Source organism: Heptranchias perlo, chromosome 20, assembly GCF_035084215.1.
Source record: "Heptranchias perlo isolate sHepPer1 chromosome 20, sHepPer1.hap1, whole genome shotgun sequence".
NCBI classification, from domain to species: Eukaryota; Metazoa; Chordata; class Chondrichthyes; order Hexanchiformes; family Hexanchidae; genus Heptranchias; species Heptranchias perlo.
In genome coordinates, this window is record NC_090344.1 from 9,490,706 (window position 1) to 9,549,402 (window position 58,697).

Sequence of the window (58,697 nt, forward strand, 5' to 3'; positions counted from 1 at the left end):
GGGACACAACGGGGCTCAACGGGTTTTGAACCAGTGAAACTCCCTGACCGAGAATCAGACCCGAAGACCAACTGGCAACAGAGCCGTGCAGCCACTGTAAAACTTTACTGCAACGCAGCCGATCCGCCATCCTTTCAGAACGCTCTGTCCATACAATCCCGCTTTCTTGTACGATATACGATGTCGAAAAATGTCAGGTTCTACACCAATTATATCATATCAACAATATCAAATTCCTTTTGAATGGACAACTTGTATTATCAAGTAACACTTTACAGAATGAATTACTCTGAAACGACATTGTTGTTTACACTCCACCATAAGTAAACTTGACTCAAATTGCTGCTTTCATTCACTATGAGAGCGAAGAGCCATGAATGTGGAGACATTAGCTACGAATTTATCAGCTGGGTTGCACCTTTCCTTTTCCTACTGTCTCAGTCTTTTTTTCCTTTACCCTTTTCTGCTATTGTTGCCGGTTAGATCAGCTCTCGCCATTCAAGGAAACCTGAGAAGTCCATCGGGGACAACACAGAGAGACAAGAGACAGAGACAGGGAGAGATAGAGAGATGCAGGCAAAGAAAATAAAGAGTATAAATGTCAGGTTTTGCAAACTAGCAGAATTTAAGTTACAGGTTGGGAGAGATTCCTTCTCGGGTCTTGAAGTCTTTCAAGAGAAGATCCGACACTAATTAAAAGCACCGGCCACGCTGTAGAATCTCTCATTCTGGGAGAAAGATAAATGAGGTCAATTAACTCCAATTAATCTATTTCAGCACTGAAGTGATCTTTGAACAGTAGCTCTGCGAGCAGAATTCAACACTGCGCAGGAAAACCTCAATTGAATTTTGAGTCCAACGCTTTAAACACTCGGCCACCGCAGCTGTAAACGGCATGTTCGTTCAGATCGGATTCCAAATGGACACTTGCCGCTATTAAGAACGCGCGCATTGGTTGTGCAGGGGTCGAATTCTCACCTCTGATGCGGGAGACTTTGGTTCGATTTCCGGCCAATGCAGAATCATTCTCACCAATGAGGATCTGAGGAATATAAGTATGCCATTTCGCCCCTCGAGCCTGTTCCGCAATTCAAACAGATCATGGCTGATATGTGACCGAACTCCATATAATCGCTTTAGCCCCGGATCGCTTAATAACTTCAGTTAACAAAAATCGACCAATCTCAGGTTTAAAATTAACAATTGAGCTCGCATCAACTGCCGTTTGCGGAAGAGAGTTCCAAACTTCTACCTCCCTTTGCTTGCAGAGGTGTTTCCCAACTTCACTCCTGAAAGTCCTGACCCTAATATTTAGGCTATGTCCCTTAGTCCTGGACACCACAACCGGCGGAAATAGTTTTTCTCTATCTACTCCATCAGTTCCCCTTAATATTTAAAAAAGTTCGATCAAATCAGCCCTTAATCGACTAAATTCGAGGTAAACCCTAGTTTGTGTAATCTCTCCGCGTATTTTAACCCTTGGGGTCCAGGTAACATTCTAGTAAATCGACGCTGCACTCACTCCACAGCCAATATATCCTTTCAAAGGTGCGTTACCCAGAACTGAATACATTCCTTCAGGTGTGGTCTAACCAGGGCTTTGTATAGCTGTCGCATAATGCCTATCCCCTTGTATTCTCGTCCTCTAGATATAAAGACCAACATTCCATTAACATTTTTGATTATTTTTTGTACCTGTCCATGACATTTTAATGATGTATGTAGATGGACACATCAGTCTTTTTGGACCTCCACTGTTTCGAGCTTTTCACCATTTACAAAGTATTCTGATCGATCCTTTTTGGTCCAAAGTGGATGACCTCACACTTGACTAAATTGATATCGATTTGCCACAATTTTACCCATTCATTTATTATATTAATGCCTCTCTGTAATTTTATGTTTACATCTGCACTGCTTACAATGCTGCCCATCTTGGTGTCATCGGCAAACTTGGATATGTGACTTTCTATCCCGTCATCTAATATCCGCCTGAATTGGGAAAAATCCAAATTCAGCTTCAATCTCCTCATCATCTTGAGACATTTTATTTCCTTCACGTGTGTTGCGCCGACGAAACTTCGGCATTGAGTCCACTGGAGCTCAAACATGCTCTGGATTTCATTCAGTTCAACCAACAGCAACACTGAAAAGATGTCAGAAGCCAATTGGTGACTTTTCACTAAAAGGAAGGCTGGTCCGGGATTTGAACCCGGGACCTCTCGCATTTCACTCAATGAAACGCCCTAAGCGAGAATCATACCCCTAGACCAACGAGCCGCTATTGTTTCAGTTATGCAGCCAGTGTAAAAGTTCGTTGCCTCCCACAGCCGATCGGCCATCCTTTCAGACCACGTCTGTGCATCCAATCTCGTTTTCTGCTCCGGTGTCCATCAATATCAAGTTGCACACTAAATACTTCCAATCACCAATATTAGTCTCCCTTTACCAAATTGGTTTCGAGTGTACGACTTGAGTTGTCAAGTGAGACGTTTCAGAATTATTTGCTCTTAAACTACATTGCTTGGGAGGATACTGAGAGGTGTGTCGATTTGCGGCACGCTCTGTTCCCTTTGCATCGCCTCATGCACATTGAGTTGAATCATGGAAAGGCTACAACACGGAAAGAGGCCATTCGGCCCATCGAGTCCGTGCTCGCTCTCTGCAACAGCAATCCAGCTAGAAACACTCCCCCGCCTTTCCCCGAAGCCCTGCATTTTTTTTCCTTTCAAGTACTTATCCAGCTCCCCTTTGAAGGCCATGATTGAATCTGCCTCCATCACACCCTCGGGCAGTGCATTCCAGATCCGAACCTCTTGCTGTGTGAAAAAGTTTTTCCTCATGTCACCTTTGGTTATTTTGCCAATCACCTTAAACCGATGTCCTCTGGTTCTTGACCCTTCCGCCAATGGGAACAGTTTCTCTCCATCTTCTATGTCGAGATCCTTCATGATTTTGAATACCTCTATCAAATCTCCACAAAACCATCTCTGTTCCGAGGAGAACAACCTCAGATTCTCCAGTCTATCCACGTAACTAAAGTCCCTCATCCCTGCAATTATGCTGGTAATTTTTTTCTGCTCCCCCTCCAAGGCCTTCACATCTTTCCTGAAGTGCGGTGTCCCGAACCGGACACAATACTTCAGTTGTGTTCGAACCAATGTGTTATAATGTTTCATCCTGACTTCGAAACTTTTGCACTCGAAACATCTATTTATAAAGCCCAGGACCCCGAATGCTTTTTAACCGCTTTCTCAACCTGCCCTGCCACATTCAACTATTTGTACACATGAACCTCTCTTTGTTCCTGTACCGCTTTCACATTTGTGCCCTGGAGTTTATATTGCCTCTCCTCGTTCTTCCAACCGAAATGTATCACTTCGCATTTTTCAGCGTTAAATTTCATCTGCCACGTCTCCGCCCATGCCACCAGCCTGTCTATGTCATTTGAAGTCTATCACTGTCCTTAACACTGTTTACTACCCTTCCAAGGTTTGTTTCATCTGCAAATTTTGAAATTGTGCCCTTTTTATCTAAAGTCCAAGTCATTGATATATATCAAGAAAAGCAGTGGTCCGAGCACTGATCCCTGGGGAACACCACTGTACAACTCTCTCCAGTTCGAAAAAGAACCGTTCCCCAGTCATCTCTGTTTCCTGTCCCTTTCTTGATGATCAGCCTACCATGCAGCACTTTATCAAACACCTTTTGAAAGTCTGTATACACCGCATCAACCGAATTGCCTTCATCTATCCTCTCTGTTACCTCATCAAAAACTCTTACAGGTTAGTTAAGCACGATTTGTATTTAACAAATCCGTGCTGGCTTTACCTAATCAATTCACCCTCGACCAAGTGACTGTTAATTCTGTCCCGGATTATCGTTTCTAAAAGTTTCCCCACCACTGAGGTTAAACTGATTGGCCTATATTTGCTGGGTTTATCCGTGCACCCATTTCTGAACAAGGGTGCAACCTTTGCAATTCTCAAGTCCTCTGGCACCACCCACATATATAAGGATGTTGATAGATTATGGCCATAGTCATATTTCTCTTTGCCTCTCATTTCCTTTTTCTCTTCCCCTCTGAACTCCCTAATTTCGGCCTGGTGAATGAGAGCATAAACAAGTTAGCATTTCATTCAGCCGGAAACAGAAAGTTACTGGTTGATGAATGGCGATTTGAACAAGTATTCGTCTTTTTTACAGAGTTGAATGAGTGTTGCGAAATTAATACAGTGAACTAGAATTCCTGATGGGGAACGGCTTCAGACATCACATTACTGCCCACACTGGGAAAAAGGATACTTCCGAAACTTTGACAACACATCGCAGGTCCCGCTGAAAAGTGACAGCTTGCCAGCTATTCCGAAATTTGGAGCCTGGACAGGGAGTTAAACGCTGGACCTTCAGCTCACTGCCCACTTTAAAAGTCTGATACTCTACCGACTGAGCTACCCAGGCTCGATACGACATAAGCTCCCATCGTGCATATTCATGGGAGGCCTCTGAATCATCCCTGCAGCCGGCGAGCAAGGGTGAGGTCCGTTTGATAAAATTCTCAGCAACGTGTTGAGGAGAATCCTTGTTCCTGTTGAACATGATGTAAGAAACATGGACAGTGAACTCGTGAGTTTACAATTCTTCTTGTTTGTGCCAAATGTCTTGACATTCGTTAGCACCAATTGAAATAACACTTTACCCAGCGGCACAAAAGCTGAACTTGTCCCACACGGGAGCTGGAAAAGGCCTCTCGACCTTTCAGCGTATTAACATCTGTAAGCTGAATAATTTCTCCCGTTACACAGTGACACCAGGCAGCATATTTTCCTTCAAAATTTTGCCAACACGAAACTTCCAACCGATGAATATCGGCTTAACGAAAAGAAGAATTGTTTGTTTGGTTCTTTAGATTTAAAGATCTCGTACCGGCCCCTTTGCCATATGAGCTGCCGCTAAAAGTCCCCTCTCCCCCTATGAACAAGGAAACTGGCACCTGCTGTTGCAAGACGGCAGGCCGGAGGAACCCAAGAGCTCCCATGGGAACACTAAGAAGTAGACGCGTTATGGAACATAACAGTTGCACCTTGAACTCCAGTCAAAATGTTCGGAGTAAAAGGTTTGATTGTTTTAGAAGACGCTCGAACTCACAACCTGGTCATTTCGGGAGCCCACACTGCTATAAATAAGTAACGCACGCTCAATAATTGTGCAACACGAGAGCAGCGAACAACCGACAGCATCAGCGCTCCTGCCAAACAGCTTCATTTTCGGTCTCTCAATGATCACTTCGAGATCTTTCTCAAACAGAAGCCTCCAATCAACATGCGCTTCATTAAATAACAATTCTTAAATCAAGAGAGTTTTGATCGATCATGACTAAGGCATGTACAATTTCCTCACTTGTTCCTTTCAATCCCCTGGGATGGTAAACATCAGGTCGTGGAGATTTGTCTATATTTAGCCTAATTATTTTCTCCATTGCCATTATTTTACTAAAACGAAACCCCTTGATTTATTAACAGTTTTCCTAGTGTCTCTGCTTTTAGCCTCATCCATTTCTGTGACGACCGATGCAAAGTAAAAATTTAGCAACTCTGCCATTTCCTGATTTTCAATTACAATATCACCTCCATCTGTCTTCAAGCGGCCCACATTACTCCAAGCCTCCCTTCGTTCTCTTAATATATTCGGAAAAACCTTGAGAGTTGTCCTCATTTTCCCTCACAAGTTTTTCTCCTTTTCCCTTTTTGCTCCTCTTACGCTTTTTTTTAGTTTCAGCACCACAATAAACAACACTCCGCTGTAAAGTTCGGCTCAATAGTTCTCCAATGTCAGAGCGAGAATTGTCTGATCCCCGAATTTATTTAATGTACCAAATACAATCACACATAATCATCCGTGTAACAACGCACTGATGGATACACAAAGATCAACACAGCGAGAAATCCAGTCAGTGTCGGTATGCACAGGTGAACGGACAAGCGAAACAGACAAAGATAAAACGGCCTGAACCCCCGACAGTGAAGTGTCGCTGATAGATATTAATGAGAGGAGGTGGAGATAAAGTGTCATCAATTGGCGCTGTGGCTTAGTTGGTTAAAGCGTCTGTCTAGTAAACAGAAGATCCTGGGTTCAACTCCCAGCAGTGCCTTGTGCAGCTGGTTATTTTACCTAATTTGTGGAATTGAGCGACAAAATAACACTGTGGTGTTTGTTCAGGAGGAAACGGATCACCGAATGACTGTTCAAAAACGCCCTTTCATTGTGCAGACAGACCTCTCATAGAATGTGTCTGTAACACGTTAATTTAAAGACACATTCTTGTTTCTGGGCTCGTTGGGGTCGTGGTTTAATTCACGATTTGAGGTTCAAACCCGGAAGTGGTCCGAATTTGGACCTGGACTTGTGATCTTGACCTGCGGTGCAAACGTTTGCAAAGAGGGAAAGGAAGTCCCCAAATCACTCCACCTGAATCGCCAGGCCCCGATGAAATACATCCCAGGCTGTTAACAGAAGCAAGGAAGGAAATAGCGGAGGCTCTGCCCATCATTTTCCAATCCTCCCTGGCTGCAGGTGTGATGCCGGAGGATTGGAGGACTGCTGAAGTTGTACCGTTGTTTAAAAAGGGAGAAAGGAATAGATCGAATTATTGCAGGCCAGTCAGCCTAACCTCGGTATTGAGCACAATTCTGGGGGAAAGTATTAATCTTCATTTAGAAAGGGACGGATTAATGAAGGGCAGTCAGCATGGATTTGTTAAGGGAAGGTCGTTTGAATTGAATTTTTTTGGAGGTATCAAGGAAGGTGGATGAGGGTAGTGCGTTTTTTGTAGTCTACATAGATTTTCGCGAGGCTTTTGACAAAGTCCTACATGGCAGATTGGTCAAAAGTGTAAAAGCCCATTGGATCCAAGGGAAATTGTCAAGTTGATCCAAAATTGACTGAGTGGCAGGAAGCAATGGTCGACGGGTGTTTTTGTGACTGCAAGGCTGTCTCGAGTGGGGTTCCGCAGGGATCCGTACTAGGTCGCTGCTTTTCGTGGCACAGATCATTGATTTGGATTTAAATGTACGGGGTATTATTAACAATTTTGCAGAAGATGCAAAAATTGGTCGTGTGGTTGATGGTGAGGAGGGAAGCTGTGGACTGCAGGAAGATATCAGTGGAATGGACAGGTGGATAGAATAGTGGCAAATGCAATTCAATCTGGAGAATGAGGTAATGCATTTAGGGAGGGCAAACAAGGCAAGGGAATACACAATAAATATTGAAACTAATTTGCCATTTACACGCCCATTTTGCAAGTTTACTGATGTATTAACTACAGCTCCCAATTATGTGCTGTCTGTCAATTTTAAAATTGTATTTCCGATTCCTATGACTAAATCATTAATGTAAATTGTGAACAACAGTGGTCCCAGCACCGATAAATTGTGAACAACAGTGGTCCCATCACCGATAAATTGTGAACAACAGTTGTCGCAGCACCGATAAATTGAGAACAACAGTGGTCCCAGCACCGATAAATTGTGAACAACAGTGGCCCCAGCGTCGATAAACTGTGAACAACAGTGGTCCCAGCACCGATAAATTGTGAACAACAGTGGACCCAGCACCGATAAATTGTGAACAACAGTGGACCCAGCACCGATAAATTGTGAACAACAGTTGTCCCAGCACCGATAAATTGTTAACAACAGTGGACCCAGCACCGATAAATTGTGAACAACAGTGGACCCAGCACCGACAAATTGAGAACAACAGTGGTCCCAGCACCGATAAATTGTGAACAACAGTGGCCCCAGCACCGATAAACTGTGAACAACAGTGGACCTGACGATACCGGATTTCTTTACCCTTAGTCTGGTTCAGCAATAACTGATGAGAATAACACTTGAAAGTTTAACACAATTTATTAGCTGCAGCTGACCTTATCTGTAGAATTGATTTCAACTCTTGACAGAGTCTGGTCAATCTCATAGAGCAGGCAAAATTACATAGGCAGATCCACACAATTATACATTTTCAGAGTGGGGAGGGACATGAGTAGCAAGGGGTTAAAACCAATCATAAGCTGAGTCTTGGCAAGCCATGCTAACTGACATAATGACCGACCACTCACAGTTCATACTTGTTCATGCGTATGCCAAGGAAAAGGGAGGCTACCTTATCTCTGGCTTGGGATGTTTTTTCACCTTGCCTGCAAAGGGAGATCCATTCATTAATGCAGCTGCATGACAACTCCTTATACTAGAATTCAACTTTATCATATCTCTTTGCTTGATTAACACAAGGCAGGCTTATACATAAAGAAAATTAATAACGTAAACAGGTGGTCAAAGAAGAAGCTCATTGTTTCTAATTCTAGCTAGCAAAATGGGCTACTTATATTAACCATTGGTTCACCACACAGCTACTTCGCTGTGGAGGTATCTCACTATAAACCACTAAAAGCTTACCCCATATGCATTTTTATTAAAAGGGCGCCCCGTATGCATTCTCAAACCCAGCACTGATAAATTGTGAACAACAGTAATCCCAGCACCGATAAATTGTGAACAACAATGGTCCCAGCACTGGTAAATTGTGAACAACAGTGATCCCAGAACCGATAAATTGTGAACAACAATGGTCGCAGCACCGACAAATTGTGAACAAAAGTGGTCCCAGCACCGATAAATTGTGAACAACAATGGTCGCAGCACCGACAAATTGTGAACAAAAGTGGTCCCAGCACCGATAAATTGCGAACAACAATGGTAGCAGCACCGACAAATTGTAAACAACAGTGGTCCCGGCACCGGTAAATTGTGAACAACAGTGGTCCCAGCACCGATAAATTGCGAACAACAATGGTCGCAGCACCGACAAATTGTAAACAACAGTGGTCCCAACACCGATAAATTGCGAACAACAGTGGTCCCAGCACCGGTAAATTGTGAACAACAGTGGTCCCAGGACTTTTGACCTTGAACTGCATTTGAAACTTCTGCATAAAATGAAATGAAGTCCCCAAATCGCCCCACGTGGCTCTCAAACGCCACGTGGGGCGATTTGGGGACTTCATTTCAATGCGAACAATCAGGAATTTAAAGGCAACTCAACGACCTGCACTTTCTTTGAATAAGTTTTGTTCGCCATTATATTTGACCGTGAAATCGCTCTCGGCTTTCATCTTGCTGAAGCAGAGTGTGGCCGCTTTGTATCTGCGAGCATGTCGGTGACGTGGTGAGCTTTGACACTGATCGCTTCCAATTTGTAAAATTTCACCAAGCGTCAGCGAAATGAAACCGAGAATCGAATTGTCCCTGTAAGTGATGAATTGAAGGGATTGGTGCTCCAAGCAGATCTGGAAAATGCACAGTGCAATCGGTCAGGAGTTCGAAATCCACCCTCCAGCCACTCACCAATCATATTAACTGAGCTTTACTCTGGCCCAGTGTCACCGCACTGAAAGTGAGTATTTCTCCGGCATGTTTTTCTTCAGAGTTGCTGGTTTAAGAGTGAAGACCGGCTGTTTGGATTTTCACTCCGACAAGCTTCAACCATTCATTTTGGACTGACTGCAGACAGTTGTTATATTGGTCGCTGCAAACTCAAAGTTTAGCCCAATTAATTATTGGTTTAGCAGGTGACCTTTTCGCCTGTCCAGTTGGTGCTGTCGGTTAGCACGGAAGTTTGATGGTTCGAGCTCTTATTTGATTTTTCCTCAGGATTCATCGCCTCAAAGTTCCAGGGTTTCAATGTATGTTTTGGAAGCAAGAAAATTACAATTCTCCTTGGCAGACAAGCCGAAGGGAGGCCGCACTCGCTGCAGGAGAGCTGGTTCGCTGTGACATGGAGATTTCTGTAGTGAGCGAGACCAGACTGTTTCTATGTTCAGAAAATAAATGTCACACCCTTTATGTTGGAAAAGCAAAACGGTGGGGATTTTTGTATCAGATGTTCCTCGTTGCGTTACTTTCATCTTGATCGTAGAACCGGTTCGGGCGTTCTTGTAATAAAAGGCGACAATTTCCTATTCATTTTAAATTTAACAACAGCTGCACTGAGCTTTTAATCATACTCTTAAGATACAGTCTGTAAAATGATGAAATTTGATCACCTGCAAAGCATAAAAATCTGATTAAAGTTTTGACTGTCTCTCGGTAACCACGTCAACATCTCCTTCAGTATGAAATCGAAAGTTATCGTTTGATTAATGGTGAATAAAACAGTCATTCATCTACCAACAGGGTTTAATTAGTTTCATGTAATTAATTTAATAACTTTTGCTAAAGTTAATTCGCTGACTTGGAATCGAACTCATGCGTTGGTGGGAGCACTGATTTCTCACCATCAGTCCATCGGGGAGCGCCCAAGATTGCGCACGGAACACAGCAGAACTGGTAAGATTGACTTTTCTTTCACTCTTCCGTGATTCATTCAGCTCTGTGTTTATTTTCAGGCCTCTTATCTCTCCCTTCTTTTCAGCTTCTGACTGCGGATATTCTTGTGGTTAAATATGAATAATATAGAATATCTCACAGCCCCAGTATATGTGCTCCTTCTCTGTACAGTTCTGTACAAAATCAAACTGTACGTTTATAACGACGGTGTCTCTCCTTCACCCCCGACAGAAGCAGGAGGAGATGCCACTTTAAACTGCCAGTTGCTTCAAATGATTCATGATGGACCTGCGTGGCCTTGCAGTTTTCCGAGGAGCTGCATTCAGGTTCGTGAATTTTGGAAATGGAAACATGTCCATCAGCAGCTTGTGGTAGTATTTTACCTCACTTTCCATTTCAAGTACATGCCTAGTTGCACTTGGTGCTGTCATTGCCTGAACATCACCTTCTGTCGCGATAGTAGTTTGAACAGAAAATGCCATTTTTTTGCGAGCAGCTTGTCTCGCACGATAATGACCTGAATTACAAAGAGGCAAGTGGGAAAGGCCGCGTTGGGCTGCTTGTTCGCACCAAAGAATTTTCAGCGTTTCCTTGTGGTCTAGTGTTTAGATTCGGTCATCACCATGGCAACGGTTTGATTGTTGTATGTCTCAACATTCGCATTTAAACACTCTACCATAAGTGCACTGTATTCAAATTGCTGATTTTTTTCACTGTGAGGTCGAAGAGACATAAATGTGTGGACAATAGCTCCGAATACATCAACAGGGTTGCACCTTTGCTTCTCCCCCCGTCTCAGTCTTTCCATCTTTACCCTTCTCTGCTGGTGTTGCAGGTTCGATCATCCTTGGCCGTTCAAGAAAACCTGAGAAGTCCATCAGGGGAAAATTCAGAGAGTCAAGAGACAGGGAGAGATTAAAGTATAGAAAAAAATCGGATAAATATCAAGCTTTGCGAACGAGCAGAATTTAAGATGGAGCTTGGTAGAGATTCTTTCACGTGCCGTGCAACTCTGCAAGAGACCATTGGCTCCGAATTAAAAGCATTTGCCACGCTGGATCATCTCTCTGAGGGAGGGAACACGGTCCGTCAACTCCAGTCCTTATTTGTTTGATCATTGAACAAATCTATAAGAAATAGCGCTATGAGCAGGATTCGAACCTGCGCAGGAAAACCCCATTAGATTTCGAGTCCAACGCCTTAACCACTCGGCCATCGCAGCTATGCAAAAAAAGAACAGCTACTGCTACCAAAAGGGTGCAACCAGTGCAGAATTCGGTGCAACCCATCGCCGATCGGCCATCCTGCGATCCATCCAATCACTTTTTCTATTCCGATGCACAGCAATGTGAAGTTGTACACTAACTATTTCATATCAACAATATTAGCCTCTCTTTACCACATTCGTTTTGAATGTGCGACTTGTCATGCCAAGTGAGACTTTTCAGAATTAATTTCTCGAAAGTTACATTGTTGTCTCCCTCGGGATCCGCAGATTATCCACTCAACCACAAGTATAACAGTGACGACACTTCAAAAATACCTCATTGGCTGAAAAGCGCTTTGGGAGCTCTTGAGGTCGTGAAAAGCGCTTTTTAAGACAAGACTTTCTTTCTTTTTATACTGGAATAAAATTACTGATGTTTTCACTATGAGGACGAAGAGACATTAATGTGTAGATATTATCTGCGAGTTCATCATCTGGGTTGGATTTTTAGTTTTCCTCCCGTCTCAGTCTTTCTATCTTTACCCTTCTCTGCTGGTGTCGCAGGTTCGATCAGCTTTGGCCGTTCAAGGCTGCCTGAGAAGTCCATCAGGGGGAAACACAGAGAGACAGAGAGAGACAGAGAGATAAAAGTATCGAAAAAACCTAACGTCAAGTTAGCAGCATTTACGATGGAGATTGGGAGATATAGAATCATAGAATCGTCACTGCACAGAAGGAGGCCATTCGGCCCATCGAGCCTGTGCCAGCTCTCTTTAAGTGCAATCCAGATCGTCCCATTCCCCCGTTCTTTCCCCGTATACCTGCAAATATTTTCCCTTCAAATACTTATCCAATTCCTCTTAGAAACAAGGATTAAATCTGCTTCCACCACCCTTTCAGGCGATGCATTCCAGATTATATCCACTCGCTAGTTTAAGAAGTTTTTCCTTTTATCGCCTTTGGTTCTTTTGTCAACCACCGTAAATCTGCGTCCTCTGGTTCTCGACCCTTCCGCCAACGGGAGCAGTTTTTTTTAATTTACTTTATCTAAACCCGTCATGATTTGAACACTTCTATCAAATCTCCACTCAACTTTCTCTGCTCGAAGGGAACAACTCCAGCTTCTCCAGTCTACCCACGTAACTGATGACCTCATCCCTGGAACCATTCCAGTAAATGTTTCTGCACCCTCTCTGACGCCTTCACATCCTTTATAAAGTGCGGTGCCCAGTTTTGGACAGTTGTGGAACATTGTGAAGTTCCCTTCACGTATCTTGATATTTTGCAAGTGACCACTGGGCTCCCAGTTAAAATGATCTGCCGCGGTGGAGTATCTCTCTGAGGGAAGGAATTGCAGCCCGTTATCTCCAGTTCATATTTATTTGAGCATTGAACAAAACTTTACACAATAGCGCCGATAGCACGATTCCAACTTCTGCCGGAATACCCCATTGGGTTTCAGATCTAACGTCTGAACCACGCGACTACCGCAGCTGCGAGCGCCTTTGATGCACGGCTGTAAATCAGAATGAACAGGGTACTCACAGGAGATTTGTGAGATAATATGTTCTTTCAGACAGGTTTCCAACTGGACACATGCAGCCGCGACCGTCTGGACGTTGCTGTTTCACTGGTAGAATTCTCACCTGCCACCCGAGGAGACGGGGATTGGTTCCCGGCCGATGAAGGAACATTTTCTTTCTGCACCCCTGAAAAGAGATAGATTCACATTCAGCTTCAATCTGCACACCACGTTGAGACATTTTCCTTTCCCTATGTGGTGTTGCGTCGACAAACCCTCTGCATTCCAGCCACGAAACGTCAAACATGCTCTAGAATTAAGTTAATCCTGTATTCTGCAAGGCTGAAAAGATGTGAAAAATAAATGAATGAATTTCCACTGAAAATAGTGACACAGGAGGGCTCGTCCAGGAATTTGAACCCCGGACCTCTCACATATCAATTAGTGAAACGCCCAAAGTGAAAACCATAATCCGAGACCAACGAGCCGTCAGTAACACAGCCGTGCAACCAGTCGAAAGTTTCCCTGCTCCCCACAACCGATCGCCTATCCTATTAGACCGCTCTGTCCATCCAATCATCGAATCATATAATGATTACAGCACAGAAGGAAGTCAATTCGGCCCATCCAGACCGTGCTATCTCTTTGTCAGAGCAATCCAGTTCGTCTCATTCCCCCGCTCTTTCCACGTGGCCCTGCAATTTTTTCCCTTCAAGTATTTATCCCATTCCTTTGTGAAAGCCACGATTGATTCTGCTTCCACCGTTTCAGGCAGCACGTTCCAGATCATAACAAGTCTCTGCGTAAAAAAGTTTTACTCATTTCGCCTTTGGTTTCTTTTGCCAATCACCTTAAATCTGTGTCGTCTGGTTCTCGACCTTTCTGCCAATGGGAACAGCTTCTCTTTATTTACTTTTTCAACACCCTTCATGATTTTGATCACTTCTATCAAATCTCCTCTCAACCGACTCTGCTCTAAGAACAATCCTAACTTCTCCAGTCTGTCCACCTAACTGAAGTCCCTCATCCCTGGAACCATTCCAGTAAATCTTTTCTGCATGCTCCCGGAGGCCTTCACATCCTTCCTAAAATGCGGTGCCCAGAATTGGACACAATACTCTGGTTGTAGCCGAACCAGTGTTTTATAAAGGTTCAACATAACTTTCTTGATTTTGTACTCCATGCCTCTATTGATACCCAGAACCACTTTCTCAGCCTGTCCTGCCACCTTCAAAGATGTGTGCACATATGCCCCCAGGACTCTCTATTCCAGCATTTCATTGAGAATTGTATCATTTAGTTTATATTGCCTCTCCCCATTCTTCCTGCCAAAATATATCACTTCGCATTTCTCTGCATTAAATGTTATCTGCCATGTGTCCGCCCATTCCACCAGCCCGTCTGTGTACTCTTGAAGACTATTATTATCCTCTTCACTGTTTACTACAATTACTAGTTTTGTGTTATCCGCGAATTTTGAAATTGTTCCTGTCCGGACAAGTCCAATTTATTAATATATATCAAAAAGCAGTGGTCCTAGTCCCGACCCCTGTGAAACAACACTGACTACCTTCCACCAGTCCGAAAAAAAATACCTTCACCACGACTGTTTGTTTCCTGTCATTTATCCAATTTAGTATCCATGCTTTTATTCCATGTGCTTCGATTTTGCTGAGAAGCATATTATGTGGCACTTTACTTCATCGAAAAACTCAATGAAGTTAGTTCAACATGATTTGCCTTTAACAAATTCGTGATGGCTTTCCTTTATTAATCTACACTTGTCGAACTGGCTGTTATTGTTATCCCGTATTTATCGTTTCCAGAAGCTTCCCTGCCACCGAGTTTTAACTGACTGTCCTGTAGTTGCTGGGTTTATCCTTGCACACGTTTTTAAAAAGGGAGTAACATTTGAGATTTTCCAGTCGTCTGGCACCACCCCCATATCTCAGGACGATTGGAGATTATGGCCAGCAACTCTGAAATTTTCACCCTTACTTCCCTCAGAAACCAAGGATGCATCCGATCCGGACCGTGTGACTGACCCACTTTAAGTACAGCCAGCCTTTCTCGTACCTTTTCTTTATCAATTTTTATCCCATCCAGTATCTCCACGACCTCCTCTTTTACTGACTCTGGCAGCTTCTTCTTCCTTGGTGAAGACAGATACAAAGTACTCATTTAATACTTCAGCCTTGCCCTCTGCCTCCGTGCATCATCTGCTTTTCTGGCCCCGAATCTGAATTTCGATTCCGATGTGGTGCAATGTCAAGTTGGACACTAACTATTTCAAGTCAACAATATTAGTTACTTTTCATCAAATTCATTTATGGTGCATTTTCTTACAGTGAAAACACGCATTGAAATCCAGGATATTGTATCGTCCCTTGGGGGTCATTGGACCATCAAATTTTGGGTTAAGAGCCGAACGCGCTAAATGATTGTGCCAGAGAAAAACATCACATCGCATGATTAACAACATTAATTTTTCACCGAGCTAAAGCTTGTGGTTGCAGTAACCAAAGAACGTTATTAAATTAATTGATGAAACTAATGAAATTCTGTGAAAGATGAATAATTGTTGTAACCGATAACTTTGTGCTGCAGAATCACGGAAATACTAACATGGATAGTGAAACCTTAAATAAGTTTTTGTGTTTTGTATGTGATGCACTTTCACCGTTTTCCACTTTCCAGACTGCATTTAAGGGTCTGGTTTCAAATATTGATAGTTTATGACACTTGGAATTTGGTACAGCCGTTGTTAAAGTTAACAGGAAGGAACAAGAATTGTCCCTTCTCGAAGCACAAGTTGACGACTGGAGGTTTATCCGAAGCAAGTTCCTCAAAACTATGTTTTTATGCGGGAACTGAAATAGAGCTTTTTCACGTAAAAGGCGAACATGACAAGCATTGCACTGCGGAAAACTCAGCACACAATTTTCGCAGTCCCTCAGTGTCCTGCCCACTGTTTTCACAGCGGGGCAGTGTTTCAGGGGTGGGCTTTCAATGTTCAGAACATAATTTTTACCAGAATTAAATTTGTCGCATTAAAGTGCTCCTTATCTGTTAATTTCGATTTACACCCTTGCCAGTTTTATGCAGAAACAAGTAACAATGTTTAAGGGATGTGGTGTGTTCAATGTTCGTGCAATAACCGAACAACGCAGTGCAAGAAGTAAAACACAGACCACCCAATGAGTGCCCCAAACCGATTGCCGTAAGAAAAAAAAATGGCCGGTTAGCTCAGTTGGGTAGAGCGTGGTGCTCATAACGCCAAGGTCGCGGGTTCGATCCCCTTCCGGGCCATCAGTAATTTATGACATTATTTGAGTGACTTTGAAAATCCAGACTTCACAAACAAGGAAGTTCATGCAAAATTCAAAAGGAATCGTTTTTGGAATAGCATTCATTACAATGTTTGATATACCTTTGCCCCTGGGGCGGAGAAAAAAAATCTTTCCGCTCATTTTTCATTTATCCTTCATTTCTCACTCACCTTTCCGTGTCTCCATCTCTTTCTGACTGTCTCTTTTCCTATCTCTCCATTTCTTTCCATTTCCGGGACCATTCTTCCAGGTATGCTTACTGACAAACATTACAACCTGTGTCACTCAGTGTCCGGGTATGTTTACTGACACACATTGCAATCTGTGTCACTCAGTATACGGGTGTGTTTACTGACACACATTACAATCCGTGTCACGCAGTATCCGGGTATGTTTACTGACGCACATTACAATCTGTGTCACTCAGTATCAGGGTATGTTTACTGACACACATTACAAACTGAGTCACTGAGTATCTAACAATGTGAAGCAACGAGTTTTATTCCCGCTGTGATATCTCTCTGTCGGTTTGCTGATAAACGTTTAACTCGGGGCCTGTTCCCTTCAACGGTCACAAGCAGTTAGAAACAGACAGAGCGGAGATGAGGAAAAGGCATCAGTTTAGGAATCAAATGCTTCAAATCAAATGTTCGCCGGCGCTGAGAGAGGCAAAAAAAAGAGAAAAATGCAGAAAGAAATAAAGCTAAATAAAGATGCTATCAATATTTCTCATCCTTGATGCTTCTCTGCTCCTTCCCCAAGCCTCCAGCGCCGGTTAATATTTCAGTGTAAATTAATGCGAGATTCGACCCAAAGAATGAGATCCAAACAACCAAATTTTGCTGAAATTCGGAATTGAACTCGGGACTTTCAAATTTTTGCATTCTCAACTGAGCTGTATCGGCTCCATCCCAAGTTCGACTGTCTGGCACAGGCCTGGGACTGTGCCTGGGCGTTTCCTGCTCTGTGGGGCTCAGTACCACTCCGGGTGAGATCAGGAAACGCACCCCAGACCGGAAACTGTGGTTTTCCTGTTTTGTGTGGAGCAGGTGAACTGCCTCTGCCCAGTGTGACTACGTCGATGAGTTTCCAGCTCTGATGGGTAATTGAATCCCTTCCCACAGTCCCCACATTTCCACGGTATCTCCGTGGTGCGGGTGTCCTTGTGTCTCTCCAGGTTGGATGATCAGTTGAAGCCTCGTCCACACACAGGACACGTGGACGGTTTCTCCCCGCTGTGAATGGTGCAGTGTTTTTTCAGGCTGTGTAACCGGTGAAAGCTCTTTCCACAGTCAGTGCACTGGAACACTCTCACTCGGGTGTGTGTGTCTCGGTGCTTTTCCAGTCACACTGATGTTTGAAATCTTCTTCCACAGACAGAAAAAACAAACATTTCTCCTTCCACATTCATAGGTCGATGATATTCAAGTCCTGATGAATCGAGTGACTCTGTCAGATCTTGACGTGATCTTTGGTTTGAATTTCCCGTCTGCAAATCCTCCCCTTCTAATACCCTGTAAAAGTTTTAAAAAGTCATCACTCTAAATACAGGATCGAAATTTGGAACAGACAATTCTAGTTTCTATGGAACTTTCTATCCTCTCTTTTCCGCCAAAGCCGTAAATCCCCGTCCCACACACTCTCCCTCCTCCCTGTGCTGAAATCCAAACCCATCCCACCATCTCCAATATTTCTTCCCTCCACTCCCAGTTTTCTCCCTCCCTCTCCTCTGATTGGGTTCAGTTCTAAACCCGCTGTGGGCAGAGTGAGAATAAAATAAATGAGGCAATGGTTTTCTCTCCTGGTCACTGGGACCCAGAAGCCCCGCCCACTCTTTGTTCCAGGTCACTGGGACCCTGAAGCCCCGACCACTCTTTGTTCCTGGTCACTGGGACCCAGAAGCCCCGCCCACTCTTTGTTCCTGGTCACTGGGACCCAGAAGCCCCGCCCACTCTTTGTGACCGGGGACTGGGACCCTGAAACCCCGCCCACTCGTTGTTCCAGCGCCAAGATGGCCGCGCATGCGCCAAGATTCTACCATGACTTCCGCTCGCAAGATGGCGGCCAGTCACACTGATTTTCGGACGGCTGCTTGTCGGGCCTGTCACCGAGGTGCAAACACTGGGCCTGTGGACTCGGATTTGTGGCCTCAAGACGCCATCAGGTGCTTGTGATGCTTCTCCGCCTAACCATAGGTCCAATTACTCCCCCGTCTTCTCCCGGCCTCCGACACGCCTGTTCCTCCTCAGTCCTTCGCCGCCACTCGCACTGCGCATGCTCAGAGCACAGCCCGGTCCTGGCACCGCGCACTGGACTCCTGTATTCATTGATAGGGCACATTCTGAGGCGCGGGGGACTGTGGGGAAATGCCCCGCCATTGAAAGCCGGAATTGGTGAACAGAAAATTAATTATTGTCATCCCATCGAGGTTGGTGCCAGGGAAGCAACAAACATAATAAATAAATTATACAGAAACCCGAGTGCTCAGACCTTCCCCATGGTGCGAAGTAAACTGGCCGCTGCTTTTCCGTTAATAAGTCGCAACTGTGCTGCAGGAGTTCCTCAGGGCAGTGTCCGAGGCCCAACCATCTTCAGCTGCTTCATCAATGACCTTCCCTCCATCATAAGGTCAGAAATGGGGATGTTCGCTGATGACTGCACAGTGTTCAGTTCCATTCGCAACCCCTCAGATAATGAAGCAGTCCGAGCCTGCATGCAGCAAGACCTGGACAACATCCAGGCTTGGGCTGATAAGTGGCAAGTAACATTCGCGCCAGATAAGTGCCAGGCAATGACCATCTCCAACAAGAGAGAGTCTAACCACCTCCCCTTGACATTCAACGGCATTACCATCGCCGAATCCCCCACCATCAACATCCTGGGGGTCACCATTGACCAGAAACTTAACTGGACCAGCCATATAAATACTGTGGCTACGAGAGCAGGTCAGAGGCTGGGTATTCTGCGGCGAGTGACTCACCTCCTGACTCCCCAAAGCCTTTCCACCATCTACAAGGCACAAGTCAGGAGTGTGATGGAATACTCTCCACTTGCCTGGATGAGTGCAGCTCCAACAACACTCAAGAAGCTCGACACCATCCAAGATGAAGCAGCCCACTTGATTGGCACCCCATCCACCACCCTAAACATTCACTCCCTTCACCACCGGCGCACTGTGGCTGCAGTGTGCACCATCCACAGGATGCACTGCAGCAACTCGCCAAGGCTTCTTCGACAGCACCTCCCAAACCCGCGACCTCTACCACCTAGAAGGACAAGGGCAGCAGGCGCATGGGAACAACACCACCTGCACTTTCCCCTCCAAGTCACACACCATCCCGACTTGGAAATATATCGCCGTTCCTTCATTGTCGCTGGGTCAAAATCCTGGAACATCCTTCCTAACAGCACTGTGGGAGAACCGTCACCACACGGACTGCAGCGGTTCAAGAAGGCGGCTCACCACCACCTTCTCGAGGGCAATTAGGGATGGGCAATAAATGCCGGCCTTGCCAGCGACGCCCACATCCCGTGAACGAATAAAAAAAAACTCAGGCCCGACCCGCCCAGTCTGGTTTAATTGCTAAATGTTCTCTCACTCGAATTCAGACCTGTCATTCTCAGGGAAACTGACGATGTCTCATTTTTTCTGTGCCCGACCCGAGAGCCAGTTAGTGGCTTTAATAAGCTGTCAACAACTTTTGCAAAAGTGGAAGGAGGTGAAAAATTCCACGAGCGATGCCTCAATACACAAGGGACCACGTGCACTGTGACACCAAATCGAGGGCAACTTACACGGGACACCAAATCCGGGAACAACTTACACTGAGACACCAAATCCAGGGACCAATTACACTGGGACACCAAATCCAGGAAACACGAACACTGAGACACCAAATCCAAGGACACGTACACAGGGATACGAAATCTCGAGACCACTTACACAGAGACACCAAATCCAGGGACCACTTGCACTGAGACGCCAAGTCCAGGGATCATTTACATTTGGACACCAAATACAGGGATCAGTTACACAGAGACACCAAATCCAGCGACCACTAAAATGGTGACATCCTTTTTGCACCTTCTCCAGTATCTCTATATCCTTCATATAATATGGAGACCAGAACTGTTCACAGTACTCCAAGTGTAGTCTAATCAAGGTTCTATGCAAGTTTAACATAGCTTTCCAATTCTATCCCTCCAGAATCGAACCCTAGTGTTTGGTTTGCTTTTAAATGGCCATTTTAACCTGCAACACTAATTTTAGTGATTTGTGGATCTGTGTCCCCAGATCTCTCTACTCCTCTACCCCATATAGACTCTTATTATCCAAGCATTATGAGGCCTCCTTGTTCTTGCTACCAAGATGCTCCACTTCATCTTCATCTTTATTAAACTTAATTTGCCAATTACACCCCCATTCTGCAAGTTTATTAATGTCTTCTTGTATATTTTTGTAGTCTTGATCAGTATCAGCTTTACCCCGCCCCAAACTGGTGTCATCCGTAAATTTTGAAATTTTCCATCCGATTCCCGAGTCCAAATCGTTTATATAAATTGTGAACAGTCGTCCCAGCACCGATCATTTTGGAACACCACTTTCCACCTTTTACCAGTCTGAGTAGCGACCCTTAACCCCTACTTTCTGCTTTAGTGCAGTGATCAAGAGAAATCTCATTACACAGGGTGTTGTGAAATTATGGAAATCACTTCCAAAGTTCTTTAATGACAAGTTCTCCTCATGTTTTTATCCAAGACATCACACAGCCCAGTCATTTACTCCAAATGTTGATGCAATGGTTCAAGCTAAGAGGTGCCAGGTATCGGGAGCAGCAGCAGCAATAAATAAAATCTAAACGTAAGTAAGTACCAATATAGTTAATCTTCATCTATTTCCAGTTTAATAACTTTTGCGGAATGTGGCCCAGGCCAAGTGCCATGATATCAGATCAGGCTCACCATCGAAAATGAGTTTGACACCCCTGAGATGGACAATGTGAACCCGGATTACCCTCATCCACTAACCGAGCAACTTCTTCAAAAAACTCAAGCAAGTTTGTAAGACACGACCTTGTTTTTCGGAAGCCGCGTTGAGTATCTCTAATGGCTCCTTCTTTTTCCCCGTGGTCAAAACAGCATCGCTTAGGATCCATTCAAGCATCTTCCCTCTGATCGAGGTCACACTGATGGGCCCGTCATCCCCTGTCTCTGATTTGTCCCCTTTAATGAAAATGGGAACTACGTGAGCTACCTTCCAATCTCAGGGGACAATCCCTGACTCTATTGAGCTGTTGAAGATACAGGCAAGGGGCTCACAGACCACCCGTCCCATCTCTTAAAACACCCGTGGGTGAATATCATCTGGACCTGGAGCACAATCTATTTTGAGATTTCGTATTTTATCCAAGATGACATCACTTTCTATTTTAATATTTATGATGTTATTGTCGACAGCACATCCCACAGCTGGAATCTCAGCATCAATCACAGGAGTGTAGGCTGATGAGAAATAGTCATTTAACAGCTCTGCCTTAGCCTGGGAATCTGTCCTGAACTGCCTTTCAGTGTACCTAAACTATCTTTAATGGTCTTCTGACTCCCGACGCAGTTGAAAAGGCGTTTGCTTTTATTCCCACAATTGTGCACCATCTTCTTTTCCAAAGATCTCGTAGCTTCTCTAATGGCTGCTTTTGTCCCCCTCGATTGTGGGTGATATTTGACACTATCCTCCTGTAAACTGAATTCATCCTGATCTGACCTGAGTTTAATGTAAGACAGTTCGGGGAGTCAGGAATCATTCACCCTGAGACCTAAACTAACAGGTAAAACCCCAGACGGTTCCTTCGTAAGGTTTCCTCTGGTTCATCGGCATATATTTGTCAGGATGCCGAAACCCAGCTTTCTTACAGTCCACCCCTGGAGGTCCCATCCTATGAGCCTACAACCTTCAGCAGTGTCAGTGGTGGAGTTCACAAATGAACTGAAACCCGTCGGAATGCGAAAACAATTTTGCGTTTCCAAAATAAAAGGACTGACATTTATTGTGGAAACAGTCTGGTGTCGCTCACTGCAGAAACATCCATGTCAGAGTGAAGCGGCTCTCCTCCAATCTTTCGACCTTGTCTGTCAAGAAGAATTCTGATTTCCGTGAAGGCAATCTCAGGTTAAATGGTGGAAGATTGGCCGTGCTCAGCTGGCCATCGAAACCGTGCATTTTTTTGCAGACAAAACATATATTTGAAACCAGGAAATACGAGACCATGAAACTTAAGGTAAAATTTTCCCACCGTCCCTGGGTGGGCTCGAACCACCAACCTTTTAGTTAACAGCCAAACGCGCTAACCGATTGCGCCACAGAGACACGACACTTTTGTTTTTGAGCCATTGATTCAACCAGCTAAAAATTCAGGTTGCCGCGATGAATACAACATCTCTCCACCATCAGTTTACTTTTCCAAAATAAAGGGTGTGAAGCTTGCATGAGTGAAAATCTGTGCTCTATTATTTCTGAACATTAAACTCACCTTGCCATTAAACATCTGTATGTTGGAAGTCTGAGTCGCATCGTGGCAGAGAGGATTGATTTTTCGAGCTGTGATTCTCCATTCTCTGTTCGAGTCATATTCAGGTGTGGTGAAAATGAGAGGAGATGAAACGAGCAGGTCCAACGAGCAGGTCTGTGATACTACACGGTGTCTACAAAATTGTCTCTTGTACTTGCAGTGCAGCGGACGGCAGTTTTCACCATTAAACCAGTAACTATGATGTTAAGAAAAAATGTGGCCGACAAACATTCGATTTCAGCGCGGTGACACTGGGTCAGAGTAAAGTTCAGATAATGCGATTGCCGAGTGGCGAGAGGGTGGATTTGGAACTCCTGTGCGGCTGCACTGCTCATTGTCCAGATCTGCTTGGAGCGATATTCCCTTCAATTCATCACTGACAGGGACAGTTTGATTCAATGTCTCTTTTTTCTTGTAATTGGTGAGATTTCAAAAGTTGAAAACGACCCGTGCTGACCCCAACCTCGCCACTTACACGCTGACAGATACAATGCGGTCACAGTCTGGTTCATTGAGATGAAATCCTAAAACGATTTCACAGTCGAATGCAAAGCGAACTAAACTCATTGAAAGAAAGTGCGGGTCACAGAGGTGCCTTTAAAGTCCCGATTGTTCGAAGCAGAACTGGAAAATGCGCAATGCAGCAGCACAGGAATTCCAAATGAACTCTCCGTGGAGGTAAATGAGTGACAGGAGCAGAAGGACATGCCACGTGAAAGATTTGGACCCAGACCTGCTGCATGAGACTTTAAATGTTGTTCACCTTTAACTGTCGCTCATAGTGTCAGAACTGTCACTGTTATCATTAGCCTTCTTGCACTGCAACTCCTCAATAGCCCCAGGTTATCACAGCATCGCTTTCTTCAAATTGAATCCCAGTGTGAAAACTTACACGATTTCAAACCCAAGCAAAGGTGTGCGAGATTGGAAGGAGAGTGTGAGTGGAGATCATGGGCCGGGGGGCAGTGAGATCATCACCTGAGCATTAAGATATCCAACATACCAAAGAAGCAGGGAGATGAGATCTTTGTGTCTATTTTTCCCGGCATGTGCAAAATCCCTTCTCAATGGCCAGCACCGTTCTTTCCCTCTCTCTCCCTTCTGTCCAGGTCAGGATGGGATTCATGAATTCCCCTGTGTTTTCATCAAGCATCTAATTCACCTGGCAGCTGGAGGAGTAGAGGAAGCGGGAGGGGAAGAAAAGTCAGAAACAGGAGATGCCACGTGAAACGGGCTGAATCTTGTGTGTTTCAGTTGCTTCAAATGATCCACGGCAGCCCTGCCTCGCCTCGCAGCTTTCCCAGGAGCTGCATCGATTCGGCCCGTGCGTGCGTGCATTTTGGAAATGGAAACAGAGACATCCGCTGCTTGTGGGAGTATTTCACCTCACTTTTCCATTTCATGCACAGGACTATCCCCACTCGGTACTGTCATGGCCTGAACACGTCTTTCGTGTTCTCAAAGAAAATGCCACTTTGTGCGAGCAGGTGTTTGGACTGGACTGCACTGAGCTGAGTCACTGAGGATATTCAATTAATGAAATCAGTACTTCAAACAGAAAACATTCTTCACTCACTCATCCTGATACATTAGCGTCTCGATTCTTGAATTATTGTTTCATTCATTGCAAAATAGGAACAGAAATAGGCCATTCAGCCCATCGAGCCTCCAGGTTAATACATCCTTCCTGAGGTGGGGTGCCCAGAACTGAATGCAGTCCTCCAGATGGCGTCTCACCAGAGCTCTGTGCAGCTGTAACAAAACTTCCACCTCTTTGCATTCGAACCCTCTATAGATAAACGGGCAGAGTGAGAGCTCAATAGAGAAAGCGAGAGAGAGCAAAAGAAAGAGGGAGAGAGAGCATTATGCATTGGACAAACTTTCTCAGGAGTTCATTTGAAACCCCACTGAGCTTTCGAACCACTTGCTCTACCGCATCAAAAGTTCATAAGCAGCATATGGGTAATGTGAAATCATATAATTCATAACCGGTTTAGTCGCGCAATGGGTAGCACATCGGACTTTTCGCTCAGAAATTGTGTGTTCGCATCGCACCACCGTTAAATTTTAGTTCGTTGATTTCGGAGCTGGGAAGTGAAATTTTGCAGCAAAACCGGAACAGGATCATTAATATCTGTCAAGGAAGGGAAACAGCCCCCACCCACTTCCTCTGATACAAGTGGCTCCAGTCCCACCCGAATTTATAATGTTTAATCCACTCTGAGCTGGATTGGCGAAACACTCTCAAGAAGGAGGCTCACCATCTGCTTACCGCGGAAGTCAATGTGCTGGACTTCCAGCTCTGTCAGACGGGATGTTCCTTCAGACAGGTTTCTAACTGGACACATTCATCCTGCTGCCGTGCGAGCATTGGTGCTACAGGGGTTGAATTCTTGCTTGCAGTAATTCTATTCCTGTAAAAGTAGCTCCTGAAGATCGCAAGATGGAAAGTATCGTGGCTGAGCGGTCTAACGCGCTGGTTTAAAGCTCAAACTCAATCCCATAATTTGTAGATGGATCAAAATCATAGTTTGTGGCTCCAATTCCGAAGCCTCCCTCTGTAAACTAAGAAGACTAAACATCTCATCTGCGATTGCGACAGAGTAGGCCGGAGGAACCACATGGCTGAACAAATAACTAGATGCATTACGGAACACAGCAATTGTAAATAGAAACTGAGAAAATAGGAGCAGGAGTAGGACATTCGGCCGTTCTAGCCTGCTCCGCCATTCAATATGATCATGGCTGATCCTGGACCTCAATACCATATTCCCGCTCTCTCCCCATACCCCTTGATGCCTTTTGTGTCCAGAAATCTATCCAGCTCCTTCTTACATATATTCATTGACTTGGCCTCCACAGTCTTCTGTGGTGGAGAATTCCATAGGTTCACCACCCTCTGAATGAAGAAATTTCTCCTCATCTCAGTCCGAAATGTTCTCATCTGCTTTTGCAACAGCATACGCCGGAGGAAGCACACGGCGATGCAAATAACTAGATGCATTTTGGAACACACCAATTGTACCTTCAACTCCGGCCGAAATTTTCACAAGGAAAAGGATTGGTTGGTTTCGGTGGGCCTCGACTAACAACCTCGCCATTTCCCGGTCCTGGACTGTCATATAAGGACCGCGCACTGACTGGTTGCGCCGCTGGAGCCCAGTCACTTTGATCACCTGTCCCACTCTGCTGGAAAGAATCTTAAGGTGAGAGGCACTTACCTGTGGAAACGTGTCCAGTCATTGCGATGAAAATAATATCTACACTTTCACTTTCAGCTTCTTTCACATCCTCTGCTCCATCGCACGACAATCGGGTTTTCTGCGAACAGGCAAAATGAACATTGGCAGAAATTCTAACAGCAGTGGGGTTCAAACCCACGCCTCCGTAGAAATTTGATGGAACACCTGAGACATCGAGGGCACGCTACCATAATGTCACAGTAACGTTTAAAGAGCTGTTTAATGCTCAAATAAATGAATTGAAGCTAATTGACCGCATTTACCTCGTGCTGGGGTTGTTCTCCTTGGAGCAGAGAACATTTAGAGGAGATTTGATAGAAGTGTTCAAAATAATGTAGGGTTTAGATAAAGTAAATAAATAGAAACTGTTCCCATTGGCGGAAGGGTCGTGAAGCAGAGGACACAGATTTAAGGTGATTGGCAAAAGATCCAAAGGCGACATGGGGAAACACTTTTTTTTACCAACGAGTAGTTGTAATCTGGAACGCGCAGCCTGAAAGGATGTTGGAAGCAGATTCAATCGTGGCTTTCAAAAAGAAATTTGATAAGTACTTGAAGGGAAAAAATGCAGGGCTACCGGAAAGGAGCGGGGGATTGGGACTAACTGGATTGCTCTTACAATGAGCCTGCACGGGCTCGATTGGCTGAATAACTTCCTTCTGTACTGTAACCAACCTCAAGGGCAATGAGGGATGGGCAATAAATGCTGGCCTCGCCAGCGACGCCCACATCCCATGAACGAACTCAAAAAATAATGACTGTATAATTCTATTTATACAGTTTATTTTCATTGCTTGCATTTCTCTATCTCTCCCTGTCTCTGTCTCTTGTATTATGCCCTGATGGACTTCTCAGGCTTCCTTGCACGGCGATGGCTGATCTAACCTGCAACACCAGCAGAGGAGGTTAAAGAAAGATTGGGACAGGAGGAAAAGTAAAGGGGCAATCCAGCTGCTGCAGCCAATGTCCACACATTAATGCCTCTTCTCTCTCGCAGTGAGACAGAGGCACCAATTTGATTAAAGTATACTTATAGTAGATTGTATATTAACACCATTCCGAGACAGACGGCAATAATATCATGGAATCATACAATCATAGAAAGTTACCCCACAGAAGGAGGCTATTCGGCCCTTCGTGTCTGAGCCGTCCGAAAAAGAGGTATCGAGCCTCAACCCACTTTCCAGAGTTTGGCCCACAGTCTTTTGGGCCACCCCCTCTGCTTCCATGAGTCGATCTCCTTGATGCTTCCAAATTAGTGTCGGGTTCTTACTACCCGTTTAATGTTTACATGCCTGTGGAATACTTTTGGATTGCCTTTTATGTTGGCCGCCGGTCTATTCTCATACCCTCTCTTTGCCCCTCTTATTTCCCCTTTCAGTTCCCCTCTGAACTTTCTATATTCTGCCTGGTGAATGAATAAAAAAAAGTTAGGATTTCCGTCAGCCTGAAACAGAAAGTTATTAGTTGATTAATGGCGATTTGAACAAGTATTCTTCTTTTTTTTAGAGTTTAATGAGTATTGCGAAATTAATACAGCAAACTATTTTGCCTTAGTTAATTCCCTGAACGGGAACGGGACCCGCCTCCCACACTGAGAGCATTGGCAGACGGCAGCTGTCTTCTGAGGGTATCCTAAAATAACGTGCGCAGCAGAGTTTCTGTGGTGTAGTGGTTATCACGTTCGCCTAACACGCGAAAGGTCTCCGGTTCGAAACCGAGCAGAAGCATTTTTGAGTTGCCTCCATGAATCGATCTCCTTTGTGGTCCCGAATCAGAGTCGGGTTCTCACGACCCGTTCAATGTTTACATGCCTGTGGCAGACTTTTGGATTGCCTTTTATGTTGGCCGCCAGTCTATTCTCATGCCCTCTTTTTGCCCCTCTTATTTCCACTTTCAGTTCCCCTCTGAACTTTCTGTATTCTGCCTGGTGAATAATTTTTTTAAAAGTCAGTATTTCCGTCAGCTTGAAACAAAAAGTTATTAGTTGACTAATGGCGATTTGAACAACTATTCTTTTTTCAGAGTTTAATGAGTATTGCGAAATTAATACAGTCAACTATTTTGGAGAATTCAATTCCCTGAACGGGACAGGGACCCGTCTGCCACACTGAGAGCATTTGCAGTCGGCAGCTATCTTCTGAGGGTTTCCTATAGCAACGTGTACAGCAGAGTTTCTGTAGTGTAGTGGTTATCACGTTCGCCTAACACGCGAAAGGTCCCCGGTTCGAAACCGGGCAGAAACATTTTGAAAAAGTTCCCCACTAAAAATCAATCCGTCTGAAAAAAAGCAAGAATTCATTCTGTGGTTAAATGTGAATAAAATACCACACCTCACAGAACCGATATGTTTTCCATTCTCTGTGCAGTTCAATGCACATTCAAACACTACACATACACAGACAGTGTCTCGCCCTCATTCACGTTTCATGCCCCGACTGTGCAGGAAGCCCCTCTCAAAGCTGCACATTGCGATTGTTTCCAGTTGATTTGTGAGAGGTCATTAAAGGATCCTGCAGCGCTGCCTCGGTTTATAAATACAGTTATAAACAGCATTGCAGCCGCGGCAACAAACAGATCAGTTTTTCGATGTTCGATGTTCCCCAGCTCCCGCATTGAGTGAGGCCACGAGAGCAACAATATTCAGGCCGCCTGTCAGGCCCCGCTCTCTCCTTTCACACGTTGCTGGCGGGAAGCTGCAATTGCCGCTTCAGGCAGCGCATTACTGCCCATCCCTGGGAAACAAGATAACACCAAAGCTTTGACAACACATCGCAGGCATCGTCTGTCCCGTCGTTGTTGCTCCGCTGCGAAGACAGCACTTGCCAGCTGTTTCAAAATTTACAACCAGAACACTGGATCCTCAGATCACTACCCGTTTTCAAAGTCTGTTACTCTATCTACTGAGCTACGCAGGCTCGCAATTTGTTAAGTTCCTATCGTACATATTCATTGTAGGACTCTGAATTATCCATCGTAGACGTCGAAATTGGGTGAGGGTCCCTGTTATAAAATTGTCAGCAGCGTGTTGAGGAGAATCCTTGTTTCTGTTGAACATGATGTAAGAAACATGGACAGTGAACTCGTGAGTTTACAATTCTTCGTGTTTGTGCCAAATAAGAACATAAGAACATAAGAAATAGGAGCAGGAGTAGGCCAATCGGCCCCTCGAGTCTGCTCCGCCATTCAATAAGATCATGGCTGATCTGATCCTAACCTCAAATTTAAATTCATGTCCAATTTCCTGCCCGCTCCCCGTAACCCCGAATTCCCTTTACTTCTCGGAAACTGTCTATTTCTGTTTTAAATTTATTTAATGATGTAGCTATTATTTAACAATGTCTTGTCATTCGAAAATAATATAAAATCGTTGGACTATATCTTGGTGTTGTAAAATTGTTTACAATTGTTAACCCCAGTCCATCACCGGCATCTCCACATCTTGTCATTCGTTAGCAGCAATTAAAATAACACTTTACCCAGTGGCTCAAAAGCTGAACTTGTCCCACACGGGAGCTGGAAAAGGCCTCTCGACCTTTCAGCGTATTAACATCTGTAAGCTGAATAATTTCACCCGTTACACAGTGATACCAGGGAGAATATTTCCCTTCCAGATTTTCCCCACACGAAACTTCCAACTGATGAATATCCGCTGAACGAAAAGAAGAATTGTATGTTTAGTTCTTTGGATTGAAAGTTCTCGTACCGGCACCTTTGCCATATCAGCTGCCGCTAATCGCTCCCTCTCCCCAAAAAACAAGTAAATTCACACCTACTATTGCAGGACGGTAGGCCAGAGGAGCCCAAGTGCTCACATGGGAACATTAAGAAGTAGATGCGTTGTGGAACATACCAGTTGGACCTTGAACTCAAAATGTTCGATTGTTCCAGATGAGGCTCAAACTCACAACCTGGGCATTTCTGGAGTTCATAAAAGTACCGCACGCTGAGCGCTTGCGCCACAAGAGCAGCGCACAATCGGTCCGATCAGTGCTCCCGTCAAACAGCTTCATTTTCCGTCTCTGAATTATCGCTTTGTGATCTTTCTCCGATTTCTCCAAGAAGCGTCCAATCAAGATGCGCTTCGATAAATATCCGCAGTGAACTTTAAAAGCCCTGGAATCTGAAACCAAACCCCAGAAGATAAGAACGTTTATTGATCTTATTATTAACTAAAGGACAACTTTTGATGGTGCTTTAAGGAGGATTTGGATAAAGTGTGAAATGAAACTAAGAAACTCTCTCTGCGCTGTCGGAGATTGAAGAGATGGGCGTTATTTCATTTGAAAACCGAGGCTCGGAACTTTCTGATGGAGAAGTGTGACAGAAGATTGTGATTAGTGGCAGTTGCCGGGGAGATCTGGAGGAGAGGGTGAAAAGTCAAAGTCACAGCTGTGACAGCTCAAGTGCTGTGCTTATCTGTAATATTTAAAAAGTAATATAAAATACAGGACAAACCGATTTAGTATCGGTTATCAAAAATACTGAAGGATACAGGTTCAAACGGGGATTTGAGAAAAGGGAACAGATTTAACCGCCAGACCGAAATCATTCTACATGAATCTGAAGCGTCTTGAGGAAAATGGCAGCGCGAACTGTGATGTTCGTGTCATCACTTCAAAGACCCTCCAATTACCGACAGTATCTTTGAACGAGTTGTGCAGCAAAACCGTGAGTGAAGCCGCTTTGCATTTGTCAAACGTGTCGGTGACGATATTGGCGTTAATAAGGGTCGATTTCAATTATTTGAAATCTCACCATACCTCTTGACCCGAAAATCGACGATAAAATCGGGTTTTTCCTGTAGGTCGTGAATGGAAGGGAAAGCCGCATCAAACAGATCAGAGAAATGAAGAGCAGAAAATGTGGATGAAATTTGCACGAGTGAAAATCCCTGTTTTTCGGAAGACTCTGTCCCCAATGGTAGAAAGGATTGATATTTCGAGCTGTTATTCACCAGCCTTAACTTCAGTAATTTCCTGTTTGCTGACAATGAGATGAGACGAAATGAACAGGTCTAACGAGCCGGTCGGTAACACAGGACAATGATTCAGTGCAGCTCGTCACCCAGTCACTGGGCTCCGTTATAGCCGCTCCTGTCAGTCACACACAAAGATAAATTGTAAATCGGAAACAGAAATCGTTAATGTAAAACACTTAATATCAACCACCAGTTTTTCCCTCTTTCCGGCTTTTCAAACAATTTGTTTCACAGTTTGTCAAGCCGAAAACAGCCTCTGGTATTTGCTGATCGAGAATTTCAGTGGAAATTGGGACCGTCACTTAGTATCGGAACAAATATACCCGCTGAGGTTTCGGGGTTGTTACTGGTTTATTTATATCAGTGAGTGACTGGTTTTAAACTAGGTGAGGATCTAAGCCTGAGGTAAGAGCCTGGGATAGACAAGAGATTCTACAATATTTCAAGTTAAATTACATTGATTCCGCCAACACTGTACATCACATCCCTTAAACATTGTTACCTTTTGCTATGTAAAACTGGTGTGGATGGAAATGGGAAATAACTGAAAAAACCTTCATTGTATCAAACTTATTATTATTATACAAACAATGTACAGCCTATCCCATAAAAAAGACTCAATGTAAAACCAGTCGCCAGTCCCAGAGCCGCTGTGCCGGTTATATGATTTGCATCCGATTCTGACTGACTTAGTATCAGACGCGCTCCCGTCAACAGTAAACGAATGGGGCCGGATTCATAAGAGAAAAATGAGGACCGACCTCCGCATATCCTGTCCTCATAATTTAACCATTTTAGCCCCGGTATCATTCTGGTGAATCTGCGCTGCAGCCCCTCCAAGGCCAATATTTCCTTCCTGATGTGTGGTGCCCAGAGCTGAATGCAGTACTTTAAATGGGGTCTCAGCAGATATTTCTATCTGTAACATTCTCCCCCTTTGAATACCAGCTTCTTTGAGATAAAGGCCAACATCCCATGAGACATTTAAATAAATTTTCGACCATTCCACTGGCTTTTAGCGATTTCTGTACTTGGACCCCTAAATCTCTCTGCTCCTCCACAGTTCCTAGCTTCTCACCTTTCAGAAAATACTCTGATCTATCTTGCTTCAGTCCAAAGCAGATGAACTCACACTTCTCCATATTGAAAGTTTGAACAGACTGGAACTCTTCTGTATAGAAAAGAGAAGGCTGAGGGGTGACCTGATATAGGACTTTAAGATTATGCAAGGGTTTGATAGGTTAGGCGTAGATAGGATGTTTGCATTTGTGGAGGTGGGGACTCCAAATCATTGAGGCAATGAATATAAGGTATTCACTATTTAATTCAATATGGCATTCAAGAGGAACACATTCACCCAGAGAGTGGTTAGAATGTTCAATTCGCACCCACAAGGAGTAGTTTAGGCGAATAGCATGGATTCGTTTACAGCGAAGCTAGAAAAACAAATGGAGGAGAAAGGAATCTAAGGGTTTGCTCATAGGGTTAGATTAAATGGGGTTGGCGGAGGCTTGTTTGCAGCATAAACACCGGCATTGTCTAGTTGAGCCGAATTGCCTGTTTCCGTGATGTACTTTCCATGTAATTCTATGTTGCTCCATCTGCCACAGTTTTGCCAACTCTCTTAATTTATCAATTTCCCTTTGTAACTTTATGCTTCCATCTACACGACTCACTGCGACACCTATCTTGGTGTCAGCGACACACGTGGATACACGGCTCTCTATTCCTTCGTCTATGTCATTTATATACCGGGTCTCTGTCTCCCACCTTCTAACCAATTCCCTACCCATTTCATTAGGTTGCCTCAAATTCTACGCACTGTCATTGTCGTTAACAGTCTCTTATATGGTACCTTATCGAATACCTCTGGAAGTCAATATCATTTAACAACCATGGACACTCCATTATCTACCACGTTAGTTACATCTTCATAAAGTTCAACTAGTTTTGTTAGACTTGACTTACCCTTTACAAATCCATGCTGGCTCTCTCTGATCAATTCACGTTTATCCAAGTGCTCAATCTTTCGTTCCCTAATAACGGATACTGGCAACTTCCCCACAACGGATGTCAGACTAATGGGTCTATAATTTCCAACATCATCTCTGCTACCCATCCCAAATAATGGAGTGACATTGAAATTGTTTCCATCAAAGGAACAATTCCTGAATCAAGAGATTTTGAACGATCATGACTAAAGCATGTACAATTTCCTCACCAAGTCCTCTCAGTCCCCTGGGATGGTCACCATCAGGTCCTGGAGATTTGTCTATCTTTAATCTAATTATTTTCTCCATTGCCATTATTTTACTTATACTGAAACCCCTTGATTTATTTACAGTTTTCCTCATATCTCTGATATGTTAGCCTCATTTATTTCTGTGACGAACGAAGCAAAGTAAATATTCAGCAACTCTACATTTCATGATTTTCAATTACAATATCACCTCCATCTGTCTTTAAGCGGCCCACATTACTCTAAGCCTCCCTTCTTTCACTTAATATACTGGTAAAAATCTTGACTGTTGTCCTCATTTTCCCTAACAGGTTTATCTCCTTTTCCCTGTTTGGACCTCTTATGCTTTTTTATTTTCAGCACCAAAATAAACAATACTTTGCTGTAAAGTGCGTCTCAATAGTTCTTCACTTTCAGAGCGAGAATTGTCTAAACCGGTAATTTATTTAATGTAACAAACATAAGTACACATACTCATCCGTATATCAACGCATTGATGGAGACACAAAGATAAACAAAACGAGATATGTCGGCAGCATCGGGATGCACAGGTGAACGGACAAACCAAACAGACAAAGATGAAACGGTCTGAACCCCAAACAGACAGTGACGTATCGCTGATAGATATTAGTGAGAGGAGGTGGGGCTGAGCGATCATGGATGGGCGCTGTGGCTTAGTTGGTTAAAGCATCTGTCTTGTAAACAGGAGATCCTGGGTTCAACTCCCAGCAGTGCCTTGCATAACTAATCATTTTTACCTAATTTGTGGAATTAAGCGACAAAATGGCACTTTGGAATTGGTATTTGTTCAGGTTTGAGGAGGAAACTGATATCAGATTGACTCTTCTAAAACGCCCTTTCATTGTGCAGTCAGACCTCTCATAGAATGTGTCAGCAACGGGTTAACTTAAAGACACCTTCTCGTTTTTGGGCTCGTTGAGGTCAGGGTATAATTCACGATTTGAGGTTCAAACCGGGAAGTAGTCCTAATTTGGACCGAGATTTGTGATCTTGACCTGCGGTGAAAATCTTTGCAAAGAGGAAAATGAAGTCCGCAGATCACTCCACCTGAATCTCCCGACCCCGATGAAATATATCCCAGGCTGTTAACAGAAGCAAGGAAGGAAATAACTGAGGCTCTGGTCATCATTTTCCAATCCTCTCTGGTTACAGGTGATATGCCGAAGGATTGGAGGACTGCTAAAGTTGTACTGTTGTATAAACAGGGAGAAAAGGATAGATCAAGTAATTACAGGCCGGTCAGGCTGAAGGTATTCTATTAAATCTACTCTGCACTTCCTCCACGGCCAATACACGGAGGAGAGGACTCTTGACTGACAAGCCTCAGCTCGATCAGGAGAGGGAGACTGACCCACGCTCTCTCTTGCTTCTGGGATGTACCACTTTTGAAAAAAGAAGGTGAATTTCTCTATATCTTTAAACGCTCTGTCTCACTGCACATGATTTAAAGTGTATTGTGGGACGCTGTGAGTGTCTCTGTACCTGTAAACTCTCTGACTCACTGCACGGATGTTCAATGTGCACTGTAGGATAGTATGCAAGTATCTCTGTATCTTTAAACTCTCTGTCTCTCTGCACAGGTATTGAAATTGTATTTTAGGATGGTGTGTGTGTCTTTATACCTTTAAACTCTCTGTTTCACTGCACAGCATTGACAGTGTATTGTCGGATGGTCTGAATGGGATGAGGGTCTGTGGGGCGAAGTGTAGCCGATTGGGAGCAGCGCCCGTTTGCGGGGTGAGTATTGCACGCTTGATTTTCTCTATCCCTTCTATCTTTCTTTCTCTCTTTCTTTCTTTCACCTCCCTCTCTCCCATTCTTTCTTTCACTCTCTTTTCATTCCCCTTATTTCGTGCTTTGTCTTTCTGCCCCAGCACCTTTGTCTTTATCCTGTTTTTGTTCTCCATGTGTCTCTGCTGGATGATCCACAATTCAGACCTGCCGCTTCTTCCAGCTTTTCCTTCCTTCTACGATCATGGTCTATTTCATTGAGACTTTCCTGCGGCCTTGCCGAATCTAACATTCACTTTCACATTCTTCCGGCTTTAAGTTTGCTCTCCATCGACCGCTGTTTCTCGGGGGCACATGTCCCGTTCGCATCAATGTTCATTTGTGCCTTGAAACCAGTCGATACATTTCGATCTGCTCCAGAGACAAGCACTAAGAAAGCAGGGCTGGCATTCGGTAGGACAGCGCATACTTTTCCGTGAAATTTCCATGGGGTATCTTGTGACACGGGGGATGTTAACTGAAGAACTGGGTTTTGTTTTCATGGTCGTTGGCGCTTTTCCCCGAACAGTTGATGTGCGGGAGAGACGGGCGGCGCGACACAGCTGCGAAAGACGTCTGAAATGTGCATTTTTGGCAAACTGGGCGGTGCAGGAAAGTCGGAAATGTTCCGCTGGATCTTAATAGGTCTGTGGAAATGTCCGATTGAAAAGGAATGAGGAGAAATGAAAAGAGCGGGAATGGTGAAAAAGTGTCGATTACAGGAGGTTGGCCGTGAGCGAAAGGTCCTTTGAATGTTCGGCGCGGAGGAGATTTTGTTCGGAAAAGACTGACTTTAAGCGCGTGAGGAAAGTAAAGTGCGAGCTGCGTCCTTGGGTCAAATTGGGTGTTTTCAGAAAAACAGCCATTGTGAAATCACAAAAATTAAAACAGAAAATGCTGAAAACGCTGAGCAGGTCAGGCAGCACCTGTGGAGAAAGAACCAAAGAAACGTTTCAGCTCTATGACCTTTATCATCAGATCTGAATGGCTTATCATATGCGTGAGTAACTGCGCTGTCTCAGATGCTGGTTTCCATCTCTGAATTATGTGGCTTTGAATCTCACTGCTGCCAGAATTTGTAGACACTTCCATTTTCGCCGCCTCACCAAAAACCCTTCTTTGATAAGAAGTGATTTACCGCATTGCTGGTTTACACCTGTTTGCACAATTCACCAAAGTCTGGATTGCCACCCAACTGTTTCTTAGACGGAGGTGTTGGGACTGTAAGGTGTGATCTCGGTGAAGTATCAATCAATGTGCACAATGGCGCCCTGGTGAACCGAGTACCTCTTATTGTCAGTATAATACAAAAGATATGGACCATAATTATGAATTTCTTCTTTGCATCACACTAGGATTTATTATGAGGGAATACACATAAGCAGGTCCATTTACGTCACGCTCCGGTCGCTTCGCATCGCCTCCCACAAATAGAATAGAATCATAGAAAGGTCACAGCACGAAAAGAGGCCATTCGGCACATCGAGTCCGTGCCGTCTCTCTGCAAGTGCAATCCAGACAGACCCACTCCCCCACCCTTTCCCTGTAGCCCTGTATCCTCTTTAGTTTCAAATCCTTATCCAGTTCTTTATTGAACACCATGATTGAATCTGCCTCCACCACCCCCTCGGGCGGTACATTTCAGATCCTAAACACTCGCTGTGCAGAAAAGTTTTTCTTCATGTCGCCTTTGGTTCTTTTACCAAACACCTTAAATCGATGTTCTCTGCTCCTTGAACCTTCCGCCAATAGGAACAGTTTATCTCTATCTGCTCTGTCCAGATCCTTCATGATTTTCAATATCTCCATCAAATCTCCTTGTAACCGTCTGTGTTCCAAGCAGAACTACCCCAGCTTCTCCAATCTATCCACGAAACTTATGCGCCTCATCCCTGGAATCGTTACAGTAAATCTCTTCTGTGGGGATTCGGTATTAACATCGCCGAATCCCCCACCATCAACATACTAGTGGTCACCATTAACCAGAAATTCAACTGGACCAGCTACATAAATATTGTGGCTGCAAGAGCAGGTCAGAGGCTGGATATTCTGCGCCAAGTGACTTACCTTCTAACTCCCTAAAGCCGTTCAACCATCTACAAGGAGTGAGTTGGAATACTCATATGATGGCCATCGACCTGAAACGTTAACTCTGTTTCTATGTCCAAAGATTCTGCCTGACCTGCTGAGGATATGCACATTTCCAGTTTTTATTTCAGATTGGCAACATAGCCAGTATTTTCATTTTGAATAAAGGGGCTTTCGCAAATTTTTGCATGCGACGCGGTGGCTGAGAGGTTAAGGCGATGGACTGCTAATCCATTGTGCTGTGCACGCGTGGGTTTGAATCCCATCCTTGTCGTTTTTGTGTTGAAGTTTTGTTTCTCTCATTCAGTCCACCCAGAAGGTCTGGTGAAAGTCCCATCCTTCTCGAAACGGCAGACGGTGGGTTTTGCATTGTTTGCTGAAATCAGCAACAGTTCCTTCCAGGAAGGTGTTGAGATTGTGAGATCGCGAAATATCAGAGTGTACATTGGTGTCATTGTAAAAAGAGTAAATCTTCTGGTCAACATAAGAGAAACTTATGTCCCATAATTATGATTTCTGTCCGGATCATTTCATGTATGTGTCTGATTAAAAGGGGTGTGCTGTCACTACCGGATCATTCTGTGTGCGTTTTACCCGATTTTCTTCATACCTTTTTCCTTCTGAACTGAAATGACGATCGTCTCTCGAGAAGAAGGTTCACCGCCTGCTTCGGGCAACTGGTTGGAAAAATAACAAAAACTGAAGAGACCAAGTTCATTCTGCTGGGCTTCCATTCCAACCTCCGCACTCTATCCCCCATTCAGACCCACCCCCGCCTGGACATTATAATCTGCGATATTCATAAGGGAATGGAGAAGCCGAATATCACGGTTATAATTTTCTTGCTTGCTCAAGACTAAATAGCATCAATTGCAATGATTCAGAAGGTAATCATAGAATCATCGAATCTTACAGCACAGAAGGAGGCCATTCGGCCGTCGTGCCAGTGTCGGCTTTTTCGAAGACCTGTCAAAATTAGACGCACACCCCAGATTTTTCCCCATAACACTGCAAATTAGTACACTTCAATTATGTCCAATTGCCTTTTGAATGATCCAATGGAATCTGCTTCCACCACCCTTTCAGGAAGTGCGCTCCTGATCTTAACAAACCCTCTGTGTGAAAATAATTCTCCTCAATTCCCCTCTCGTTCTTTTGCCAATTATTTTAAATCTGTGATCTCTGGTTACCGACCCACTTGCCAGAGGAAACAGTTTCTCCCAACTTGCTGTTTCAAAACCCCTCATTATTTTGAATATCACTATTCGGTCTCCCGTTAACCATCTCTGCTGGAAGGAGAATTATCCCAGCTTCTCCAATCTCTCCATATAACTGAAGTCACTCATCCCTGGTATCATCCAGGTCAACCTGCTCTGAATCCTCTTCAATGCCTTTTTATCCTAAAGTGTAGTGCCCAGATCTGTACAATATACTTCAGCTGAGGCCAAACCACTGATTTGTAAGGATTTGTATGATTTCCTTTTTTATATTCAATGCCCCTATTTACGAAGCCAAGTATCCCATCCGCTTTCTTAACCGCCTTATCAACTTACCCTGTTTTATGAATATGAACCCCCAGGTCCCTCTGCTCTTGGAACCCCCCATAAATTGTTCCATTTAGATTATACTGCCTCTCCATGTTCTTCTTCCAAAAGTGCATCACTTCACACTGATCGGCGTTAAATCTGTCACGTGACCGCCCATTTCACCAGTCTGTCGATGTCCCCCTTAAGTCTGCTATTATCTTGCTCACTATTTACTACGTTGCCCAGTTTTGTGTCTTCCGCAAACTTCGAAATTGTACTCCCTTTTCCCACATCCAAGTCATTTTTTTATAACAAGTGAAGCAATAGTCCAATACCGACCCCTGGGGATTCCACTGCATATTTTTCCCCAGTCAGAAAAGCATCCGTTCACCACTAATCTCTGCCTCCTATCCCTCAGCCTATAACTTGCCCACGTTACCACCGGCCCTAAATCCCACGTGCTTCCAGTTTTCGAATAATTCTGTTATGTATTAATTTCTAAAATGTGTCCAGAAAATAACTGTAACCCCGTAATTTTATTGTTAACCAATGAGAATACAGATATTTGGACCGAGTGATAGATCGGGTTCATTACCATTACCCGAAGGTGACGGGACCCGAGGAGGGGAAAACCCATCTGGGTTTATATATTCCGCAAACGGAGACGGAAAATAGCAAAACTCATCCCGTCGAATTGGACGAAGAACCGACAGCCTTTTCCAATCCCGGATTTCCAGACCTGGCCGTTGAAGGAAGCCTGATAATTCCATTAGGGAGTAACACCGAAAGTGAAGAAACGCAGACAGAGATAGAGACACATGCAAAGAAAAATAGTGTAAATCTCTAATTCTGTGATTGAGCAGAATTTAAGCTGCAGCTTAAAGGAAATTCGTCGCATGTCGTGAAATCTTAGAGGTGGACACAGGGCTGGATTATAACTTTATTTCTGAGAGAAGTAAACACTTCCTGGTAACTACAGCTCTTATTTATTTAACCATTTTACAGTGGCGGTGTGAAGTGATTTCGAATCTCAGTGAATTTCAAGACCATACTTGACCCACTCGTTTGGTCACCCACAGGTAGCACGCGGCTACAGACTGCGCTGGATAATCACAGGAACTCTGCCAGACTGCATGTTCCAGACTTGTATCCAACGCTACACGTGCAGCCTGCAGCCGTGTTTGCATTGGTGGTTCAGTGTAGAACCCTCGCCTGCCGTTTGGTTCCAGGCCAATGCAGCTTCCTTTACCTTTTGTATCTGTACCCATGAGATCGCCTGAGTTTGGATAAATTCATGTACCGGCTTCAATCTGTACAACTTCTTGAAAGATTATCTTCATTTCGTCTACGTGTCTTTCGTGGACAAACCCCCTGAATTCTGTCCTCTGGTGTTCAAACATGCTCGGCTGGAGATAAGTCAAACCTGCCTTCTGCACTTGCTTCAAAGATGTGAGAAGCCAATTTGTGGTTTTTGACGAAAAATGGGGACGCAAAGGGGCTCATACCGGGATTTGAACCAGTGAAACTCCCTGAGCGAGAATCAGATCCAAAGTCCAACTGGCAACAGAGCCGTGCAGCTACTGTAAAATTTCGCTGCCACGCAGCCGATCCGCCATCATTTCAGAACACCATGGCCATCGAATCTCGCGTTCTTGTACGATATACGATGTAGAGCAATATCAGGTTCTAAACTAATTATTTCATATCAACAATGTTAATCTCTCTTTATCAAATTAGTTTTGAGTGTACGACTTGTATTATCAAGTAACACTTTACAGAATGAATTACTCTGAAATGACATTGTCGTCTGTCTCGGCATCGTCATCGTTTACACTCTACCATAAGGACACTTTACTCAAATTGCTGCTTTCATTTGATTTTTCCTCAGGATTCTTCGCCTCAAAGTTCCAGGGTTTCAATGTATGTTTTGGAAGCAAGAAAATCACAATTCTCCTTGGCAGACAAGCCCCCGAAAGGCCAGAAGGGAGGCCGCACCAGCTTCAGGAGAGCTGGTTCGCTGTAACATGGAGATTTCTGTAGTGAGCGAGACCAGACTGTTCCTATGTTCAGAGAATAAATGGCGCACGCTTTATGTTGGAAAAGCAAAACGGTGGGGATTTTTGTATCAGATGTTGCTCGTTGCGTTACTTTCATCTTGATCGTAGAACCGGTTTGGGCGTTCCTGTGATCAACGGCGACAATTGCCTATTCATTTTAAATTTAACAACAGCTGCACTGAGCTTTTAATCATACCCTTAAGATACAGTCTGTAAAATGATGAAATTTGATCATCTGCAAAGCATAAAAATCTTATTAAAGTTTTGACTGTCTCTCGGTAACCACGTCAACATCTCCTTCAGTATGAAATAGAAACTTATCGTTTGATTAATGGTGAATAAAACAGTCATTCATCTACCAACAGGGTTTAATTAGTTTCATGTCATTAATTTAATAATGTCATAACTCTTGCTAAAGTTAATTCCTTGACTTGGAATCGAACTCATGAGGTGGTTGCGAACAACTGAATTCGAACTATCAGTCTATCGGGAAGCTCCCAAGGTCGCGTACCCCCCGTGATTCATTCAACTGTGTGTTTATTTTCAGGCCTCTTATCTCTCCCTTCTTTTCAGCTTCTGACTGTGGATATTCTTGTGGTTAAATATGAATAATATAGAATATCTCACAGCCCCAGGATACGTGCTCCTTCTCTGTACAGTTCTGTACAAAATCAAACTGTACGGTTCACCCCCGACAGAAGCAGCAGGAGATGCCACTTTAAACTGCCAGTTGCTTCAAATGATTCATGATGGACCTGCGTGGCCTTGCAGTTTTCCCAGGAGCTGCATTCGGTGCGTGAATTTTGGAAATGGAAACATGTCCATCAGCAGCTTGTGGTAATATTTTACCTCACTTTCCATTTCATGTACATGCCTACTTGCAATTGGTGCTGTCATTGCCTGAACCTCACCTTCTGTCGCGATAGTGGTTTGAACAGAAAATGCCATTTTGTGCGAGCAGCTTGTCTGGCAGGAAAATTACCTGAATTACGAAGGGGCAAGTAGGAAAGGCCGCGTTGGTCTGCCTGTTCGCAGCAAATAATTTTCAGCGTTTCCTTGTGGTCCAGTGTTCAGATTCGGTCATCACCATGGCAACGGATCGATTGGTGTCTGTCTCGACATCCGCATTGAAACACTATACTATAAGTGCACTGTACTCAAATTGCTGATGTTTTCACTGTAAGGGCGAAGAGACATAAATGTGTGTATATTAGCTAAAAATTCATCAGCTGGGTTGCACCTTTGCTTCTCCCCCCGTCTCAGTCTTTCCATCTTTACCCTTCTCTGCTGGTGATGCAGGTTCGATTCTCCTTGGCCGTTCAAGAAAGCCTGAGAAGTCCATCAGGGGAAAACTCAGAGAGTCAAGAGACAGAGACAGGGAGAGATTAAAGTATAGAAACAAATAGTATAAATATCAAGCTCTGCGAACGAGCAGAATTTAAGATGGAGCTTGGGAGAGATTTTTTCACGTGCCGTGCAACTTTGCAAGAGACCATGGGGCTCCGAATCAGAAGAGTTTGCCGCGCTGGATCATCTCTCTGAGGGAGGGAACACGGTCCGTCAACTCCAGTTCATATTTATTTGAGCATTGAACAAATCTTTAAGAAATAGCGCTACGAGCAGGATTCGAACCTGCGTAGGAAAACCCCATTGGATTTCGAGTCCAACGCCTTAACCACTCGGCCATCGCAGCTATGAAACGACTTGTCAGCTACTGCTACCAAAGGGGTGCAACCAGTGCAGAATTCGGTGCCACCCACAGCCGATCGGCCATCCGACAATCCATCCGATCACTGTTTCTCTTCCGATGTGCAGCAATGTGAAGTTGTACACTAACTATTTCATATCAACAATATTAGCCTCTCCTTAGCACATTCGTTTTCAATGTGCGACTTGTAATGCCAAGTGAGACTTTGCAGAATTAATTGCTCTAAAGTTACATTGTTGTCTCCCTCGGCATCCGCAGATTATCCACTCTCCCACAAGTATAACAGTGACTACACTTCAAAAATACTTCATTGGTTGTAAAGCACTTTGGGACGTCTTGAGGTCGTGAAAAGCGCTTTATAAATACAAGACTTTCTTTCTTTTTATAGTGGAATAAAATTACTGATGTTTACACTGTGAGGACGAAGAGACATTAATGTGTAGACATTAGCTGCGAATTCATCATCTGGGTTAGATTTTTACTTTTCCTACCGTCTCAGTCATTCTATCTTCACCCTTCTCTGCTGCTGTCGCAGGTTCGATCAGCTATGGCCGTTCAAGGAAGCCTGAGAAGTCCATCAGGGGGAAACACAGAGAGACAAAGACAGAGAGAGATAGAGAGATAAAAGTATAGAAAAAACCTAACATCAAGTTAGCAGAATTTAAGATGGAGATTGGGAAACATAGAAGCGTCACTGCACAGATGGAGGCCATTCGGCCCATCGAGCCTGTGCCGGCTCTCTTCAAGTGCAATCCAGATCGTCCCATTCCCCCGTTCTTTCCACGTGTACCTGCAAATATTTTCCCTTCAAATACTTATCCAATTCCTTTTAGAAACCACGATTAATTCTGCTTCCACCACCCTTTCAGCCGATGCATTCCCGATTATATCTACTCGCTAGTTTAAAAAAAAATTCCTCATATCGCCTTTGGTTCTTTTGTCAACCACCGTAAATCTGCGTCCTCTGGTTCTCGACCCTTCCGCCAACGGGAGCAGTTTCTCTTTATTTACTTTATCTAAACCCGTCATGATTTTGAACACTTCTATCAAATCTCCACTCAACCTTCTCTGCTCTCAGGGAACAACTTCAGCTTCTCCAGTCGACCCAAGTAACTGAAGACCTCATCCCTGGAACCATTCCAGTTAATGTTTCTGCACCCTGTCTGAGGCCTTCACATCCTTTATAAAGTGCGGTGCCCAGTTTTGGACAGTTGTGGAATATTGTGAAGTTCCCTTCACATATCTTGATATTTTGCAAGTGACCACTGGGCTCCCAGTTAAAATGATCTGCCGCGGTGGAGTATCTCTCTGAGGGAAGGAATTGCAGCCCGTTATCTCCAGATCATATTTATTTGAGCATTGAACAAAACTTTACACAATAGCGCCGATAGCACGATTCCAACTTCTGCCGGAATACCCCGTTGGGTTTCAGATCTAACGTCTGAACCACTCGACTACCGCAGCTGCGAGCGCCTTTGATGCACGGCTTTAAATCAGAATGCACAGGGTACTCACAGGAGATTTGTGAGACTATATGTTCTTTCAGACAGGTTTCCAACTGGACACATGCAGCCGCTACCGTCCGGACGTTGCTGTTTCACTGGTAGAATTCTCACCTGCCACCCGAGGAGACGGGGATTGATTCCCGGCCGATTAAGGAGGATTTTCTTTCTGCACCGATGAGATCGCCTGAAAAGGGATACATTCACATTCAGCTTCAATCTGCACACCACATTGAGACATTTTCCTTTCCCTATGTGGTGTTGCGTCGACAAACGTTCTGCATTCGAGCCACTGAACGTCAAACATGCTCTAGAATTAAGTCAATCCTGTATTCTGCAACGCTGAAAAGATGTGGAAAACAAATGAATGAATCTCCACTGAAAATAGTGAAACAGGAGGGCTTGTCCGGGATTTTGAACCGCGGACCTCTCACATATCAATCAGTGAAACGCCCAAAGTAAAAACCATAATCCGAGACCAACGAGCCGTCAGTAACAGAGCCGTGCAACCAGTCGAAAGTTTCCCTGCTCCCCACAACCGATCGCCTATCCTATTAGACCGCTCTGTCCATCCAATCATCGAATCATAGAATGGTTACAGCACAGAAGGAAGTCAATTCGGCCCATCCAGAACGTGCCATCTCTTTGTCAGAGGAATCCAGTTAGCCTCATTCCCCCGGTCTTTCCACGTGGCCCTGCAAATTTTTCCCTTCAAGTAGTTACCCAATTCCTTTTTGAAAGCCACGATTGATTCTGCTTCCACCGTTTCAGGCAGCACCTTCCAGATTATAACCACTCGCTGCGTAAAAAAGTTTTACTCATTTCGCCTTTGTTTTTTTTTGCCAATCACCTTAAATCTGTGTCCTCTGGTTCTCAACCCTTCAGCCAATGGGAACAGCTTCTCTTTATTTACTTTTTGGAAACCCTTCATGATTTTGATCACTTCAATCAAATCTCCTATCAACCGACTCAACCGACCACCTCATGAGTTCGATTCCAAGTCAAGGAATTAACTTTAGCAAGAGTTATGAAATTATTAAATTAATGACATGAAACTAATTAAACCCTGTTGGTAGATGAATGACTGTTTTATTCACCATTAATCAAACGATAACTTTCTATTTCATACTGAAGGAGATGTTGACGTGGTTACCGAGAGACAGTCAAAACTTTAATCAGATTTTTATGCTTTGCAGATGATCAAATTTCATAATTTTACAGACTGTATCTTAAGGGTATGATTAAAAGCTCAGTGCAGCTGTTGTTAAATTTAAAATGAACATGCAATTGTCGCCGTTGATCACAGGAACGCCCAAACCGGTTCTACGATCAAGATGAAAGTAACGCAACGAGCAACATCTGATACAAAAATCCCCAACGTTTTGCTTTTCCAACATAAAGGGTGTGACATTTATTCTCTGAACATAGGAACAGTCTGGTCTCGCTCACTACAGAAATCTCCATGTCACAGCGAACCAGCTCTCCTGCAGCGAGTGCGGCCTCCCTTCGGGCCTTTCCGGGGCTTGTCTGCCAAGGAGAATTGTGATATTCTTGCTTCCAAAACATACATTCAAACCCTGGAACTTTGAGGCGATGAATCGTGAGGAAAATTCAAATCAGAGCTCGAACCATCAAACTTCCGTGCAAACCGACAGCACCAACTGGACAGGCGAAGAGGTCACCGGCGAAACCAATAATTAATTGGGCTAAACTTTGAGGTTGCAGCGACCAATATAACAACTGCCGACAGTCAGTCCAAAATGAATGGTTGAAGCTTGTCGGAGTGAAAATCCAAACAGCCGGTCTTCACTCTGAAACCAGCAACTATGAAGAAAAACATGCCGGAGAAATACTCCATTTCAGTGCGGTGACACTGGGCCAGAGTAAAGCTCAGTTAATATGATTGGTGAGTGGCTGGAGGGTGGATTTCGAACTCCTGACCGATTGCACTGTGCATTTTCCAGATCTGCTTGGAGCACCAATCCCTTCAATTCATCACTTACAGGGACAATTCGATTCTCGGTTTCATTTCGCTGACGCTTGGTGAAATTTTACAAATTGGAAGCAATCAGTGTCAAAGCTCACCACGTCACCGACATGCTCGCAGATACAAAGCGGCCACACTCTGCTTCAGCAAGATGAAAGTTGAGAGCGATTTCACGGTCAAATATAATAGCTAACAAAACTTATTCAAAGAAAGTGCAGGTCGTTGAGATGCCTTTAAATTCCTGATTGTTCGCATTGAACTTCTTCCCATTGCGTTTGAGAGCCACGTGGGGCGATTTGGGGACTTCATTTCATTTTATGCAGAAGTTTCAGATGCAGTTCAAGGTCAAAAGTCCTGGGACCACTGTTGTTCACAATTTACCGGTGCTGGGACCACTGTTGTTCGCAATTAATCGGTTCTGGGATCACTGTTGTTCACAATTTATCGGTTCTGGGATCACTGTTGTTCACAATTTATCGGTGCTGGCGCCACTGTTGTTCTCAATTTGTCGGTGCTGGGTCCACTGTTGTTCACAGTTTATCGGTGCTGGCGCCACTGTTGTTCACAATTTATCGGTGCTGGGACAACTGTTGTTCACAATTTATCGGTAATGGGACCACGGTTGTTCACAATTTATCGGTGCTGGCGCCACTGTTGTTCTCAATTTGTCGGTGCTGGGTCCACTGTTGTTCACAGTTTATCGGTGCTGGCGCCACTGTTGTTCACAATTTATCGGTGCTGGGACAACTGTTGTTCACAATTTATCGGTAATGGGACCACGGTTGTTCACAATTTATCGGTGCTGGGACCACTGTTGTTCACAATTTATCGGTGATGGGACCATTGTTGTTCACAATTTACAAAAATGATTTAGTCATAGGAATCGGAAATACAATTTCAAAATTGACAGACAGCACATAATTGGGAGCTGTAGTTAATGCAAAGGAAAAATGCGAAAAATACAGGAAGACGTCAGTAAACTTGCAAAATGGGCGTGTAAATGGCAAATCAGTTTCAATATTTATTATGTATTCGCTTGCCTTGTTTGCCCTCCCTAAATGCATTACCTCATTCTCCAGATTGAATTGCATTTGCCACTATTCTATCCACCTGTCCATTCCACTGATATCTTCCTGCAGTCCACAGCTTCCCTCCTCACCATCTTCTGCAAAATTGTTAATAATACCCCGTACATTTAAATCCAAATCAATGATCTGTGCTACGAAAAGCAGCGACCTAGTACGGATCCCTGCGGAACCCCACTCTAGACAGCCTTGCAGTCACAAAAACACCCATCGACCATTGCTTCCTGCCACTCAGTCAATTTTGGGTCAACTTGCCAATTTCCCTTGGATCCAATGGACTTTTACACTTTTGACCAATCTGCCATGTAGGACTTTGTCAAAAGCCTCGCGAAAATCTATGTAGACTACAAAAAACGCACTACCCTCATCCACCTTCCTTGATACCTCCAAAAAAAATCAATTCAAACGACCTTCCCTTAACAAATCCATGCTGACTGCCCTTCATTAATCCGTCCCTTTCTAAATGAAGATTAATACTTTCCCCCAGAATTGTGCTCAATACCGAGGTTAGGCTGACTGGCCTGCAATAATTCGATCTATCCCTTTCTCCCGTTTTAAACAACGGTACAACTTCAGCAGTCCTCCAATCCTCCGGCATCACACCTGCAGCCAGGGAGGATTGGAAAATGATGGTCAGAGCCTCCGATATTTCCTTCCTTGCTTCTGTTAACAGCCTGGGATGTATTTCATCCGAGCCTGGCGATTCAGGTGGAGTGATTTGGGGACTTCCTTTCCCTCTTTGAAAACGTTTGCACCGCAGGTCAAGATCACAAGTCCAGGTCCAAATTAGGACTACTTCCGGGTTTGAACCTCAAATCGTGAATTATACCACGACCCCAACGAGCCCAGAAACAAGAACGTGTCTTTTAATTAACGTGTTACAGACACATTCTATGAGAGGTCTGTCTGCACAATGAAAGGGCGTTTTTGAACAGTCATTCGGTTGTCCGTTTCCTCCTGAACAAACACCACAGTGTTATTTTGTCGCTCAATTCCACAAATTAGGTAAAATAACCAGCTGCACAAGGCACTGCTGGGAGTTGAACCCAGGATCTTTTGTTTACTAGACAGAGGCTTTAACCAACTAAGCCACAGCGCCAATTGATGACACTTTGTTTCCACCTCCTCTCATTAATATCTATCAGCGACACTTCACTGTTGGGCGTTCAGGCCGTTTTATCTTTGTCTGTTTCGCTTGTCCGTTCACCTGTGCATTCCGACACTGACTGGATTTCTCGCTGTGTTTATCTTTGTGTATCCATCAGTGCGTTGATACACGGATGATTATGTGTGATTGTATTTGTTACATTAAATAAATTCGGGGATCAGACAATTCTCACTCTGACATTGGAGAACTATTGAGCCGAACTTTACAGCGGAGTGTTGTTTATTGTGGTGCTGAAACTAAAAAAAAGCGTTAGAGGAGCAAAAAGGGAAAAGGAGAAAAACTTGTGAGGGAAAATGAGGACAACTCTCAAGGTTTTTCCAAATATATTAAGAGAACGAAGGGAGGCTTGGAGTAATGTGGGCCGCTTGAAGACAGATGGAGGTGATATTGTAATTGAAAATCAGGAAATGGCAGAGTTGCTAAATTTTTACTTTGCATCGGTCGTCACAGAAATGGATGAGGCTAAAAGCAGAGACACTAGGAAAACTGTTAATAAATCAAGGCGTTTCGTTTTAGTAAAATAATGGCAATGGAGAAAATAATTAGGCTAAATATAGACAAATCTCCACGACCTGATGTTTACCATCCCAGGGGATTGAAAGGAACAAGTGAGGAAATTGTACATGCTTTCGTCATGATCGATCAAAACTCTCTTGATTTAAGAATTGTTATTTAATGAAGCGCATCTTGATTGGAGGCTTCTGTTTGAGAAAGGTCTCGAAGTGATAATTGAGAGACCGAAAATGAAGCTGTTTGGCAGGAGCGCTGATGCTGTCGGTTGTTCGCTGCTCTCGTGTTGCACAATTATTGAGCGTGCGTTACTTATTTATAGCAGTATGGGCTCCAGAAATGACCAGGTTGTGAGTTCGAGCGTCTTCTAAAACAATCAAATCTTTTACTCCGAACATTTTGACTGGAGTTCAAGGTACAACTGGTATGTTCCATAACGCGTCTACTTCTTAGTGTTCCCATGGGAGCTCTTGAGTTCCTCCGGCCTGCCGTCTTGCAATAGCAGGTGCCAGTTTCCTTGTTCATAGGGGGAGAGGGGACTTTTAGCGGCAGCTCATATGGCAAAGGGGCCGGTACGAGATCTTTCAATCTAAAGAACCAAACAAACAATTCTTCTTTTCGTTAAGCCGATATTCATCGGTTGGAAGTTTCGTGTGGGGAAAATTTTGAAGGGAAATATTCTGCCTGGTGTCACTGTGTAACGGAAGAAATTATTCAGCTTACAGATGTTAATACGCTGAAAGGTCGAGAGGCCTTTTCCAGCTCCCGTGTGGGACAAGTTCAGCTTTTGTGCCGCTGGGTAAAGTGTTATTTTAATTGGTGCTAACGAATGACAAGACATTTGGCACAAACAAGAAGAATTGTAAACTCACGAGTTCACTGTCCATGTTTCTTACATCATGTTCAACAGGAACAAGGATTCTCCTCAACACGTTCCTGAGAATTTTATAAAACGGACCTCACACTTGCTCGCCGGCTGCAGGGATGATTCAGAGGCCTCCCATGAATATGCACGATGAGAGCTTATGTAATGTCGAGCCTGGGTAGCTCAGTCGGTAGAGTATCATACTTTTAAAGTGGGCAGTGAGCTGAAGGTCCAGCGTTTAACTCCCTGTCCAGGCTCCAAATTTCGGAATAGCTGGCAAGCTGTGACTTTGCAGCGGGACCTGCTATGTGTTGTCAAAGTTTCGGAAGTATCCTTTTTCCCAGTGTGGGCAGTAATGTGTTGTTTGAAGCGGTTCCCCATCAGGAATTCTAGTTCACTATATTAATTTCGCAACACTCATTAAACTCTGTAAAAAAGACGAATGCTTGTTCAAATCGCCATTAATCAACCAGTAACTTTCTGTTTCCGGCTGAATGAAATGCTAACTTTTTTATGCTCTCATTCACCAGGCCGAAATTAGGGAGTTCAGAGGGGAAGAGAAAAAGGAAATGAGAGGCAAAGATAAATATGACGATAGACTGACGGCCATCATAAAAGGGAATCCAAAAGTCTTCTGCAGGCATGTAAACAGTAAACGGGTAGTAAGCGGAGGCGAGAGGCGGATTCGGCCCGATCAAGGAGATCTACTCATGGAGGCAGAGGGGATGGCCGAGGTACCAAATGAGTACTTTGCATCTGTCTTTACCAAGGAAGAAGATGCTGCCAGAGTCTCAGCAAAGGAACTTATAGTTGAGATACTGGATGGTCTAAAAATTGATAAAGAAGAGGCACTTGAACGGCTGGCTGTACTTAAAGTAGGTGAATCACCTGTTCCGGATGGGATACATGCTAGGTTGCTGAGGGAAGTAAGGGTGGAAATTGCAGAGGTACTGGCCATAAACTATCAACATCCTTAGATATGTGGGTGGTGCCAGAGGACTGGAGAATTGCAAAGGTTGCACCCTTGTTCAGAAATGGGTGCACGGATAAACCCAGCAAATATAGGCCAGTCAGTTTAACCTCAGTGGTGGGGAAACTTTTAGAAACGATAATCCGGGACAGAATTAACAGTCACTTGGTCGAGGATGAATTGATTGGGGAAAGCCAGCACGGATTTGTTGAATGCAAATCGTGCTTAACTAACCTGTAAGAGTTTTTGATGAGGTAACAGAGAGGATAGATGAAGGCAATTCAGTTGATGTGGTGTATATAGACTTTCAAAAGGTCTTTGATAAAGTGGCGCATGGTAGGCTTATCATCAAGAAAGGGACAGGAAACAGAGATTACTGGTGAATGGTTGTTTTTCGAACTGGAGAGAGTTGTACAGTGGTGTTCCCCAGGGATCAGTGCTCGGACCACTGCTTTTCTTGATATATATTAATGACTTGGACTTTAGTGCACAGAGCACAATTTCAAAATTTGCAGATGAAACAAACCTTGGAAGGGTAGTAAACAGTGTTAAGGGCAGTGATAGACTTCAAATGACATAGACAGGCTGGTGGCATGGGCGGAGGCGTGGCAGATGAAATTTAACGCAGAAAAATGCAAAGTGATACATTTCGGTTGGAAGAACGAGGAGAGGCAATATAAACTCCAGGGCACAAATGTGAAAGCGGTACAGGAACAAAGAGAGGTTTATGTGTACAAATAGTTGAATGTGGCAGGGCAGGTTGAGAAAGCGGTTAAAAAGCATTCGGGGTCCTGGGCTTTATAAATAGATGTATAGAGTACAAAAGTACAAAAGTATAGAAGTCAGGATGAAACTTTATAACACATTGGTTCGAACACAACTGAAGTATTGTGTCCGGTTCGGGACACCGCACTTCAGGAAAGATGTGAAGGCCTTGGAGGGGGTGCAGAAAAAAATTACCAGCATAATTGCAGGGATGAGGGACTTTAGTTACGTGGATAGACTGGAGAATCTGAGGTTGTTCTCCTCGGAACAGAGACGGTTTTGTAGCGATTTGATAGAGGTATTCAAAATCATGAAGGATCCAGACACAAAAGATGGAGAGAAACTGCTCCCATTGGCGGAAGGGTCAAGAAGCAGAAGACATCGGTTTCAGGTGATTGGCAAAATAACCAAAGGTGACATGATGAAAAACTTCTTCACACAGCAAGAGGCTCGGATCTGGAATGCACTGCCCGAGGGTGTGATGGAGGCAGATTCAATCATGGCTTTCAAAAGGGGAACTGGATAAGTACTTGAAAGGAAAAAAATGCAGGGCTTCGGGGAAAGGCGGGGGAGTGTTTCTAGCTGGATTGCTTTTGCAGACAGCTAGCACGGACTCGATGGGCCGAATGGCCACTTTCCGTGCTGCAACCTTTCCATGATTCAACTCAATGTGCATGAGGCGATGCAAAGGGAACAGAGCGTGCCGCAAATCGACACACCTCTCAGTATCCTCCCAAGCAATGTAGTTTAAGAGCAAATAATTCTGAAACGTCTCACTTGACAACTCAAGTCGTACACTCGAAACCAATTTGGTAAAGGGAGACTAATATTGGTGATTGGAAATATTTAGTGTGCAACTTGATATTGATGGACACCGGAGCAGAAAACGAGATTGGATGCACAGACCTGGTCCGAAAGGATGGCCGATCGGCTGTGGGAGGCAACGAACTTTTACACTGGCTGGAAAGCTGAAGTAAAAGCGGCTCGTTGGTCTAGGGGTATGATTCTCGCTTAGGGCGTTTCATTGAGTGATATGCGAGAGGTCCCGGGTTCAAATCCCGGACGAGCCCTCCTTTTAGTGAAAAGTCAACAATTGGCTTCTGACATGTTTTCAGTGTTGCTGTTGGTGGAACTGAATTATATCCAGAGGATGTTTGAGCTCCAGTGGACTCAATGCCGGAGCATCGTCGGCGCAACACACGTGAAGGAAATAAAATGTCTCAAGATGATGAGGAGTTTGAAGCTAAATTTGGATTTTTTTCCAATTCAGTCGGATATTAGATGACGGGATAGAAAGCCACATATCCAAGTTTGCCGATGACACCAAGATGGGCAGCATTGTCAGCAGTGCAAATGGAAACATCATATTACAGAGAGGCATTAATATCATAAATGAATGGGTAAAATTGTGGCAAATCGATATCAATTTAGTCAAGTGTGAGGTCATCCACTTTGGACCAAAAAAGATAGATCAGAATACTTTGTAAATGGTGAAAAGCTCGAAACAGTGGAGGTCCAAAAAGACTGATGTGTCCATCTACATACATCATTAAAATGTCATTGACAGGTACAAAAAATAATCAAAAATGTTAATGGAATGTTGGTCTTTATATCTAGAGGACGAGAATACAAGGGGATAGGGATTATGATACAGCTATACAAAGCCCTGCTTAGACCACACCTGAAGTACTGTATTCAGTTCTGGGCAACGCACCTTAGGAAGGATATATCGGCTGTGGAGCGAGTGCAGCTTCGGTTTACTGGAATGAGACCTGGACCCCAAGGGTTAAATTACGCGGAGAGATTACATAAACTCGGGTTTACCTCGAATTTCGTAGATTAAGAGCTGATTTGATCGAACTTTTCAATGTATTAAGGGGAACTGATGGAGTAGATAGAGAAAAACTATTTCCGCCGGTTGGGATGTCGAGGACTTGGGGACATCGCCTAAATATTAGGGTCAGGACTTTCAGGAGTGAAGTTGGGAAACACCTCTGCAAGCAAAGGGAGGTAGAAGTTTGGAACTCTCTTCCGCAAACGGTAGTTGATGCGAACTGAATTGTTAATTTTATACCTGAGATTGATCGATTTTTGTAAACTGAAGTTATTAAGCGATACGGGGCTCAAGCGATTATGTGGAGTTCGGTCATATATCAGCCATGATCTGTTTGAATTGCGGAACAGGCTTGAGGGGCGAAATGGTGAGAATGATTCTGCATTGGCCGGAAATCGAACCAAAGTCTCCCGCATAAGAGGTGAGAATTCGACCCCTGAACCTGCAATGCGCGCGTTCTTAACAGCGGCAAGTGTCCATTTGGAATCCGATTTGAACGAACATGCCGTTTACAGCTGCGGTGGCCGAGTGTTTAAAGCGTTGGACTCAAAATTCAATTGAGGTTTTCCTGCGCAGGTTTGAATTCTGCTCGCAGAGCAACTGTTTACAGATCACTTCAGTGCTGAAATAGATTAATTGGAGTTAATTGACCGCATTTATCTCTCTCCCAGAATGAGAGATTCGACAGCGTGGCCGGTGCTTTTAATGAGTGTCAGATCTTCTGTTGCAAGATTTCAAGATCCGAGAAGGAATCTCTCCCAATCTGTAACTTAAATTCTGCTAGTTTGCAAAACCTGACATTTATACTCTTTATTTTCATTGCCTGCATCTCTCTATTTCTCCGTGGCTCTGTCTCCTGTCTCTCTGTGTTGTCTCCGATGGACTTCTCAGGCTTCCTTGAACGGCGAGAGCTGAACTCACCGGCAACAATAGCAGAGAATGTGAATGGAAAAAAAGACTGAGACAGTAGGAAAAGGAAAGGTGCAATCCAGCTGATAAATTCGTAGCTAATGTATCCACATTCATGGATCTTCGCTCTCATAGTGAATGGAAGCAGCAATTTGAGTAACGTGTACTTATGGTAGTGTGTAAATTATGACGATGGGGAGACAGACGACAATGTCGTTTCAGAGTAATTCATTCTGTAAAGTGTTACTTGATAATACAAGTCGTACATTCAGAACAAATTTGATATTGTTGTTATGATATAATGAGTGTAAAACCTGACATTATTCTACATTGTGTATCGTACAAGAAAGCGGGATTGTATGGCCAGAGAGTACTGAAAGGATGGCGGATCGGCTGCGTGGTACCGAAGTTTTCCAGGGGCTACACGGCTCTTTTGCCAGTTGGTCTTTGGGGCTGATTCTCGCTGAAGGAGTTTCATTGGTTCAAATCCCGGATGAGACCCGTTGTGTTCCCATTTTTAGTCAAAAATCACCAATTGGCTTCTCACATCTTTTCAGCGGTGCAGAAGGCAGGTTTGACTTATCTCCAGCAGAGCATGTTTGAGCACCAGAGGAGAGAATGCAGAGGGTTTGTCCACGCAACACACGGAGACGAAATGAAGATAATCTTTCAAGAAGTTGTACAGATTGAAGCCGGCACATGAATTTATCCCAATTCAGGCGATCTCATGGGCACAGCATACAAAAGGTAACGGATGCTGCATTGTCCTGAAAACAAACTCATGGTTTACCGCCCGTAGGCAAGGGTTACACACTGAACCACCAATGCACACACGGCTGCCGACTGCACGTGTAGCGTTGGATAAATGCCTCGAACATGCAGTCTGGCAGACTTCCCCTTTGTCCATCTCTAAGATTTCACGAATTGCCTTTAAGCTGTACCTTAAATTCTGCTCAATCACAGAATTTGGAGAATTATACTATTTTTCTTTGCATGTCTCTCACTCTCTGTCTGCGTTTCTTCTCTCTCTCTGTGTTTCCCCCTGATGGACTTATCCGTCTTCTTTTAACGGCCAGGTCTGGAAACCGGGCGTTCGAGAAGGGTTTCTGGAACGCCCGGGTTTCCAGAATGTCGGATCTTCAGTCCAATTGTTGGATTTCGACGGGATGAGCTTTGCTATATTCCGTCTCCGTTTTTGGAAACTATAATCCCAGATGGGTTTTCACCTCCTCGGGTCCCGTCACCTTCGGGTAATGGGAATGAACCCAATCTATCATTCGGTCTTAATATCTGTATTCTCATTGCTTAAGAATAAAATTACGGGGTTACAGTTATTTTGAGGACACATTTTAGAAATTAACATACAACAGACTTATTCGAAAACTAGAAGCACGTGGGATCAAAGGACCGGTGGTAACGTGAGCACGTAATTAGCTAAAGGATCGGAGGCAGAGAGTCGTGGTGAACGGATGTTTTTCTGACTGGAGAGAAATATGCAGTGGGATCCCCCAGGGGTCGGTATTAGGAGTATTGCTTTTCTTGTTATATATACATGACTTGGATGTAGGAATAGGGAGTACAGTTTCGAAGTTTGGGGATGATACAAAACTTGGCAACGTAGAAAATAGTGAGGAAGATAGTAGCAGACTTCAGGAGAACATGGACAGACTGGTGAAATGGGCAGTCACGTGACAGATTTAACGCCGATCAGTGTGAAGTGATGCACTTTTGGAAGAAGAACAAGAAGAGGCAGTATAATCTAAATGGAACAATTTATGCGGGGTTGCAAGAGCAGAGGGACTTGGGGGAGCATATTCACAAAACAGGGCAAGTTGATAAGGTAGTTAAAAAAGCGTATGGGATATTTGGCTTTGTAAATGGGGGCATTGAATTTAAATACAAGGAATTCACACTAAACCTTTACAAATCACTGGTTAGGCCTCAGCTGGAATGTATTGTACAGTTCTGGGCACCATACTATACGAAGGATGAAAAGGGATTGAAGGGGATTCAGAGCAGGTTGACCTGGATGATACCAGGGATGAGGGACTTCAGTTATTTGGAGAGATTGGAGAAGCTGGGATTATTCACCTTACAGCAGAGATGGTTAACGGGAGACCTAATTGAGGTATTCAAAATAATGAGGGGTTTTCAAAGTACAAGTAGGGAGAAATTGTATCCTCTGGCAACTGGGTCGGTAACCAAAGGTCACAGATTTAAAATAATTGGGAAAATAACTAGAGAGGAATCTAAGAGATTTTTTTTCACACACAGGGTTTGTTAAGATCAGGAACGCACTTCCTGAAAGGGTGGTGGAAGCAGATTCCACAGGAGCATTCAAAAGGCAATTGGACATGTACTTGAAGGACTAATTTGCAGGGTTATGGGGAAAATCTGGGGTGTGGGTCTAATTTGGACAGGTCTTCGAAAAATAGCCGGCACAGGTACGATGGCCGAATGGCCTCCTTCTATGCTGTAAGATTCTATGATTCTATGATTACCTTCTGAATCGTTGGAATTGATAATATTCGGTGTTGTGGAGCCAAAAAAATTATAACCGTGATATTCGGCTTCTCCATTCCCTTATGAAAATCGCAGATTATAATGTCCAGGCGGGGTGGGACTGAATGGGGGATAGAGTGCGGAGATTGGAATGGAAGCCCAGCAGAATGAATTTGATCTCAACAGCAGGCGATGAACCTTCTTCTCCAGAGAGGATCGTCATTTCAGTTCAGAAGGAAAAAGGTATCAAGAATATCGGTTGAAACAGATACGGAATGATCCGGGACTTCCAGCACATTCCTTTTAAACAGACACAGACACGGAATGATCCGGGACTGACAGCACATTCCTTTTAAACAGAAACAGACACGGAATGATCCGGGACTTACAGCACATCCCTTTTAAACAGATGGAGACTCGGAAGGATCCAGGACTGACAGCACATCCCTTTTAAACAGACACAGACACGGAATGATCCGGGACTTACAGCACATCCCTTTTAAACAGACACAGACACGGAATGATCCGGGACTTACAGCACATCCCTTTTAAACAGACAGACACGGAATGATCCGGGACTTACAGCACATCCCCTTTAAACAGACACAGATACGGAATGATCCGGGACTGACAGCACATCCCTTTTAAACAGACACAGACACGGAATGATTCGAGACTTCCAGAACATCCCTTTTAAACAGACACAGACACGGAATGATTCGAGACTTCCAGAACATCGCTTTTAAACAGACACAGACTCGGAATGATCCGGACATAAATCGTAATTATGGTACATAAGTTTCTCTTACGTTGACCATAAGATTTACTCGTTTTGCAATGACACCACTGTGCACTGTGATTATTCGCGACCTTGCAATCTCAACACCTTCTTGGAAGGAACTGTTGCTGATTTCAACGCAAAAACCTCCGTCTGCCGTTTCGAGAAGGAAGGGACCCGACTTTCTGGATGGACTGAATGAAAGAAACAAGGTTAAACACAAAATCGACGACGATGAAACTCGAACCCACGCGTGCAGAGCACAATAGATTAACAGTCCATCGCCTTAATCACTCGGCCACCTCGTCGCATGCGCAAATTCGCGAAAGCTCCTTTATTCAAAATTAAAATACTGGCTATGTTGCCAAGCTGAAATGAAAACACGAAATGCTGCACATCCTCAGCAGGTCAGGCAGAATCTTTAGATTATAGATACAGAGTTAACATTTCATGTAGATGACCATCACATGATATTCTATTACAATCCTGACTTGCGCCTTGCAGATGGTGGGACGGTTTTGGGGAGTCAGGAGGTGAGTTGCTCGGCGCAGAATATCCAGCCTCTTACCTGCTCTTGTCGCACCAGCATTTATGTGGCTGGTCCAGTTAACTTTCTGGTTCATGGTGATCACCAGGATGTTGATGGTGGGTGATTCCTGGAAAGATTCCAGGAATGAGGGGCTTTAGTTTCATGGATAGACTGGAGAAGCTGGGGTTGTTCTCTTTGGAACAGAGACGGTTGCGAGGAGATTTAATAGAGGTATTCAAAATATTGAAGGATCTGGACAGAGGAGATAGAGAGAAACTGTTCCCATTGGCGGAAGGGTCAAGAACGAGAGGACATAGATTGAAGGTGTTTGGCAAAAGAGCCAAAGGTGACATGAGGGAAAACCTTTTTACACAGCGAGTGTTTAGGATCTGGAATGCACCGCCCGAGGGCGTGGTGGAGGCAGATTCAATCATTACCTTCAACAGGGAACTGGATAAGTATTTCAAACGAAAAAAAAATACAGGGCTACAGGGAAAGGGCGGGGTGGGGCGGTGGGGTGTTGCTGGATTGCTCTTGCAGAGAGCCGGTACGGACTCGATGTGCCGAATGGCCTCTTTCCATGCTGTAACCTTTCTATGATTCTATTCTATGTGCAGGGGGCGATGCAAAGCGACCGGAGCATGACGTA

General features: G+C 44.1%; 12 non-coding genes across 12 annotated transcripts; 7 read left to right on the plus strand and 5 right to left on the minus strand.

Moving 5' to 3' along the window:
* Positions 1–2,191: 2,191 nt before the first annotated feature.
* Positions 2,192–2,280, minus strand: trnap-agg (transfer RNA proline (anticodon AGG)). The gene is given in 2 exon segments: positions 2,192–2,227; positions 2,245–2,280. It is a non-coding gene; the product is annotated as a tRNA-Pro (tRNA).
* Positions 2,281–6,077: 3,797 nt separating this feature from the next.
* On the plus strand, positions 6,078–6,151 carry trnat-agu (transfer RNA threonine (anticodon AGU)). The gene has a single exon. It is a non-coding gene; the product is annotated as a tRNA-Thr (tRNA).
* Positions 6,152–11,528: 5,377 nt separating this feature from the next.
* Positions 11,529–11,610, minus strand: trnas-cga (transfer RNA serine (anticodon CGA)). Its single transcript has one exon. It is a non-coding gene; the product is annotated as a tRNA-Ser (tRNA).
* A 4,742-nt stretch (positions 11,611–16,352) lies between these two features.
* trnam-cau (transfer RNA methionine (anticodon CAU)) lies at positions 16,353–16,426 on the plus strand. The gene has a single exon. It is a non-coding gene; the product is annotated as a tRNA-Met (tRNA).
* Positions 16,427–22,736: 6,310 nt separating this feature from the next.
* trnan-guu (transfer RNA asparagine (anticodon GUU)) lies at positions 22,737–22,810 on the minus strand. The gene has a single exon. It is a non-coding gene; the product is annotated as a tRNA-Asn (tRNA).
* Positions 22,811–27,911: 5,101 nt separating this feature from the next.
* trnav-aac (transfer RNA valine (anticodon AAC)) lies at positions 27,912–27,984 on the plus strand. Its single transcript has one exon. It is a non-coding gene; the product is annotated as a tRNA-Val (tRNA).
* A 443-nt stretch (positions 27,985–28,427) lies between these two features.
* Positions 28,428–28,500, plus strand: trnav-aac (transfer RNA valine (anticodon AAC)). Its single transcript has one exon. It is a non-coding gene; the product is annotated as a tRNA-Val (tRNA).
* Positions 28,501–34,137: 5,637 nt separating this feature from the next.
* On the plus strand, positions 34,138–34,211 carry trnat-ugu (transfer RNA threonine (anticodon UGU)). The gene has a single exon. It is a non-coding gene; the product is annotated as a tRNA-Thr (tRNA).
* Positions 34,212–37,545: 3,334 nt separating this feature from the next.
* On the plus strand, positions 37,546–37,627 carry trnas-gcu (transfer RNA serine (anticodon GCU)). Its single transcript has one exon. It is a non-coding gene; the product is annotated as a tRNA-Ser (tRNA).
* Positions 37,628–42,547: 4,920 nt separating this feature from the next.
* On the minus strand, positions 42,548–42,629 carry trnas-cga (transfer RNA serine (anticodon CGA)). The gene has a single exon. It is a non-coding gene; the product is annotated as a tRNA-Ser (tRNA).
* Positions 42,630–48,243: 5,614 nt separating this feature from the next.
* On the minus strand, positions 48,244–48,317 carry trnat-agu (transfer RNA threonine (anticodon AGU)). The gene has a single exon. It is a non-coding gene; the product is annotated as a tRNA-Thr (tRNA).
* Positions 48,318–52,477: 4,160 nt separating this feature from the next.
* Positions 52,478–52,566, plus strand: trnap-agg (transfer RNA proline (anticodon AGG)). Its single transcript is given in 2 exon segments — positions 52,478–52,513; positions 52,531–52,566. It is a non-coding gene; the product is annotated as a tRNA-Pro (tRNA).
* The last annotated feature ends 6,131 nt before the right edge of the window (positions 52,567–58,697 follow it).